The 60,948-nt window shown below is 36.3% G+C and overlaps 1 protein-coding gene and 1 pseudogene across 1 annotated transcript; both read left to right on the plus strand.

The window, feature by feature from the left end:
- Positions 1 to 15,583: 15,583 nt before the first annotated feature.
- On the plus strand, positions 15,584 to 16,609 carry LOC148949518 (serine/threonine-protein kinase pim-3 pseudogene; annotated as a pseudogene).
- A 9,774-nt stretch (positions 16,610 to 26,383) lies between these two features.
- Positions 26,384 to 59,259, plus strand: U2af38 (U2 small nuclear riboprotein auxiliary factor 38). Its single transcript, XM_089093004.1, has 7 exons — positions 26,384 to 26,494; positions 39,259 to 39,346; positions 41,918 to 42,067; positions 46,413 to 46,484; positions 47,303 to 47,436; positions 50,806 to 50,922; positions 59,072 to 59,259. The coding sequence occupies exons 1-7, from the start codon at positions 26,451 to 26,453 to the stop codon at positions 59,163 to 59,165; spliced, it is 699 nt and encodes a 232-aa protein (XP_088949130.1). The 5' UTR covers positions 26,384 to 26,450; the 3' UTR covers positions 59,166 to 59,259.
- The last annotated feature ends 1,689 nt before the right edge of the window (positions 59,260 to 60,948 follow it).

Here is a 60,948-nt window from a genome sequence, read left to right on the forward strand (position 1 = left end):
CTATGGGTTGGAGCACTAAAATCTAGCTAATATCCACATGCTAAATTAAAATCTATTGAATACGGTAATATGATAGACTTGTCGTGTACAATCAATAGAAGAATATCATATCGTAGAAAGGGTACATTCCATTTTAATTATTCATTGAAAAACAATAGGAATTACATTACCATACCTGCTGACAGGTGAGGCTATTCATTATGTCATGGCTATTTTGTAGATAAGTCTGAACTGAAGCCTTCTTGATAGTATTAGGACTAAAGACTAGCTTTAGAAGTTGTGTGATAACGTAATAAACAAGCAATCCTATCTAGGAGCTGTGACAGTGTCCCATTGCATTCACTGTTGGAGAGCTTAAATATCTTACGTCAGAGCGTTGATCCGTAGCGTCGTAGCGTCGTAGTTATCCGTAGCGAATGTGTACAATCGTGACTGTAAACCCACTTCGGTAATGGATCCTCTTTCCCAGTGACTACTTGGTGTCACCTCAACACTCACTCTCGATTAGCGATCCTGTCATTATTAGCGGTCCCGTCATTAGCGGTCGTGCCATAGTGCTCCTTCTATTGCACTCCCGATCTTTTCCTTTGTGTCCGAAAGCTCACTTTGCATGACAAGGAAGAATGAATACAGCTGCTAGTCGAAGCAGCTAGGTTGGTGCTGCATATAATCTAATGGTGTGTCCTGGTATTCTAGGATGTTGATATCCTGATCCCGTCCACTGATTATGCACTTGATCAAAGCTATCTTGCTGTTTTACGTACATTTCTAGACAAGCTCATTTGCAGTGGGGTCGCAAGGGCTGAATGTGCGATTATTGATGCCTAGCTTCTCTTTAATTTCCTAAATTCACTGGAACTGAATATTGGCTCGTTGCCAGATGTAAGAATTGCTGGAGTTCCATACCAAGAAAAAAGGCAATTGAGTTTCGTGATTATTTGAGAGGTGGTGGTGGAGGTTAGGTTGTCCATCTTGAAATAGGCTGTACATTCTATTCGAACAACAACCCATGTGCTACTATGATGGTAATGGCTGATCATTGACGATCTGGTTGTATCTATTGAACAATGGACCCAGGAAATGGTACAACTGTTCACTGTTCGCTCTCATCATGAAGAGATTTCCGTTACTCTCATTCCATACAACCTCTTTCATCCGAGCAAATGCCTGTAAACACTTTCCTTAACCTGTACCTACTACATCATCTACACAGTTATTCAAGATTCTAGCTCGCTAATAACACTTAATAAACAAATATACCCCTGTGCCCCTAAATTTCTGCTTTCAGCATACAATCAGGCAACTAATAAACCCTACGGCTATAACCGATTGGATCTTAATCAAAATACGCCTGAGGATCTGCGTGTAGTCACAGATATTTTTGACAATCAAAGTACAGTATATCTCCCCGTGAACACTAAAAAGACCTATTAGTTGCTATCATGACACTGAAGAAACTACATGAAAATAGATATTTGTTTTCGGTTCTAAGCACATCAATACCCCTGCTTAGGAAAGCCATACTCAAACATGGTATTGAAAATGATTTAATTAGCATAATATCCTAAATTTTTATAATTTTGATCGTGTGCATTGTTCAACTGCACGAATTTTTTATGAAGGGGGCAAAGCAACATCGTTCAATTTCGCTTAAATTTGCATATAAAAAGATATGAAATATCTTTAAAAGTAAATGTTTCCTTCAGGCGGGTGGTAGTTTTTTCACACTTTTACTGCCAATAATAGCAGGACTTGTAAACAGTTTTCTCTAGAGAATGGCAAAACCCTATAAATTGACTCCAATAGAACTCGCTCTTTCACACGTGGAACACTTTGAGAGCAATCTGAGTAAATTTATTGCCAACTAGGATATTGAGGATGATAATAAACTGCTTTTACTTCAAAATGCACTTCGCCGAGTGGACAAACATAAGCCATATCGTGTAAAGGCCAGTGGTATTGATCACAAAAAAGAACCATCTCCTCAGGATTTTGCTGCTGCTGCTGCTGCTTTAATACAATTAACTATGTATGATTTTGTTACTATTGTTTCGAATATGTGATAAAAAAGCCCCAAATCTATTGTTTAAAAAAGAACACGACTCCTAGTTTGTCGCTTGACATGTAGTTAACATCGTATTCAACTTGAGAACAATGAGAAAGAGATTGAATCTCATAGCAAGAGCTATAATCTACTTTATTTAATCTATGATATGGTTACAAAACGTATAGGACTTTTATCATTTGACACTCATCTTTACCACTTTGTAAATACATTAAACTTACCCAAAAGTCTTATTAGCAATAGACAAATTCCAAAAAAAATTAAATGAATATGCACCATCATCATCATCATCATCATCCACAACACCATTAAAATATGAAGAAGAAGAGCAAGAAGAAGAAGATTTTAAATCAATCTTGGAAAATAATAGCACACCTAGTTGAAACTTGACAATGGTGGCGAGGAAAAAGCGAAAACGTATCATGTCACCATCACCCCCATCACCAACCACACCTAGTATACAAAAGGGTAACGGACGCCACACAACGTGTTTACGTTCAGAATGGTTGAAGTTCTGGAAGGTGTTAATGAAAATATTGGTGAGGTGTGAAGTTTAAGTTCCCCCACAATTTGTTCCAAGGTCCCTGGTGTTCACACTAAAATTGTACAAGACTATCTACAAAATGAATCAAGTTACACTCTGCACAGAAATCATAGACTTCGTGCTAATCAGTATCGAAAAACTAAAGCCTTTTTCCCATTGCATACAATGCAAGCAGATCTCCTAACTGTAGATGCGATTCAACGACGTCACAATACACCTTACAAGTACATTCTACTTGCAATCAGTGTTTATAATCGTTATGCATATGCAATTCCATTGCGGTCAAAGTTTGGCGTTGAAGTTGCTCAGGCTATAGAAAGTATGCTCTAACAAGATTCGTTTAAAAAAATTCAAACGGATCGCGGTTGTAAATTTGTTAACCGCCATGTTGCAAAAGTACTAGTAAAATATAATACACTGTTCTATCATACCCATAGTCCTATAAAGGCTGCAGCGGCCAAACGATTGATTAGAACTATTCGACTTCTAATTTGGAGATATTGTACATTGAAAAATACACCGGCTTTTATTCATGATTTAGATAAAATCATGTTGATTTATAATCAACGACCTCATCGATCATTGTCCAACTAAACCCCAATGGAAGTTCATCATTCTGATCATGATACAACCGACACCTTTCTTAAAAAATATTGTAATGAAACGATTGACACGAAGAAAAATAAATTAAATATTGGTGATGCTGTTCGAAATAATAGAACAACTAATGTTTTTGTAAAGGGGAATTACTTTTGGTCCACAGAATTTTCTAAAGTGGCAAAAACTCTAGACACTAAACCCATAACTTATCGTTTGCGCGATACCAAAGATGAAGAGATTCTCGGCGGCTTTTATAACTATGAACTACAAAAGGTTAAAAATAATAGTGAAATCTATCAAATTGAAAAGATATTAAAGACTCGTACTCGCAGGGGTATGAAACAGTTACTTATTCGGTGGCTAGGATACAACTCTGATTTTGATTCTTGGATCGGTGTTGAAGATATTGAAAATTCCCGATGATTTCTATGTAACTTTCATGTCCAAAATCTCCGATCCTCTCTACAGCAACTTCAATAAGACAAGTGATTTTAGGACGAAACTCCTCCCCACTATCAAATTTGATGGCGCGTATGAAGTGACTCTTGTCAATTGTATTCTCAAAAATACCAAGGGCATCCTGAGAAAGGATCGTGTATATGATATAAGTTATACCATTTGATTGGTCTCTCTTTGTCAACTATGGATGGGTTGAAGCACTTAAATCAAGTTAACATTCAAATGTCCGACTGAAATCCAGTTAATACGGTGATATGACAGACTTCTGTAGGAGAGTCAATGGAAAAATCTCATCTCGTAGGAATGGTACATTCTATTTTAATTTTTCATTGGAAAATAATAGGAATTACATTACCTTAGCTGTTGACACCAAGAAAATTATTCCCAATTATAATCTGAGAGATGTTCTTGGCTTTAAAAAGAATATGATCAATGGGAAAAATGCTGGCATCGTTTACGGGATGGATCAAGTTATTTTTGCTGATTATCCACCTGGTTTCACTTCAGAATCTTTCATATTTCTCTATGTACCTTTTGTGGAAACATCGAGAGTTGGTAATAAAAATCTCCCCCTCCTACATGTTCTTAAACGAAAAAAAACTCATGAACTTGTTCATCACTATAATATAAAAAATCTCCAGTATGTTGTTGTAGACACTTTGAATTTGGAACTCTGTCAGTTAACAATAAGAAGTGAATTGTGTGATCCTCTAGCAATAACAAAAGGCTTAGCAGTGATTACATGTCATTTTCGACCCATTGTCGGCGACAGCACAATCACCTAAAATGAACAATAGAAGAATTCCATTTGTCCGCCCCGATATCAATTGCTATGTTGATGCTCTGAGTCCACGTCAAATAGGCAATGGATTGGACTACTACAAGGGGCGTACTACAATCTCTGGCTATGGTCTTGGTAGCTGGTTTGCTAGGCTATTTCATTCTTCACTACCCCTTGCCAGAAAATATCTTGTACCTGCTACATCAAATTTTGCTGCTTCGACACTACAGGACTGGGGGTCGGGCAAGAATTTCAAGGAGAGTGTTAAGGAAAATTTTAGATCTTCAGCAAGAGCCGTTGGTGAGCAATTAAAATCTCGGCAAAATGGGGAGGGATTGAAAAGGATGCGTGCGTGTCATTCACTCATCAGTCTCCACCCAGGCAGGAAGCGAAGGACATCAACAAGGACTTTGGGGAATAAAACAAGGAAGACCAATAAGCAGGAGCAGAAAAAGAAAAAGACTGTTAGATCAAAGAAGGATTTCTTCTCTTAAGATGACTTATCTCCCCCACAAGGAATCATATCCATCAATCAGTTCCTCATTGAATCTGTTCAATAATGAAAATGTTGATGTCAGTGTCAAGTACGGCTACTATGAACAATTTCATCCCCAACAACCCCTCTCGGAAAATATACACTTTCAAATATTTTCGAATGAAGACTATTTCATTGATTTGTCATCAACATTTATTGATTTAAATGTTGTGGTGAAGAAAAAGTCAGATAATACAACTCCAACTGTTGCCGATGGTCTCTCCTACGAAAACTGTATTCTACACAATCTGTTCAAGCAAATTAATGTATTTATTAATGGAAAATTGGTGAGCACTAGCAAAATTTATCCAACAATGCAAGCTACATAAAATTTATAATGATGACACCAAAGGCATACAAGGAGTTGAGAGGACAATCATTGGGCTATGAATATCGATCAGGTGTTGATGCTGACGGCGATTTGACTACTGCAGTGAGCAAGGAGCATCATCAGGTTGGAAAGTTAAATCCTAAGATATTCAATGTATCCCAATGGCTACCCCCCAATGTTAAGATTGACATAAAGTTACAGCTGGCCCCATTGAATTTCATTTTAAGAAAAACACTTCCTGCAGCACCCGATACCAATGTCATTATCACATCGGCAATTCTCCACGTCCGAAAACAACAGGTTATGAGATCTGTTGCATTGGCAGTGGAAAAGCTAAGAGACAATGGCGACAATATTAAACTTCTTGTCCCCCATACGATCACAAATCAACGTCACATTGCCACCGGCTCTCGTAGTTATAGCGATTCATCATTTATCAATGGAGAAATCCCATCAAAATTGGCTTTGGCCTTTGTGAAGAGTGGCAGTGCCGTTGGATCCTGGACTGAATCCCCCCATGATTTTAATTTTGTTGGTCTATCTAGCCTTGTGTGCAAAGTGAATGGTATTCCACTGTACACTCTATCATTTGACAAAAAATCGTATAGAACTCTGTACGAGTTGCCCATGCAATCCCTAGATCATGACTCTCAACTATTTGAAAATGGAATAACCGATTCAATGTTTTCAAAAAATCATGGGGTAATTGTTTTGGACTTGTCGGGGACTCAGGATATGAGCATAGTACGAACAGGGACTGTACGTTTAGAGTGTAAATTTGCCGATGCTTTGACTGAGAGCATCACGCTAATATCACTGAGTCAATTTGAAACCTATTGGGAGATCACACCCGACGGCAGTGTTCTACTAGAACTAGCACCATGAACACAAACCAAATAATCAACGTATTTAGTATGGATCCATACATGTCCCAGTACGAGTCCTATTGCATAACATCGGTCTTCATTGAAAAAATTCCAAGTGTTAACAATACCTTAACCATTGTTAATAGCAGTCAATTAATTTGGAAGACCGGTCACTGGCTACGCATCTTTCAAACAGCAAAGAATATTGAATTTTTTGATCCTCTTGGCCTATCGTATAAATTCTGTATGCCTTACCTCAGCAATTTTATTGAAAGCAGTGGGAAAACTATTATTGAAAATCAACATAGAGTACAGGATTTAACGACTAGGATAAGTGGCTTTCATGCACTACTCTTTTTCATGTTCAGATGTCGTGGCTATACCTACAAGTAGTTTCTCGACATCTACGTTGGCTTACCTTGATTGAACGACTTTCTAGTGGAAAATATACTTACAAGCGTGTTTAATATTGATTTTAGTGCCCTACGAATAAAATGATCTAAAAATGTATGTGAAATTGTTTATTAATAAATGAAAATAATGTATATACATGATAAAAAACGAATTTTCTACTCTTTAGATTTCATCTTCTACTAGGTATAGGTATTTGTCGACAACAACTAATGCAGGTAGATTATCCGAATTCATAGTATACTGATCCTGATGTGCTGCAATGTCAGGGTCACATTTTCTACAGTAGAGTGTAACTTCACTCTTGTCATATCTCTTTGTATAGTCAATGATACTATTCTCATTCATTCTATAGAATCCACATGTTTAAATTTACTTATTTGAACTAATTGCACAAACATTGTATTCAAGAGCCGATTCACGCTCCATCACAACCAAATAAAAATGATTGAACTTATAATCATAACACCCATTGTCTTCACAACGATGACGTAGAAACCATATTCTTTTGTTCCAACAGTTGAATCGTTGACCCGGCTCCTCCTCCCAGAACAATCTAAAACCACGACGACAGCAATCTCGTAGCAATAAACTAAAATCACGGTTAGGATTCTTTCCATCATACCGGGATATGTATTCTCCCATTGATTACATTTATCATAGTGGAAATTGGAGCTTAGGTGCCCTCTAGGACGAGAGTCACACACCTCTTCAAGACAGGAATCACAACCTTTAATTTTTATAACATATCCTTTATGCAATTTTCACGGGTTGCATAATCTACACTTTTCATCATACTCATCAATCATTGTACAATTCTCACATGATGACCAGCTGCTCAGTGTGTACATGCATAGTGGGCTTGTATGGAACATTTCTTCTTGTGTTGACACTCTCACTGCCACAATGCAACTGAGCTAGCAACAACAACAAATTGACCGGGATAGAGAGAGAGGAGTAAATCATCCTTGAACGCCATCTTTCTCATGAAAAAAGTCCTAAATTTCTAAACTAATGTTTAAAAGCATATCCACAATATCATTTTGCCGTGTCGTGATCAATATATCAATAAATTGTGTAAATGCAGTTGGACCACGACTTAAAAGCTTCATGCAATAGTCTAATGACGTAGACTTACATTTTGTTATATCGGATGGCATTATGCGGTACAATATCCTCCTTTGGAATGAGAACTCAAGAAAGTCGTCAACTAAAATTAAACGTTTGCGCATAGACGCAAGATTCCCTATTATTCGACACTTCTCAATCATATCCATTTTTTAGAGTCCTAACACTCTCACAACCAACTTCAGACTGACCAGAATTTTTTCTACTCTAAAAAATATACGCTAGTCTACTATAGAAAGAAAAATACCTTTGATTTAGGAACAATTCTATTGAGCATAATTACAACAATAATATTCACTGATGTATTTTGTTCTCATCAATATATTTCGCTAGCACATCTAATGCTGCCCGAAGTCTATTTATATGCAAAATATTTAGTTTCGCAGCAAAACATAGTTGCTGCTCCTGCTTAAATTTGCTTAATGATATCACATATATATCATACATATCGTCCCAATTAAGGCATAGTCTACAGCCTCCGGTTATTTCCAGATCCACATTGGGTACTCGTATATCGTTGCTGCTGCTGCCGGCTCCATTGTTAATCTCCAATAATGTAAATGCACCACTCATTTTCTCTACTAATATCCTCTCAAATAAACTATTCTCTCTGAATTCAATTCTCTTACTAATATTAATTGCAATTAAAACCATTCATTTTATTCAAATCCAATCACCTATCAAACTATGGTATATTGATCAGCCTCCGTTGTCTCTGATTGGCTCCTAAAAAAACGGATGTTGCCTCAAAAACCACTCTGGTTGTCTTATATAACCTTGACTATAGTTTCAAAACATACTTGGCCACTTTGTAGGTTGCCAACTTTTTGGCAATGTCCACGTGATACTGTAGTGTCTTAGGTGTAAGTTTCCATGTAAGTTTCATATTGCGTACACTATCACTACTGACGTCGGAAGGTAATTCTCTCGAGCACTTTGGATACAACTGGGAGAAGTGAGATTGGACGATAATTACTTATCTCAGACGGATCGCCTTTTTTATGAATCGGGATAACAATTACTGGTTTAAATTTTTCTGGGAAGGCTCCATTGATCATAGACAGGTTTGCTATATGCACAATGGGTTCACAAACATAGGAAGATGCAGTTCTAAGAAGCTTATTACTTATCCCAAGGAAGTCAGGTGTACTACTATTAGAGAGAGATTCGATAACTTGAAGCACCTCAGTACTGACAGTTGGAGAGAAAAATATGGATCTGGGATTCTTGCTAGGGTGTACTGACTCGGAGGGGGAACAGGAGTTAGCATTTGGAATATTGGTGAAATAATTATTAAAAGCATCCGGTACTGAAATTGGGTCAATTAGTCTGCTACTGATGTCCTTAACGTTAATAGGTATAGATCTTGAATTCGTTTTTTTTAAAGAATTTCATTTATTGTTAACCAAATTTTTTGCAAGTTCTCTTTACAGTGAGTGATTTTTGAATAATAATAATTTTTTTTGCTTCACGGACAAGTTTGGTTTATAAGTTTTTGTATTTTTTATAATTAGTTAGGTCAATAACGCTACTGGTTTTGCAAGCTAACTTATATAGGTCATTTTTACGGTATGAAGAGATTATCAGGCTATTGGACATGGTGTATATAGGTAGTTTTTCGGTTCGATTTACAGACTGGAAAGGTCAAACTGATAAGATCACTCAGTCCCTGTGTAAAACCATTTGTGGCTGAATTAACATCTTGACAATCCAGTCAAAGGATTTCAAACGATCCGTGAACCGGCTCATATTTACAATGTTATATATTCTATTAGACTTAGGGGTATTAGCTATGGAGTTGAGTAGTTGTTAGGGAGGGTAGGGAGAAATAGATTGGAAAGTAGTCGGATAGGTCAGAGAGTATTATTTTGGAGGACAGGTGGTTTCCCAGGGAAGTGGATACAAAAATGTTATCAATTACAGTAGCAGTAGACATCATAGGATCAACTCTAGTAGGAAAAAGGATTGTTGCAAGAAGACCACTCGAGGTAAATGTTTCAAAGAAGGTATCACAATCATTATTATTGCTAACATTTAGTAAATTACAATTAAAGTCCCCAAAAACTATTGCCTTCCTTTGTGGTAAATTAATAAAACAAGAAAAGTCATCAAAAAGATTACAAAAGAAAGGTGTCGGAAATGAGGGTTGTTTATAAAACAATGAAAAAATAAAAGAATTGTCGTCAACACTTATATCAACAATTTTTGAATAAATGCATCTATTATTTATAGGTTGCGAGAATAAGGATTCACAGTGTAATAGCCTGGTGAATTTTAGACTTGACCGGATGTAAAGAGAAATGCCACCAGTGGACTTGGCTAATTTTCTTTCAATATGAATAGCTTGAAAGCAAGGGAGGAAAAATTCATTAGTATCATTAATTTCTGAAAGCCACGTCTCCGTTATTCCAATTACGTCGAAAGGGCAGTAACCTTTAATTAAAATTAAATCTTTAAAATTAGTCCACTTATCTCTTATGCTTCTGATGTTAAAGCAAATTATATTAAGTTTGGTCTCTTCCATTAGCTTAGGTTTTACATTTTTTACAAAATCAAAAGTGTCGAGATATTCACAGTTAATATTGCTTAAGGAGCTATCAGGGCTAGCTAAGGGGTTGTTGCGCAAATTATTTTGGTCATCGTAATCGCTAATAACAACATTATTGAACAGTGATAATTTCGTGAGAAACGTAAAATCTTGCATAGTATACATTTAAATATCCATTATGGTCAAAGTTTCATCATTTACTTGATTTGAATATTGAAATTATTCTTCAGCCGACGAATTATCATTGATGGTAATTTTGGACTGGGGTGGAAAGTTTGCCGTTTTTTTCTTAGATTTCTTGGCTTCGACTAGGGCAATGGCACCGATTTGATTTGCAGTTGAGTCAACAGGCTTAACTAGCTTCGATGTGGAATCTATGTCCTTTTTGATGGAAGATAGTTGAGCTATAGCTGTTTGCAAGATGTCATCACCTAGGAGTTTGGTGATAGCTTTCTTCTTGAGAATATTTTTGGTTTCCTCAGGTTCATTACTAGCCTCAATTAAGTGCCTGACTGTGAGATAAGTTGCGAGTCTTCACCATTCATGGTAACTTTCGGATGAATCTTGTGGGGGGCAGGATATTGAAGTAAACTGAGGTAAGGGAGGGGGGGCCTGACTAATACCTTGAGTATGAACATTGTTTGCCTCTTTAGGAAATGATACTGTATTTGCATCTTCTACAACAACTGTTGCTTGGCTTCTACTGGGCCGATGGGGTGTGGGTTGCCGAGGGATTCTTGCAGCTACAACTGAGTAGGGTAGGTTCATTTTATCCGATGTTCTAAGGATTACGACTCTCTTTTGGTGAGCCGGGCAAGATTTTTTTTGGAGGGCTGTGTGTCCCTTACGGTTACAATTTATGCAGAAAGGGTCTGACTCAGGGCATTCACTAATAGCGTGGCCTGTTTTCCCACACTTATGGCAAGACGGATTGGACTGTTTGCAGTTTTTTGCTGTGGCCGTGGGCCAGACAAGTAGAGCATTGTAGGGGCTTAGGCTTATAAATCTTATAAAAAAAAAGGGACATACCGTACAAGAATATTTCTCTGTTTAGCTCAACTTTGCAGGAAATGAGGATTGAACTCCTTCTTTGTTTAAACCTAGCCTTATTGCAGTTGAAGGATTTAGGAGAAGGCCTGAAGAATCTATTAGTTCAGTTTGTATTTCCTCCACTTTTACACTGGTATCAACACCATAAAGCACATACTTGTGTAACTTTTCCACATTTTTTTTGGTGGCTAAAATTTTCGAGCCATCAAGAATTATTTCGGTCTGCCACCTGAGAAGACGTAAATTAAATATCAATAGACTCGTCCTGCTTGAAAACAAGTTCAAAATTTACCATGGCGATAAGAAAAACAGCTTTCCTAATTTGCATTATTCGATCTTTTGAAAAGGGTTGGCCATTGATTTTCTTGATTGAGACAGTATAATAATTGGGGTAATTTGTACTACTAGATTCTGGGACACTCGAAGGGAGGGGTTGCACTATCAGTGGCGAACGAGTTTCATCCTTTTTTCCTCTTTTTGCCAGGTGTCTCACCTCTTTCATTAGAGTTAGTTGTGGCTAATGCCTGAATTCCTGACAAGTGGCTAACTGTTTTCGACCGCAGAGTTGGGGGGGGGGGGTTCTAGAAAGAATTTTAAAAGTAGGTTGGAAGGGCGACTGGCCAAGGGTTTCAGTGGGAATATCTTTCTCGGGTGGTAGCCGTGGGGGCTGCTTTTTTCCCGACATTTATTATGACGAGACACTACAGATTCACGAACTGTTAATCAGTCTTAATTCAAGGTTACTTGACCAAAAGTAAATATTCAGTTATGGAACTAAATTATTCACTATGATAAATAATAACTCACTTTGTGTGAAGTGAACAAACCCTCACAATTAAATCCACATGTTAATTGCGCAATCTAACACAGTACAGTACAAAGATAATCCGATTAGGTTCATAAGTTAGTTCCTTTTAGTTCAGATACTAAACTCATACTGATTGAATCAAAAGATTTTTTTAAATTAATTTATGCTCGCTTTTAGGTTTTCAAAAATATACAAAATAAACGGTATAAAAGATGTTTGTCTAACTAACGTGAAGGAAAAACAGAAGCCAAGATGAGTTTTTGTTAAAATAGGGAATTAAACGTGCGTTTTTTTGCACATCTCTTAACCTTTCCCTGAATAAAATCTGAAATTTAGTCAAATAAAGACTCCAAGGGGTGGTATATCCTTGGTATTTTTGAGGAGCTGCAGATAAAAGATCAAATATTTATGAAGTTTTGTTCTATGTGAAGTAGACAGAGATTTTAGAAATCTGAATGACATTTAAAGAATTCTAGATGTGCTGTTAATATAATTTACGGTTATTCGTGTTATCATTATTGCAATTTTTCCTCCGCAATGCTTCAGAGAGCTTTTAACTACTCCTAAGAAAGTATACTTATGTTATTTATTCTTAACATAAAGAAAAAAAATGACCAAAAATGGGTTTTTTTAAGGCCAAACGAAAATACTGACAAAACACAACAAAGCGAATATTTCGAGGGGACAAACGCCTCACTTCTTCAGCGCGCGAAGAAAAAATATTATTAATGAGAGTGCCAAAGAAAAAACCAACAAAATAAAACGTGGAAAGTCAATGTTAATGGGGAAAAACCAATGACAAACACCCAAAAATTAAAAGATGAATAAAATTCAATAAAAGCCAAAAATTATAAGAATTAAAACCAAATACCTAACAAACATAAAAGTGAGTCATTCACCAATATCCGCGATTTGCAAAAAAAAAATCAAAAATTTGAACCGCCATCGACGGATACTAGCGAATAACTAAGTATCCGTCGATGGCGGTCCAAATTTGTGGATTTTTTGCAAATCACGGATATTTCATTGGTTTTTTCACATTCACATTGACTTTCCGTGTTTTATTTTGTTGTTATTTTTTTTCGGCACTCTCATTGATTATGTTTTTTCGTTTCGCGCTGAAGAAGAGAAACGTTTGTCCCCTCGAAATACTCACTTTGTTGCGTTTTGTCAGTATTTTCATTTGACCTTTAAAAACCTCATTTTTGCTTGTTTTTCTTTCTTTATGTTAGGTCAGGCCAATATGGTTTAAGAAATTATCTTATTTCTTCTTCTTGGGTTTCATCATTTTTAGAGAACTGATTTTCAAAATCATTGGAGATGCCGTTCCCGACAAAGTTTAAACATTCTAAAGTGGAAACATTAGCGGTATTTTTTGTATAAAGCACGGTCGAATTGCTACAAAAGTTTTAGTTCCTAAAACAAAATGCTGCACAAAAAGTCATTTGCAGTGACATCAGCCATAGGTAGGAGTTAGGTCCAACTTAGATAATAATACGATAAGTAGGTACATAATCTTAGCCTATTGCTTACGTCTGGTTCTTAAGCCACCTCCATCACAGATATCAATTTCTATGCAGATCCTGCTTAATTGATTGTTGCTCAATTCCTTTTTTTGCTTAATTTGGTATCACTTCTGCTCAATGAGCTCAGTCCTATGATTGGATCTCTCTTTAACTCTGAAAAGGAAATTTCATGGCTATTTTGTAGACAAGTCTGAACTGAAGCCTTCTTGATAGTATTAGGACTAAAGACTAGCTTTAGAAGTTGTATGATAACGTAATAAACAAGCAATCCTGTCTAGGAGCTGTGACAGTGTCCCATTGCATTCCCTGTTGGAGAGCTTAAATATCTTACGTCAGAGCGTTGATCCGTAGCGTCGTAGCGTCGTAGTTATCCGTAGCGAATGTGTACAATCGTGACTGTAAACCCACTTCGGTAATGGATCCTCTTTCCCAGTGACTACTTGGTGTCACCTGAACACTCACTCTCGATTAGCGATCCTGTCATTATTAGCGGTCCCGTCATTAGCGGTCGTGCCATAGTACTCCTTCTATTGCACTCCCGATCTTTTCCTTTGTGTCAGAAAGCTCATTTTGCATGACAAGGAAGAATGAATACAGCTGCTAGTCGAAGCAGCTAGGTTGGTGCTGCATATAATCTAATGGTGTGTCCTGGTATTCTAGGATGTTGATATCCTGATCCCGTCCACTGATTATGCACTTGATCAAAGCTATCTTGCTGGTTTACGTACGTTTCTAGACAAGCTCATTTGCAGTGGGGTCGCAAGGGCTGGATGTTCGATTATTGATGCCCAGCTTCTATTTAATTTCCTAAATTCACTGGAACTGAATTGTGGCTCGTTGCCAGATGTAAGAATGGCTGGAGTTCCATGCCAAGAAAAAAGGCAATTGAGTTTCGTGATTATTTGAGAGGTGGTGGTGGAGGTTAGGTTGTCCATCTTGAAATAGGCTGTACATTCTATTCGAACAACAACCCATGTGCTACTATGATAGTAATAGGTTCGATTTGAGAATTGATAGTTCTTTTTGATTGTTTGACATCGTGTGAGTGCAGGCATATTATCTTCAGATAAAGTTCAATTTATTTTGCAATACCTGGCTAGTAAACGATCGTTTGGGTTTTTCGAGTCTTTTTTTGTATCCAAATGAGTGCGGTGTAGTCTCTTTAAGATGTCTTCTCGTAGAGGGACAGGTATGACGATTCTCGAACTTTTGAATATCGGGTCATCATGTGTTGAGATATCTTGGTGAATCCTCCAATGCTGGAGGATAGTTTCTGGGCATCGTCTTCTGTTTTCAGATCATCTCTCCGGGATGAAAGTGTTTGGAGTTTGTGTTCTGGCAAGGTCTTCTAATTGATTTCCTTACGTCTTCTGACCGTGGTGGGTATGGATTTTACGAACGAAGATTTTAATCTTTTCTTGTATTGATTCTCCATTATTTGCCATAAACTATAACATATTATTTAAGGTATGTCGTGTAGCGACTATTTTGAAATTCAGAGGGATGGTGACAAGATACGAGAATTTATCCATGATAATACACTGGCAGGGGTAACCGATCTTGGTGCATTTCATCCTTGATTAGCTGAAACTTTAGTTATTATTATCTCTTTTGTACTTTTGCATTTTTGTGTTGAAACATGATGTCATTATACTCAATCAAACGTCTTTGACCACTTCGATTGACAAATTACGTCATCATTTGTTCTCCACACAGGTTTCTTTAAGATAGTCTTTCGGCATTTTTTTAATACAAAAAGTTGAAAAGAGCAAAATAATTTGCCTCTTTTAGGTTCCAGATCTTGATGTCTAGAATTAGTTGATAAAAGTAGTCCAATAAGGATACCACTTGTTATTACATTGAACTGATAAATATCTATTAAGGGACCTCTTATAAAAAAATGACGATCAAAGAATATTTTTGAATTTAAGATGAATGTATTTACTAGGATTGTGCGTTCTGCAACTAGTTCAAGTCGCGTTCCGACTATTGGGGGGGAAGCAACTTCATCCAAAGCCAGCGGAGAGAAGTGCCAACAATCTACTGCTTTTTTAGACATAAAACCTCGTTTGCCAATTGAAACAGAGGCAGAAAGATTTATACATTCCTACCGTATCGGCCAAGTCCTTGGATCTGGCGGATTCGGAAAAGTTTATGCAGGCCAAAGAGCCCTTGATGGATTACCCGTCGCTGTCAAGCATATCAAAAGACAAACCGTCATTGCTTGGTCAGAGGTAAATGATGTTCAAGTTCCTTTAGAGGTAGCGCTGATGCTCCAAGTTTCACATATTCCAGGATGTATTGGATTACTGGATTACTTTGATTTAGGTAACACTGTTGTCCTGATTCTCGAAAGGTCTGAAACATCTCAAGACCTTTATGACTTCATAACAGAGAAAGGACCACTTCAAGAGTCAATGGCAGCTAAAATGTTCCTCGAAGTCTGTGAGACCATCTATGCCATCCATAAGAATGGAGTGACTCATCGTGACATTAAAGACGAAAACTTAGTTGTTGACTTGAGGACATTAGAGCTGAAGCTCATTGACTTCGGCTCTGGTGCTTTTCTGCATGACTTCTTTTACACTGAATTTTATGGAACTAGAGTTTATTCCCCTCCTGAGTGGGTACAGTTCCAACGTTATTACGCAAAGCCTGCTGCTGTTTGGTCTCTCGGTATTTTGCTCTATGACATGGTAGTTGGAGATGTCCCTTTTCAATCAGACTATCAAATAATGAGTGCAAGCCCAGATTTTACCCGTGCTAAACCCAAGCTATCTAATGAAGTGAAGGACTTGATCAGTCGGTGTCTTGAATATAAAGTATCTGATAGGATCACTCTCGAGGAGGTTCTAATTCATTCATGGCTTAACCCTGTTGTGAAAGACAGTCAGAAATGTACCTTGGCCGCAACAAGTACTGCCACGCCCTCAATCCCTGTGCCTACAAGAATATGACTTCCAAAGAAAACCAAGACCAGGACAGATAATGTGAATGTTGCTGTCATGTTCTGATTGTGAAAAAGAGGGGTGGGGTGGGGGGGGGGGGTCTTGCACCCATTAGGCAGAACCAAAGTTGCTGTTGAAGTAGGTGCTGTTCAAGCAGTAGTGAAAAAAACAACTATTTAACAAACACGCTAATTGGTGAATTTGAAAAACGTTATGCAATATATAAACAAAAAACACACATTAAACAATCACTAATATAAGAGCTGGTGCTCGGCTTTAACTAAAATTCTCAACAATGACCTGCTTAAGACGACAGTAGTATAGCATAAACCAGCTTTCGGATGGTCGAAAGCACATAAGAAGTGAAGTTAGGTTAACCCTAATGAAATATAACCTTTAGTTTATACAATAATATAACTTGGGCTATATATTTGCACATTAGGGGTGGGGGGGGGGGGGTAAAGTATTCGGACAGCACCCTAACCGCTGTTCCTTAGGTTCTGGAAGCAATTTCTTAGTATTCCCATTTGAATTCGTAATAGTTACATTTACTGACGGTGCGGTGTTTTTCAGATTTGTCCAAAAATGGACAAACTGTCACGTAGGTCTGCTGATCGCTGTAACAGAATTGTCAATTTTCCACTGACTTTCCTTTTATCAAGTGCCTAGCGTCAATAGTTGGGAAATCTTAGTGTTTAAACCACACTGACTGAGTGTTTAAAAGTTAAAGTTGTCAATAATTGTGCGTTATTTTTGTCTGTGCCCTTTTTGTTTTTCGTTTTCAATTACTCCTCTTTAGTTTCTTTTGTTGTGAACCAAGGGTAACAATAAATCATTTTTGTTATTATTACAATGGTTTTTGGATAAGTCGAGAGGTATTGAATTTTGGGTTGGATTAGAAAGACTTGGGAAGAAATCTGGGGTTGGTCCTATCAGCTCGAAAGGATATTTGATCTCTTTTGAGGTGGAGGAGCTGCTTTGAGGAGTAACGAATGGTAGCCGGTTGCATCAACGCACAACCGGTGGGCCAGTTGTAATTCCCTTACCGAGGATTCGCCTTTCCAACCTTGGGTCTCAAGGAGATGCTCTTTCCCATTATCAGTCACCTCATACTTCATCCAAAACCTTTACCCGGTATCCCCGTTCGCTTTTCTCACCTAGTATTGGAGTCAACACCTATTTTCGGCAAACATTATTCCTTGAGTTACATATCCGAGTTTCACCTTCAGTTGGCATCGACGTGCAGTCTTCATTCGATTACTACACAGGATGGGACCCAGAAAAACAGATTCATGGTTTGCTCAGGTTTTTACCTGATTTCCTTGTACCCAAATCGTTTTTGCGGACCCTTGTATTTTCCGCCATAAATAAACTTAAGTTGTGCCAAGTGGCAATTCGTGTTGTAATTGAGATGTGGATATATTTTCATCACTGGAGGTTAGATAAAGATAAACAGATAGATAGATTTTATTTCATACTAATATAAACAACACTAATAACTTAATAAAGCCAACAGGGAGCTAAGCTCGAAAGGGATGCTAACAATTATTACAATGAGTTCAAGTACACCAAAAATAAAGATAAGGAAGATAAACCAGAAAACATCATAACATATAGAAGGAGAAGGACAAAGGAGGCTACCCCAGCATGGCAAAATCTAAAAATAATAGTAAGAAACAAATTATCAAGAAGAATCACACCGTCATCAAAGGTTAACAATATATTCTACTAATTTAGTCTTTAAAAGTGATCGGCTATTAAGATTTTTAAATTTACTTTTTAGTTTTAAATAGTAATTAGCCTATTTGCTATAGAAGGGATTTGGTATCTTATTGAAAATTTATCTCTTTCACAATTAATCAAAGGGATTCTATACGCTCTAAAAAGGATAGTTCGCCTCGATAGTTAAGGCTAGTTACCTCGTATAGGGATTCTATACGAGGTTAAAAGGCTAGTTTAGCCAGTCCCTCTTGAGATCTGGCATCGCCTTATATTGTAGAATCCCGATTCTTCGCTTCTCTTAAATGTGAATTTTGGGAAAGCAAGAAAGTTGTTGTTAATCGTGCTATAAACTTCTGATTACGGCTGTCTCAAAACATATATGATTCTTACCCTTTTTCAATTCATTCTGGTTAGGCTAGAAAATTACTTGATTGGATTGGCATGATTGTTTTCTGCTAATCTTGTGGACTCCAATTCTTCTAAATCTCAAACTTCATGCTGATACCCATACCATCCAGACCCTCATTGTTCTGCAGTGGAAACATGTTGGATGGCGACACATCCCGAGCCAAGCTGGAGAAGCAGTAGCACAGACATTTGTCAGAGATGGAAGAACGAAGGCTAATTGAGATTGTGAAGTGGACGTTTAGTGTTTTATGTAGTTAGAGGTTGAACAGCCTGGTGTGTGGGTGGCCTGTTATCTTATAGGGGAGGTGTTGGGGCCCGTGTCCTTTTTGTCAGATAATTTCCCTTTTCTTTTTACACAGATTTAAATACAATGTAATTTTATTCACAAGTTAAGGGGTGAAAGCTGTCCGAATCATTTGGCTATCTCTTCAATAAATTAGAGAACTTAAATTATAGTTCACCTGATTCTTGAGACTAATGGTTACCATTTAGTTAAATTCACTTTTTTTTATGCTCTCTTTATTTTTATAGGATTTTTTATACAAAAATTCTCTTAGATTTGTTCGAGAAAACGATATTAACAACTTTAATAAAATTCATACAAGCGTGTAAATGTTTTTAAGCTGAACAATTTGTTTAGACAGATTATGTTAATTTTACTCATTAAAGCCCTTTTCTATCCTTTGTTGGTTTTTTTTTTTTTTCGCTGCAATCGATTTGGAGTTACGGAATCCTCAAGTTGAAAAAGGGTTGTTTAATTTTCGGGTATGTGTTTCAATAAACAGGCGTTGTGTCTTGCGCATGATATCACTAAACTTCGATAAACATCTTGTATGCCGTAGTGTAAAACCAATCCAAATATATTCAGGAATTAAGCAAGTTCTATCAAAAAGATTGAAAAACCTTTTGAGTTGTGGGTAAAAGGCGCAATAAAAGAGGACCTGGTGTGATTAATGCGCAAAAGGGCAGGGAAAAATTAAAAAAATTATACATGAGATGTGGAACACCAAGACTCCAAAGTATTTGCTGGACTTGGAGGAAATATCTATGCAAGGGGAAACCATTATAGAACCACCGAGACTAAAAACGGTACTTGTCTTGAATCAGGTAAGTGCGCAATAAAACACTGCATGGAAATGTCAAACATGCTATTGATAAACAGGTTTCCAATGACTAGTGATGTATAAACAAAAGGTTTCTTACTTCAGGAACTATGTCTAAACTATTGTTTCTTAGGGTTTAGGGAGACTAAAAGATACATAAAAGGTTGGGTTGGGTTAGGTTACGTATCTAATATATGCTGTGCTTTAACCCCCCCCCCCTTAATGTGCAAATATATAGCCCAAATTTGTTTCTGAACTATTTTGTTTTTACCCTATTTTGTTTTATTTCATTTGCATTAACGAAACTTCACTTATCATGCACTTACCGGATTCTAGACAAGTATCCTAAAAACAATAACAGCTGGCCGCAATTTAACATCTGAAATCTTGAAAATGCTTGTTGGATAGTCAATGTGCCTTATTTTTGGAAGAACTACGAAGATCTTGTAATCAAACATATTTATGTATGAATTTTTAATTTTACATAAAAATAATATGGTTTCCCAGTCCTGACTCCAAAGATAGTTACATTAGCCCCCTCTCCCCCCCCCCCCCGTCCAAAAAAACAAACAAACAGATAAACAAAACAAAGAATTATCGAGGTTCAGAATAATTTAATGCTTGTGCTGGAGTGTTATTTTGGGGGTATTTCCTGTCCTAGATTTGAAACTGCTGTTTTTTAAGTATTTTTACTGAGAAAAAAAGAAAAAAAATTCGGTACTTGTGTGATATAGCCTTGACCTAATATTCTTCATCTAAGTAGAACCTGTTTCAGACGCTCAATCCTAAAGAAATATACCAAGTGTGATAAAAATATAACACTTTAGAAACAAATTTGGGCTATATGTTTGCATATTACGGAGGGGGGGGAGTTAAAGTATAGCGGGCCTGCATGCCTATCGTCTTAGGTACAATTATTCTGCATATCAGAGGCAACGCTATAGCGTTACTTATAGTGAAGGCTATATGGCTCAAATGTTTTATTTTTTTCCAAGAGGCACTTCCTGTGAAATGGGTTGTCGTATGAACCTCAAATTCAATTGGAAATCGAGAGTTCTAGTGACCTTTTTAAGAATTAAAAATGATCAGAAGGCATCTAACACCCCTTCCAATCCCATCTCTTCCCCAGATACATCCAATCGAAATTTTGAGATAGCCATTTGCTTCAACGAAGTTGGTTTCCAGATGGAAGTAATGTTTTTGAGGAGAACACTCCTCCCACAGCCCTCAGGGCAAGGATTGTAAGTTATGCCATGGGGGCATGTAAGGTTTTATACAAAAACTTTGTCATAGAAACTTCAAAAGGGGCTCATTCGATTAGAAATTCAAAGGACTAGTTCCCTTTTTAATAGTCGAAAGCGATTGGAGGGCAACTAATCCCCGTTTCACGCCCGCCTCTTCCCCAAACACATCCAATCAAAATTTTGAGATAGCACTAATTTCAACTAAACACTAAGCACTAATTTCAGAATTAGTGTTTATATACTGCATACACTAAAAAAGTCTCAAATACTGGATATAAATTTACGCTACTTAGCTGTCCTTGTCATTGAAATTTTCCTGTCTAGATTATGCTAAAACCGTGGTAGGAATTTCTTCAAAATTAACAAAAATTTTCTTTTATTTTGAAGGTCAGTCTGGGCCAAAAGATAAAAGGAAAGCCCCATCTTTATGAATTTTCTAACCCCTTCATGCATAAAACGATGCACTATTTCGTAAGGAGTACAATTGCTTCTGTCACGAAAGAAGAAAACACAGCCCAGGACTTAGTCAAGACTCTAAAAGCAATTGTGGTGCTTACAAGTACCACAAATTATCAAAATCTGCGAGCCATTTCTTAACGGATTGAAGTCAGGGGCGTAATTTGCTATGAGGCAGGAGGGGCAACTGCTCCCTCTAGACCCAATTTCCCCTCCTAGACCTCAGTTTGCCCGCCCATCTGAAATTTAGTTTCTGCAAAAAATCTTGTCACTAAGATAAGCCTGCATAATTTTATCCAGAGAAACAGGCAGTTTTCTTTAGTATATTTGTGCCTTTATGGTAATATATGAATCATTTTTCAGTTTTCACTGTCATTTTCATTTGATTTGGAAAATTTGGCTCCAACTTTGCCCCCCCCCCCAGGATTTTGACAAAATTACGCCACTGATCGAGGGACAAATAAAATTGATTGCATGACTTCTAAGCAAGACAGTGTCTGTTTGGGTTTTTTTTGGGGGGGGGGACAAAAAAACATCAAAAATTTGTTTATGTATATTTTGGTTTATTTATTATGAGTCTGACAAAAATTTCACAGGGGCTAAACCTTCTTTGGATACGGCCTTGCTTCTGATAAAATATTTAATTTTTTAACGAGTAGGGCAAACCCAATGAAAAATCAAATTTTGAATTAGGTTTTTAACGAAAGTTTCTTTTAGCTGCTAAAGTATTTATTGTGTCAGCTAATTCGTTCCTTAGACGGTTCCTTCTCAGAAAAATACTCCCGTGTATAAAATTTTCCTCAATCAAAATAACATCATTTCTGAAAATTACCAGTTTATTTAAAATCGCCTCTGACTCATTCTTTTTATTTTCCTCCTTCAAGGTACAAGGCATTTTGCATAGAAACATTTGCTCCAATTTATTCATTTGAAAACTTCAGCCAATTCTCACTCCCTTCTTATTAGTCAAACCACACATTCTTGATCACAACTAGTCATCTGTAATAGTTTGCTAAATGTTAGATTCCTGCTAAAATGTTACAGATTCTTGCCACTAGATTAAGTAATCTCTATGCTTTTAATTTTCTAGAGAAAAATTCAGAATCGGTAACCAGGAAATTAGTCAGCGAAGTAATGACCCTTAACAAAGAGACATGAAAACACTGCCTTAGTAAATGTACGTTATCCCCTTTAAAACCCGTTCATTTCCGAAAGTTGAATTGTATGCTTTTTGTGCATGGTACCGTTCGCCCTTAAACGTTCGTAGAGGCTAGTCTGTTTTAGACTAGACAACTATACCAGCTACTGTAACTAAATATATTTCTCATCAAATTGTCGTATCTATTTCTTGAACAATAATTATAGTTTATCATGAAAAAAATTACACAGCTTAAACGCTTCCGTAAAGCGTGTGAAAATTACAAGTTATCGTGCTTACAAGCTTGAAATAGTTACGCAGGCTTTACGTTTAAAGAATCTTGACAACTTCCATATTTCTTATTTCAATGTTTCCTCCTGCATTTCTCTCCTTCGATTTTAAATCATCTTTTCTTTTTAAAGTAGGAGTAAGGACATAACAGGCTTCGATGGCATCCCAGACAATAAAGAAAGCCTCTATTTCATGATTTAATGAAATGAATATAGATGTTTTGCTAATCATTTCCTCCCTTCCAGATTGCCCCTCCACTTCTTTTTTATTTGGTTTATATGATATCTTATATTTATATTTTCTTTCTAATCTGATTTTATTTTATTTTTTCAGCTCTGGTTTTATTTCAATAATAAGGTATACTAAAACTACCAACAAACGTGATTGAACTGAGCATACCCATGCCACAATTTTATCAGCTTTTGCTTATTTTATATTTTCTTTCAGACCTAATTTTAGCTTCCAAATTTTATTTCTAAGACCATTAATTATCAGATTTGATCAACAAAACCCTTTACATTTATGTGTCTATTGGCTCATTTTTTTTTTTTTTTTAATTAATTATATTTTGTGCTCCAAAGAGCCTAAATCCTGCATATACGCCTCCTTCACTATTAAATTATAAACTATGATTTTTTTTTCTTATTTCAATTAATAATAGCTGATAACAGGGACACAAATCCTCTACTCTAAATCACCTTAGAATTCACCAAACTTCACGAAATACGTCTCCGATCCTACCCCTGAGATACAAACCTCCAAAAAGAGCAAAATTAAACTCAGTTTTAGATTTTCCAGTGAACATCCAATACATATGTTTTCACAAAATAATTAGTTTTCTTGTGAATCTAACAAAGATACAAAGAATAAAGTCCCCCACGTTGGTATCTTTCAAAATACCTTTAGAGACACCTTTTCAGTCAAATACCTTTAGATAAGATCCATAGATCTTATTATTGTGAGTCAAATGAAATTGCAGTGCATGAAGATCCCTTAAATATAAATTTTCAAAATTACTCGCATGACAATATGTTTGCGTACAAGAGCTCTACACACACAAAAAAAAAGAAGAATTGACGAGGTATAAGATTAACAACGAACAGATAGTAACATCAATTGAATTGAGGCAGTAGAAATATAAAAGAATATCCAGTACTAGCGGTGCTTGTGGGCAAAATCTAAATCTAATGCAAGGCGACGATTTTTATTTATTAAATAATCAAAAAAAAGCTATTTCAGAAGACACCTCATCAAGAATTCAGGAAAAACATGCCTTCGGAAGGAATAAATATACAAGCGAGATGTATATCAGAACGTTCTCTCTAAATTCTCATTTCTCTCCTCCCCCTCCGACATTTCATCAATCTTCAGAAACTCCACATTTTCACACCTCTAAGCCATATAAACTCATAATATATACTGAAAATTTTCTCAGAATTCCGCTTTATCCATTCATTAGAAGAATTATAAAGGAAAGAAGATATCCCATTTTATCAGAATTCAACTTTGTCCTTATGCACAGAGCTTCATTGATCGAGAAACATGAGCACCCACCAAAGGCAAAAAATTGAAATTTTAAGATAGTCATCTTGTTCAAAACAGTCCAAAGGTCAAATAATTTAAAATAATAAACTTGCTGTGGCAAGATACCTCTAGATCCACGCAGGAACCTTAGCAGTCAAGAAGTGTTGTTAATCCGATCGCTAACTTAAATTAATAAGGGCATTAAGTTGAAACCCTCAAGGTATGCCGAGGGAGATGTTGAAGAGATATCGAAGGGCAACCAGCCCATCCCTCCGGCTCTTGTCCTTTTATATATCCCCCCTTAATGTGGATAGAAAGTTTGAAAAGCCTTTTTGTTTAAAATAGTCAAAAACTTTAATAATTATGCTTAAGGAATGCCAAGCCTCTGAGGTCAGGAATGTAATTATGCAATTTGTCAATTATTTCATGAGGGATCTATCATTGGGAAGGGGGGTGTTTGATCCTAGGCGTGTCCAAAAAGGCTAAGGATACTGAGTTCAAATTTAAGGAAATATTGAGATAAATCAAAGTCCATTAAGTGCATGGAAGTTATAAACAAGGCCTATCTGCAATATATTAGGAACAGGTAAAGGTAGCAATTTGAGACTTTCAGAGCCGCTACCACTCGTGACTGTAACTGCTTTTTACCGTGACTGCTTTTACTCGCAATTACTTTCATGAATTCCTGAAGGGAATATTGAACAAAGTCAAAACACGTTATATACATATTTATGTACTTATAACTCTGTTTAATTTTAATATCTTGTTTTTTACTGACAAAAAAAAACCGTATATATAGCAATTTTCTTTCAAATGAGCCATTAAATATCTCTATGTGATGAAAAGGAAAGTAAAAACAAGGGAGATGTATGACAGTGTCCCACGTGGAAAAGTAATTTTCCTTGTTGCTTAGGATGAGGAACTGTAATTCTCCTAAATAGGATTTTTGGCTATGGTGATTCCAATGACACAATTTTCATTTTGATCTGACTCCATTTTATGGGTTAGCAGGCTGTTTTTGAAATTCCCACAAAAGTGTTTTCACACGACTGTAAGAGTGCTGGGTGAAGCAACTAAGCCCTTCAATGTGGATAATGACGTAAAACAAGAGTTTATGTTGTACCCCGTTTTGTTTAACTACTGTATAGATTGGGTTCTAGAAAGAGTACTTTCGAATTTTGATGGTGTCATTATAAGATTTGGCATTAAAATGACTGCCCTGGACTACGCGGATGACACAGTTGCTCTTACTGCTGATCCAACAACTGCTCAAGCAATACTAAATGAAATAGCAAATTTTTCTCAGCTTCTGGGCATGAAGATCAATGTGGTCAAAACTAAAGTCATGGACCTAATCATATAGTTGAATTATCAGCTTCTGCCTTACAGACAAGAACTAGAAAAGGTCGATAGCTTCGCTTATCTTGACTCGCCAATAGATTCACGTGGAGGCTATAACCTTGATATACATGTACAAGTACATGGAAAATGTCAGAACCTTATTTGGTTTTCTCAATGCTACCTTGTTGGCACTACAGGACCGCATATTCAAGCAAGTGCTTCTAGCTGCTCCTCTTTTCAGATTGACGCAGACGTCCTGGCGATCAATTGAAGAATTGGTGGGCAACTGTCAAAAATGACCTCGATACCATTGGTGGATTTCGGAAGTTTGGCAGAAAGTGGAAGAGATCCAGGCTCTTATTTTCTGAAGAGCTGGTACAAAATTGCGAGAAATGGAATTGGGCCATACGGTCATACGGTGTCTTCTATATGTTGGGTGAGGCGTTAACGTTTGGTCTCACAGCAAGTAGAAGAACATGGAAAATGTCAGGGCCTTATATGGTTTCTTAATGCTACCTATTTAAGTCATAAATATAGATGACTCTTAAGAACAACAGAAGAAAGTACAGTAAAGAAGAAATTAACATTTACCAAAGCCAAAGAGGCTATTTGGAAACCTAAGAATGGCGGAGTATTTAGCTTCCATTTTTGGAACAGAAAAAGACAAGTAAATGCCTTATTTATATAATGGGAAAATTATAGCTCGTGTACTCTTGGTATCATAATCGGGGGACTATCTTGGAAAGTAGCTGAGTTAGGTGAATGAAATCAATAATTAGGCCTAATCATGAGTTAGGTGAATTAACTATAAGAATTAATCCAGAGCCTAAAATATATCTTAGGAAAGTGTTTTCATCTACTTTTTCTACCCCTATTGGTAAATTTTAAGCTGACAACATAATTTATCTAGAATGAAAGTGAATTTTAAGCTAGGCCTAATGATTTTTTATGCTCTCTCAAAGTTCAATTAGCCTATTGCTTTGGTCACTATATGCCAAATCATATTATTGAGTTAGGACTAAAGTGAATACACCATTTGATGCCTTTTTTTATGCTGATTACTAATTTAATAATCATTTCTATCGGAAATCAATTTCAGACCCCCCCCCCTTATATAGGCCAATTCAGGGTTTGGTTAGGTTGGGTTAGGTTAGGTATAGCCGATATAGGGGGGGGGCTGAAATTAATGTCCTATAGAAATTATTATTATATTCGTAATAACCATAAAAAAAGGCATTGAATGGTGTATTCAATTTATTTGAAACTCAATAATATGATTTGGTATAGGCTATATTGACCATTGCTTCTGGGAGAAATTATATTTCAAACTCTTAAGGAACTCAAAATAGCCCATAGTAACCAAAAGTTTAATAATTTTCTTTCTAAAAAGGAAATTAGGGTTAAATTCTACTTTAGCAACTTTTGGCTATTTAGGAAAGGGGTTAGGTTAGGGAAATGAAACTTTCAGAGATCAGTCTACAGGCTAAAGTATGGGTAAATTTTTACCAAATCATATTATTGACTTACAAATAAAGTGAATATACCACTTGATGCCTTTTTTATGCTCTTTCCAAGTATAATAATCATTTTTGTCGGAAATGAATTTTAGCCCCACCCCTATATATACCAATTCAGGGTATATATTTGCACATTGGGGGTGGGGGGAAAGTTTAATCTTACCTCTCATTTACATTGGAAATAAAATTTACCCCCACCCCCCTAATGTGCAAAAATATACCCTGAATTGGTATAGGTAGGGGTGGGGGTAAAATTCATTTTTAACAAAAATGATTATTATATTTGGAAAGAGCATAAAAAAAGGGCATCGAGTGGTATGTTTACTTTATTCATAAGTCAATAATATGATTTGGTAAAAATTTACCAAAGTATGTCCCAGGAAGGTATTTTGAAGGGTAAATATTTACCAAATCATATTATTGAGTTACAACTAAAGTGAATATACCACTCAATGCCTTTTTTTATGCTCTTTACAAATATAATAATCAATTTTGTTGGAAAGCAATTTTAGCCCCAACCCCTATATATACCAATTCAGAGTATATATTTGCACATTAGGGGGGGTGGGGTGATTTTATTTCTGATGTAACTGAGAGGTAAGATTAAACTGTCCCCCCACCCCCCTAATGTGCAAATATATACCCTGGATTAGTATATATAGGGGTGGAGGCTAAAATTCATTTCTTACAAAAATGATTATTATATTTGTCAAGAGCATAAAAAAAAGGCATCAAGTAGTATATTTGGTCAATATATACCAAATCATATTATGGAGTTAGGACTAAAGTGAATACACCATTTGATGCCTTTTTTTATGCTGATTACTAATATAATAAGAATTTCTATAAGAAATTAATTTCAGCCCCCCCCCCCCCCCTATAGTTGCTCAGTCAGGGTTAGATTAGGTATTGCCTATATAGGGGGGGGGGATGAAATTCATTTCCAATAGAAATGCTTATTATATTTGTAATCAGCATAAAAAAAGGCATTGAATGGTGTATTCACTTTAGCTGTAACTCAATAATATGGTTTGGTAAATATTTACCTTTTGAAGTTCATACCTCCGCTCCTTCTCCCTCTAGAGGGTCCTAAAATTTGCCTATATGAAAGGTCTTAACCTATTGAAATTTTGACAAAAGAACATTCTACCTTAATTTTCAGTTATCAGTTTCTTTTTCTCTGGCTTTAGCTCTGAAAATGCAATTCCTGTTATTTGAGTAGAATTTTGAGCCATATAAATGTTTGTTTCAAAATTTAGGAAATGTATTTGCATATATTTTTAAAACCTTATAAATTGGGATTGAGAAAAGTTATAAAGCTGAAAACAATTTCATTGTACTTCATTTAAGCAAAAGATCTATTTTGCAAGATTTCACTTTTATAACACAGAAATTATTAAAGGTCATTAAAGGTCAGGACCCTCTAGAGGGAGAAGGAGTAGAGGTAGGTACTCCAAAATACCTTTCCAGGACATAAGTAGCTAAACTAGAATTTTACCAAATGTTTTTATGAAAACAATTTTGCCAAGATTTTTAAGAAGAACCAGAAACCTCTCTAAGATGACATCAATTTTGCTGTGACTTCATTTTTTGAGGGAGTTCATGCTATTTTAAAATTCTTCAATTGTTCTCAAAAGAACATTTTACTAGTAAGACTAAGGAAAGTAAGATATAATACCACTCCTCAACAGATGCTTTCATTTTGCTAACAAATGCAATAAATGAATCTTTCTCAAAAAATAATATCCTAGTGGCAGCTTTCCTAGATTTTGAAGGAGCTTATGACAATGTGAACCACCAAATCCTTTTAAATAAACTTGCAAACCTTGGAGTACCTCCTAAGCTAGTATCCTTTATTAAATCCTTCATAGAAGTGCGAAGTTTCATTGTTTGTGTTGGTTCAGCCTCTTCACCCCGAAAGACAATATCCAAAGGCCTACCTCAGGGAGCAGTCCTCAGTTGCCTCCTTTTTGCCCTATATCTCTGGGACATGAACCTACCCCACACAAATCTACAATATGCTGATGATCTGGTGCTATGGTCATCTGGCAACACCTTTCAGATAGCACAGTCAAATCTGCAAAAATCACTTTTCCAGTTTGAAAAATTCTCTCAACATTCAGATTTACCCATTGCACCCACCAAGTCAAAAATAATCCAATTTCACCGGAAGCGAAACCATGTTAATGCAAAACTAACTCTAAATAAAACAACTATTCCAGAAGATAATAATATTAATTACCTAGGTCTCATGCTTGACCAAAAACTTAATTTCCACCTCCACATTCCAAACACAATAAAAAAATTTTATAGAAAAGCAAATATACTAAAAAGACTTCTTTCCACACCCTGGGGTTGTAAGGAGAAAACCTTACTCCAGTTTTATAAATCACATATAAGACCCCATAGTGACTATGGGCACAGTGTCTATGGTGCATGTGCACAGACCCAGATGCCAAAAATTGAAACAACCCACAATGATCTAATACATCTCATATTTGGTCTTAGGAAACCCACAAGCACCAAGTTTCTGCTCATGGAGAGTGGATTAACAACAATAAGGGAGAGACGTAGCTTTCTCTTGATAAAACATCTTACAAAAATTGAATCAAATAGCTCACACACATTACATAATTGGTTAAGAAATCCAGCCATGTATAGAGGTATTGCAGATGAGTATGCCAATATTCAAAAGAAGTTCCCTGTACCAGCAAATTCTATTGCACCTACTTTCCCCCAATCCCCTCCATGGACTTGGTCATTTCCCATAATAAATACTGAATTTTCAAAATGGAATAAAGATTTAACCCCCATTGCTTTTGTCCAGAAAAAATTTGCAGAACTTAATAGAATTACCTATAAAAATCACTTCCAAATATTTGTTGATGGGTCAAAAATGAATGAGAAGGTTGCAAGTGGTGTTTTCCTTCCTCACCTGAAAATTGCAATGGGCGAGAGATTATTTAATAATTTATCTATATTGTCTGCTGACTTAAATTCCATAATCATGACATTAGAACACCTTAAGCAAAACCAACCTTTGATTGAAAATTCGAATAATATTATCATCTATTCCGACTCTTTATCAAGCCTTGAGTTGCTGGCCTCAGCTCCTCAATATAAGTTGGACATTGACACAGTATTATTGATAATCTTGCTTCAAGTGGCATAAAAACTTATTTTCAGTACATTCCTAGCCACTCTGGCATAAGTGGTAATCATCAGGTTGATGAAATAGCAAAAAATTCTATAAATATTGACCAGCCAAGTGGGAGACCAATCCCAATTAGAGATATTTACCAATGGAGGCTATCAGATATTAATTTTAATAAGATTAATACTATCCTTTCCCCCTTTCCCAATAAGTATCTTTCTAAAATTTATCATAGAATTCGTTCTGGAACAAATGGACTAAATTTCCTTGCATTCTCATATAAGCTTTCTAATTCAAGTGGTTCAATTCCCCTGTCCCCTCTTTGCAGGCATTGTAATATGAATAATGAAACAATTGACCATTACCTATTTGAATGTAATATGCTGACGTCTGCACAACATACCTTGCTTTGTAAACTGTTAAAATGCTTCAAACACCACAAAATCCCACTATCAACCAAGAGCCTAGCCAGCTATACCTGCACACAGAGCATAGAAATCGACATCTATCATCTTATATTTGAACTCCTAGAGTCGAAAGATCTGCTGAAAGATATCTGAATATATCTAATAAATATGAGGCAATCAAGCCAGTAGCTCTGTAGCCCACAGAGTGAAGCAAACTGAAAAGGGCTAAATAGTTTTACTGAAAAGCCCGCCTGCTGTTAAATAGAAGAAGAAGAAGATATAAGTTTAGAATTGGGGCTGTTGAAATGAAAACATGTTTAGAAAACAATCCATACTTTATAATATTCATAATAATTATATTTAACACATTTTGACCACAGGTCCAATATCCTTTATCCCCCCCCCCCCAAATTACAAAATTACATATTGCCCATGCATTTTGCCATTTCTCACTCTTGTTTCAACCTTTGTACCCATACCCAAGGGCCATAAACAATTGCAATGCTTTTATGAAGAGAATCCATTGTTGATCTTTTGAAAGTTTTAATTGAATGCAGTTTTATTAAGATTGATTAATTACAGTTTTAGGTCCCTGTGTTTCTCTGGCATAGTAAATTAAATATGGCATTTTGATCTGAAATCATGTTTCACTTTACTGATTTTTTAAAGCAAAATGGGCCTCATCATGGAGGATCCAGTATTTTCCTTACCTTAAATCACACTTGCCCGCAATAAGGACAAGTCCTGTGAATGCAGGTCACTAATTACCTTAAATCACAGCTTGTAGCAAAATTAAGGATTTTTATCCTTGTAATGCTCTGTTATGACTTCAATGGGTTGTTTGCTAAATTTTGGTTGAGGACTCAGCAGCTTCCCAGTTGTACAGGAACTCTTGCTGTAGCCATTCTTTGTCTAGATTTTTCTTGAATGCACCTGTTGAATCAGCAGTCACTGTATTTTCAGAGAGTAGATTCCACAAGTTTGTTACTTGTTGGCTGAAAAAATGGCTTGTTTCTTGGACTAAGGAGCATTGCTTGAAGATCTTTTTGGAATGACCTTTAGTCACAGAATGTTCTGCAGGAGGGGTAAGGAGATGAGGGAGAACATTTTTGGAAATAATTTTGTGGGTCATTATCATGTCAACATGTTTCCTCCTGTATGCAAGAGTAGGAAGCTTCAAGTGATGTAAATGCTCTTTGTATGGCATTTGTTTGAGGCCTTTGACCATTTTGGTTGCTCTTTGTTGAACTCTTTCTTGAATTTCTTTGTCCCTCTTGAAATAGGGTGATGCCAGAGACATTCCAACCTCTAGGCACAGGCAAACTAGTGCCTTGTAGAGCTTCATAAACACGCTTGGGTGTCTGCTAGAGATAGTTCTTTTGATCATTCCAAGAGATTGGAGGGCAGACAATGATACAGATTTTGCATGGATGTTGAACTTTAGTTGACGATCAAAAATGACTCCAAGATCTCTTTCTTCAGAGACTGCAAAAAGGGGGTTACCTTGGAGATGGTATTGCTGATGTGTGTTATGATTACCAAAGTTGATTACTTGGCATTTGTCAGTATTGAACGAGAGGAGCCATGTATCAGCTCAAGTACCAAGAATATTAAGGTTATTTTGAATAGATTGCCAGTCAGAGTTTGTGGCTGCTTTACTAACAAGATTTGAATCATCAGTATAAAGAGTAAGGAGGTTTGAGAGGAGATTGAGTCCATCATTTATATATAAGTTGAAGAGACTTGGACCAAGAATGGTCCCCTGGGGAATGCTGCCTAAAACAGTTGTAGACAAGGAACAATGAGGGACACTTTGAGAGTCATGAACTCTTCTAACTTGTGTTCTTTCTGAAAGGAAACTCTGTATCCACTGGACAAAACATCATCAACAGCTGCTGCTTTTAGTTTGGTAATGAGGAAGTCATGGCAAACTTTGTCAAATGCTTTTGAGAGGTCCAGGAGCACCATATCAACAGGTACATCATTATCCAATAATGATGTAACACACTCATATGTGTGTATAAGATTAGTGTCAACAGATATTAAAGATCTGAAGCCATATTGATTGGAAGTGAGGATGTTATTAGTTTCCAGGTGCTGAATTAGAGCTCTATTAACAAATCTCTTAAGCACCTTTACAACTGCGGAAGTAATGCTAATAGAACAGTAACTTTCTGCATTATCTTTGGGGCCTTTTTTTTGTGGATTGGTGTCATATAGGACTTTTTTCCAATCTGAAGGTAGTTCTCCATTTGTAGGGACAGCTGGAAGAGTCCACACAAAGGAGAAGTGGGAACAATTCAGCATTCCTTAAGAAGCCCATCTGATCCTTTGGATTTATTAACATCAAGTTTTTCCAGGCTATTTAAGACCATATCTTCGGTAATTGATAGTTTTGGCATTGGATGACATATTAAGTTTGATGGTGCTGCAGGAATAGTTGAACAAGGTTGGCTGGTGAAGGCAGAGGCAAACTGGGTATTTAATACATTGGCCTTATCTATTGGTGATGAGTGGGTTATGCCATTATATCTGAGGTCAGGAATGATGTGACAGTTTGGATTTTTGGCAGAAACATGTCTCCAGAAAGATTTGTGATTTGTCTTGATATCTGTGGCTAGCTTTTCCTCATGCTGAGACTTCAATTCCTTAACTACATTAGAGGCAAGATTCCAAGCCTTTGCATACCTTATCCAATTTTCCCGAGATTTCTCCTTGTTGTATCTTTTCCAGACTCTGGCTTTCCTGTTGATTGTTCTTTTTGCATCCTTTGTGAGTAATGGAAGCGTTTTTGGCTGTTTTTGGTAGATGATACAGGAGTGCTTTTTTTTCAGTTGATAGGAGGCCTTCTTTAAAATTTGCCATGATATATTAATATCAGAAATAATTAGTTTTGACCAATTTATTGAGGCTAGTTCCCTCTGTATTGCTTGGTAAATCAATAAAAGTTTGAGGACAAACATTAGGTTGCAGACATTTATTCAAGGATAATACAGAGAGGATGACTGAGTGGTTGCTGTTACCAACTGGAGGAAGAAACTCATTTCTGTTAAGGGAATCTGGATTGCTCAAAATTACAAGATCCAACAAGGAATGATTCTGGTTGCCACAATGCCTTGTTGGCTTGTCAACCATTTGATGAAGGAAGTTGTCAGATAAGCAAAACACAAATGGTGAATCTCCATTATTAGATACTACATGACCAACACCATCAACCCACTTGATTAATGGGAAGTTGAAATCACCAATAATTATCAAATCCAATGATATTGTAGATGCCATTTCATCAATGATAGTTTTAAGACATATTTCACAATCATTAAGACTGGGCACACTAGGGCTTCTGTATACACACCCAATACAGATTTTCTTATTTTCTTGAAGAGTAATATCAAGCCATAAACTTTCCACACAGGGTGCATCGAAGATTAAACGGTTAATAAGATTAACCTGGAAACCTTTCCTGACATAGATACCAACTCCTCTTCTGCAGTTTGGCTATTCCAGATTAGTGAAGCTCTGAAAACCAGGTATCTGCAACATAATTTCGGTAACAAGTATTGTAGTGAGTTTTGGCAGAATCTCCACTAGCACAGTAATATCTGCTTCATCTTTTAAAAACAATTGGATATTTAGAAGTTTATTTGTAAGAGAATCGACATTGCTAGGTATTAAACGCTGGGTATTATTATTTCGAGGCTTACGTGACCGGTTGTCCAGAGACAGAGGTCCTGTAACTGCGACTGTATTTGAAAAAGGCGAGGTAGATGTTGGTTCAGAAATGGCACTCATGAAGCTCGATTTATTCGAACTGTCACATGAAAAGAAAAGTTCACTAAGTTTATTTTCAGTTGATACACTAGTATTAACACTTGATGTTCTACAGAGCAAAGAGGTAACTGCTAGAAATCAGGGCTATTTACAGGAGGTGAGGGACAAACTGTTACATTTCCATTGCAGCCAGGTTTGGGGCTGGCTTGGAACTTTCCAACTGCAATGAGCTGCAACGTTTTTGTTCACAATTTGGCCTTTGAAAATGATGAGATCTTTTTCACCAGAGTTTATTCGTGGTTTTAGCGTATCTATGAGAGTCTTATGTTTATCACGCTCAGCCTTTGATGCATCACCATGAAACTGAATATCTGCATGGAGTTCATGAGAACTGTTAATGATTTTCCTTTTGATGTCTACACTTCGAACAGAGAAGAGGATAGGTGGTGGGCATGCATTTACGGACTGTGAGTTTGCAGGGATGGGAAGTCTTTTCACATTTGTAATTTGAATGCCTTGGAGTTTGTAATTTTGGCTGAGGTATGACTGGATGTGGAGTTGTTTGTCTGATTGTGATGGGATACCATATGCAACTATGTTTATAGCTCTATGTTGTCTATCTTGCTCTTCGGCGAAAAGGTGCTGAACCTCACAATTAAGATGTTAGACAAAATTAGTACATGGCAAGGCAGTTTCTTGTTGCACAAGCGTTTTGATTTCAGCAAGCACAACAGGAATCGAGCATTTCTCAGTAACCTGATGTTCAAGAGCTCACATTTGTGTTCTGATATCGTTAGTTGATTTCGAAATCTCTTCTTTGAGTGTAGTTTCAAGGTTATTTACTCAAGACTGCACAATATCTTGGATAATGGCTTGGAATGGGATTTTATCAATAATATCTCTCTTCATACTGTTTATCGTAGCTTCGACGATACTCTCAACACTTGGATTCTGGTTAGAACTGCTTGGAGTCATAGGAGAGTGTTTGCAAATTGGACACTTTATGCAAATGTCAACCCATCAAGAAATTTTTGTGAGCAACACATATTTGGGTTTAGGCATATCCATACAGGCATATACATCAATGTGTATCCACTTTCCACATCCATCACAGAGAATGGCCAGGGAGTCATCATTTAGGTCTATTTCACATACCAAACGCTTATCACACCCTTTTTTGGGGATAACACGAGCTCTTTTCGAAGCCCCAGTAGGCGTCGCATCGGTATTACGAATCGACTGTTTAGGGGGCATTATATCGGGTGAAATGAAGTCTCTATGGGTTAGTTTGTGTTGGATTGCTTTTGTGACTCAAATCAGCCTTAAATACACAAAAATTCGAAGTACAATTACAGAAAATACGCGAAAAACGGATGAGTCGCCTCAACCTATAATGTTATGGAAGTATAGCTTTTGGCTATATTTGACAACTGTGCAATTTGCAAATACACAACTTCAGAAGAAACAGATGAAACCCCCTGTAAACAAATGATGAAACAAAAATTAACTTACTTCAAAGTCCAGGTAAGTCAAATAAAACACTTAGAAGGACCACTTAAAATGTCACCAAAGGTTGATATAGTTATAAAAAATCACAAAATATGTAGGAAAATGTCTTTATCTTATAAATTTGGCATATAATCCTTTTTTAAATTTTACACAACCTGTTGCTGTTGAGTTGAAGTCATAACTGATGTCAACTAATGATGATAATTCAACTTGATAAGTGCATCCAATATTGTGAGCCAAGGTTTCTTGCACCAGTCTTTGTCAGCTGCAGACTTGAAGGCTTCAACACTGGGTGACATAGCATTCTGGCTAAGGGAGTTCCATAGGCTGACTACATGGTTAGAATAGAATTTGTTTTGCAGCCTGGTGCTAGGACGTTTTTGATAAAGCTTCAAGGGGTGGCCTCTGGTGCTTGGTGAACTGACTATCTGGAACAGGTTGGGGATCACACTCCCCAGCCATTTAAACATTTGCCTCACAAATACTTTGACTATCTGTCTTGGCTTTTCTCTGTCTACAATTGGCCATGTCTTGATGTATCCTATGCAACCTACTGCAAAATACTTGATAACTTTAATTCAATTGCCTCTCAAATACTTGGACTATCTGTCTTGGCTTTTCTCTGTCTACAATTGGCCATGTATTGATGCATCCTATGCAACCTACTGCAAAATACTTGATAACTTCAATTCAATTGCCTCTCAAATACTTGGACTATCTGTCTTGGCTTTTCTCTGTCTACAATTGGCCATGTCTTGATGCATCCTATGCAACCTACTGCAAAATACTTGATAACTTCAATTCAAATCAACGGATCTGGTCATATAGTAACTTGTATGTCTTTATTAGATCTCCTTGCCTGTGTCTATATATGAGAGATGGTAGTTTGAGCTTATGTAATTGGGTAGGATATGTAAAATGTTGAAATCCCTTTATGCATTTAGTTGCATGTTGCTGCACTGATTCTAGACTTTAGATATCACTCTTATTTACTGGATTAGCAAAACACATCCCAAAATTCCATTTTCAATCTGTCAGCCCCTTTAAGAGCTTGGTGATCACAGCTGGAGATATACTGCAGAACTTTATTTTGATTAAACCAAGAGTTTGGTTGGCACTGGCTACTGCAGACAGTGCATGGAAATTAAACTTGAGCTTATCATCAACCAAGACTCCCCAATCTTTTTCACCTGGTCTACATATGAGAGGCTGTTTTGAACCATTGTTGGATTCCATAAAATATGACACAAGGGGTTATTTGCTCCAAAATCAATGACTGCATTTCTGGATATTAAGTTCAAGCTGCCAGGATTTTTCCCACTTTGACAGTGGATTTTTCCCACTGTCATGAACAGGACCAATTATTTTGGAATTGTCTGCATACAACAAAATTTTAGTCTCTATGATTGAAGGTGCATTATTGCTAAAGATATTAAATAAATTTGGACCCAAAACTGTTCCTTGAGGTACTCCGCTTTTTAAATCTGCTGGTCCCAAGAAGAAAGTTAATTCATTCTCTCCAAATACCCTTACTACCTGCTTTGCATTGATAAGAAATTGCATTATCCAGTTGACTACATCATCATGACGCCCATTGCACAGATTTTAGAGTTTAGTATCCTGTGGCTAACTTTATCAAATGCTTTGGCTAGATCCAGTAATAACATATCAACAGGAGATCCCTCATCCATAAGTTTTGAGACATGCTTGTATGTTTTGATGAGGTTAGTGTCAACTGATCAATTGGGCCAAAATTCATGTTGATTAGGTGATAGTAGTTTATATTTAAATGGACCATAATGGCTGAATTGACTATACCTTCAAGTAGTTTCCCAATTGCTGAGGTAAGACTAATGGGTTGATGATTTTTAGCTTCATTTCTATATACAATATTGTCCATTCTCTTGCCTGAAACTATGCCTAGAAAAAATTGATGAAAATGCAAATCAGTAATGGTTGGAGAGGTAGTTTGACATCTGTCTTAGTAAAACTACCAGCAATATTCTAGTGTCCTTTGTATTTTTATTGCAGAAGATCAAGCTAATACAGCCATTGACCAGCTCGGATTAACTTTTTTCCAAAGATTTGCTTTGCAAAAAGTACAGTACCATGATGTTTCTTATTTGCCCTGGTGGGAAAAGTACATGCAAATAACTCCTGTGGCTTTTTTTATTTTAAAGGGTCATTTTTTCGGAGTTGGTGCTTGAATCTGTCTCAATGGAGATCTGTGGGACATTTTTGTGGGTATCTTTTGCCAATTGTCTTTATTACAAAATTGTGAGCTTGATCCAGTTAGTCCACTGCTATTTGTTCAGTTTGACATGTATCTTTATATTATGCTAGATACTTAGTGCTAGGTTGCTAGCAATATGCATATAAGTTCCTTACTTCCAAACCAATATGCATATAAGTTCCTTTAATCCACAAGTGGTTAAAGCAGGGTGTCACTTATGGATATGGGGGGGGGTCTCTCCTGTCCCTGCTCCTGCTTTCCAGTCTCTAAATGGATTTATTCTAAGATAAGTTTTTAATTGAGGCATAAAGTACACTGTGATTTTACCTACTTTGTGCTGTCAATTTACTGAAACCTTGATGTGCAAACTCAGCTCTACATGCAAGAAGCCTTTAAATATTACTATAATTATTGATGAATTTAAAAGTTGATAATTTCCACTGGGCTTTTGCTTGAAGTATTTCTACTCAAACAACTTGAAGTAGTGGTAAAAAATTCTCATCACTTTAGGAAAACACTTTGTATGTTCGTTTCTTGGCTATAATTAGTCTTTCTTTTCGTTTTTCAGTTATTGGCTAATATAAAAAAATGGATTGTGTTTCAAAAAAGAGGGTAAGAAATACCCCCTCCCCCCTTACCAAGGCTAAAAAAACTTATCCTAGAATAGTTAGATAAGTGTTCTGATAGTGTAATATAAATGTACTCATGTTGAGAGTACTCTTGAGTCTTTTAAAGTACTCTTGTCAAGAGATCGTGCTTTGTTCTCCAAGGTTTGAATTGTCCAACTTGGATCTCTGAGTGTCTATGCAAGTAATTATTATTCATCTACTTTCTTTGCAGAGTCAATTGTTCATTCTATTTCAAGATTGGAGCATGTAGACATGGTGAAAGATGTTCAAGAATTCATAATAAGCCAACTTTCAGCCAGGTTTTTGTTCAATTTTTTGCAGCTCTTTTGTTAGTTATTATTGATAGCTCTCACTTTTAAGTTATATGTATTCATTTGTGTTGGTTATTATAAAAATGAGAAAAAAGGAGAGTACCCAATAAAATAAAAATTTAAAAACATAGCGAACGCGAAAACTTAAATCACATAATCACATAAACATAATCACATAAATAGTTGAGTCAGCGGTGTATCGTCTAGCTTGTTGATGGAATGCACAGAAGCTCTATATCAATCACTTTTGTTGGTGAATTGAATATTCTGTGTATTGATGAGATCTCTGTGTTAGAAAAGTGGCCGGCGTTTATTCCCCCAGTGAATACCCCCGCGGAAAATACCCTCCCCCCCCCGGAAAATACCCCCTGTGGAAAATAAGGCTTTCCAAATTTAAGAGTTTTATTTGTTTTATTTCTGTAGGGGGAAGGAATTTTGGTACTTGTCTATTATGCTTCACTCACTCAAGTTTATGCTGTGTAAAACTTGAGAACAAACCTGTTTCTTTGTTAGTTTTTTTTCAGCTTAGAGCAAGACAACACAAAGAGAAGTGACAGAATATATGGGAAATATATAATTTAGGTTATATATGTGCACATAGGGGGGGGGGGTAAAGTATTTGGGCAGTTTCAAGTCAGAAAACAGTTTTTTCTAGGTGTGGCCACTAAAAAAATTACAGAAGAATAGCAAGGTATCTGAAAATTGTGTTAACTAAAAAAAAAAAAAAAAATCCCAGTAGGCTATAAAGTAAATGTAATGTTTCATTTAAGTGTTTTTTTTTTTTCAATGACCGCTTTTCCAAGGATTAAGTACTATTATTAGGTTAATGTTTTGTTTCATTTATGTTTTTTATGATGATTGCTGATCAAAGTATGTTATTTGTGCCTTTCATTTTTGTTATTTTACTATGTTCATGGCTGTATATTTGGCTTTAAAATACGCTTTTCTATCCATCCAATATGCAGAATATTTGTACCAAACAAATTTTGCATGCAGACCCGCTATGCTTTACCCCCCCCCCCCTAATATGCAAATCTATAGCCCAAATTTGTTTCTAAAGCAACAAAGAAACTAATGTAAAAACTGGTGTGTTCTCGAATTTTATGCAGTGTAATCTTGAATGAGTGGTGCATAATACACAAGTACCAAAATTCCTCCCCCCCCCCCTACGGAAAAAAAAACTCAAACAAAATTCTCAAATTTGGAAAGCCTTATTTTCCACGGGGGGGGGGGGTATTTTCCAGGGAGGGGGGGTAAATGCCTAGAACCTTAGAAAACCTGAGTAGAAGTCCCAGCAAAAATTTTGCATATTGATAATAAGTGCTCTGCATTTTTTGATGCTTGATGAGAGACCACATTTCCCACAAGGGCTATATATACCAGATCATGGGAGAGACAATAGCGTTGAAAAGTTTTGAAATGATAAAACAATTGGATAACCTTTTGCATTTGACAGTTTTCCCATAAGCCAATTGAATTGGTCAATAGGCCTCTAGTGGATCTGAGCATCTGACCATAATTGATACCAAGGTATTTCAGAGACTGGATTCTAATACTATTGAAGACAAGATTAGCATCTGCTTTTTATATTATTAAAAACCTCCTGAAAAGGTCTTTTTTCTAGTAGGACTGTTTCTGTAGCATAGACACTTTTTTCTTGAAATTTCATGGGAGTGGGTGTCTGTCTGTGTATCTTTTCAGATTGTACGTTATCTTGTACTGTCAAATTATTTTAGGTATAGTATTACCGTACACTGAAGGGAACATCCATAATTCCAACAGTTTAAATTATATGACTCATAAGACTCTCCTATAAATGATAAATTCATGCCAAAGGTAATTCGGTTTAGAATATTTTAAGTTTTGTCAAAATTTATTATGAAGTAATAAAATTGTGTCTGTGGTTACCTTTTGGGGTAAACAAACAAATGAACAGAGGAGGAAGACTTGAGTATGCATGTTAGTTAGTTTTAGGAGCTTACTGTTTTACATTTCATTATGCCCTTTTAAGGTATATGTTTCCTCTGAAACAAGCAATTTTTCGACAAGCCTGCAGCTGTAATTTTTCACCAAAAGGACAAGATACATATATCATTTTATTCATTAGTCTTGGATCTGAACTTGCTAAAAAAAAAAAAAAAATAGAAAACCGTCTTTTTTTCAACCAATCCGATTCAACAGCCAATTTTCAACATATTTTTTATCCAAATAACCCTGTATACCAAATTTCAAAAATTTTATTATGTAAATTGATTGAATCTCAGCTATGGAGCAATAGTAAAATTTTCATTTTTTTGTGATTTGTTAAAACTATATGAGGATAGAGCAATAACATACCAAAACTAGTACAGGAACATAGACCTTAATAGAATGTAAAAGATGATGACAAAAAAGGACATAAAAAAAGAGAAGCAAAAACATACTAATCTACATTTAGAGTCCTGGACAAGTTTTTGCCACCACGATCCAAGGCTTGACCCTGGTCAGCATTAATTCATAGAGTATGACTAGTTTTTGTTAGTAAATAGTTTTAATTTATCATTCCTTTTCTTTTTTCAGACAATAGTTCTGCAGAATTTCTATGTCAACCCCCAGAATACAGCCAAGTCAGCTGATGGCTCCCACATCATGTCACACGTTTCTGACGAGGAGATGCAGGAGCATTATGATAACTTCTTTGAGGACGTCTTTGTAGAATGCGAGGACAAGGTAGGGGAAAATAGAAATTATAGTATTAAGTGACCATATCTACAGATTTTACTTACCAAATTCCAAACCTATGAAAAATTATAATATATTTTGTGCACCCAGCTAATGAGGAGGTACGGTAATCACTTTCTTTGAGGGGGGTATCTGGTTCTTGAAAAGAATGTGTGCCTAGTGTATTTTTACAAAAAATTATGGATGGGGTCTAAAATCGTCAAAATTTTTTACTCTGGTTTAGCTTTTTTGTGCCAGAAAATAAGGTGGAAAATCTAATTCCAATGCTACCCCCCCAATTTTAGATCCCCAGGTAGATTTGCCTAAACTTCGTGGGAGTATCATAGTGTTAGTTGCTATGTTTTAGAGTGAGTTAAATACTTACTGGCATTGTTGATAACAAAGCATTAATTGCAGTGCTGAAAATAGACAAAAAAGAACGTGGAAAGAATAGAAATGCTTAACTAAAATTTATACTTCATTTTTTGTATACCCGACTTTCTTCTGGGAATTTTTTTCCGCATAGTATCTTTTTCATCATATGCTCTGACACAATTAACTGCAAACAGGGGTGACTATTTCTCCTCTACTTGGCAAAGTTAATATTTTCCTTACCATCATATTTAACATTGCTTAAACTATCTTTATCTTTTATCTAATCCTAGATATATATATTAAGTAGTATATTTTTGTGATTTTATTCCTTTTTCACTGTCCTAAGAAGCCCTTTTAATACATGTAGACTTCTTATAATATTGTGTGTCAGTAAGCCACTTACTCTAATCAACCCCCCCCCCCCATTCCCAAATGTCTCTATTTGTATAAAACCCCATAAATATTGTGGAGCATAATTTCTATTGTATATTTTGATTTTTAAAGAAATGAACATTTAAACATCAAGAACTTCTAATCTTAAAATGTGTATTTATGTAATTAATTAAATATGAATTACATACTTTTTTCATTAGAATGCATCTGTCAATCAAAATTGACTGATGGTGAAAGCTAGTGGCCCTAGTTGTGTCTTCTGTGGATGAGGACCTGATTTAACTATTTGTGGGGAGGAAGGTTTCTTAATTCTTGCATCAAGAAATCTGCCAGAAGGGTTTGTTAGGTCTCAATTCAACATGGTAGGAAATTAAAGTAGGTGTCCTTGTTAAGCCTTTTGGTTCTCCAGACACAATCTGACCTCTATGGCAGGAAGGTCATCTTTAAGGTCTTGTTATCAGGACCTCTACCACTAAAGATTGTTGAGTCTCAACCAAACCTGGTGGTTATTAAAAGCTAGTATCTTAGTTAAGATTGTTGTTGGAAGGGGAGGAGGGGATGGGCCTGATATAGTCTTTCTGGGACGGGAAAGTAGACAGGGTTCTAAATCCTTGTCATCCAGTTGAAGGTCTTGCCAGGGTACAACTTGACCTTTGTAGAAAGTAACAGTAAGTCCTTGTTAGGCCTTTTATGTGTTTGAACACCATCCATCGTCTATGAGGGAGTGAGAGAGGAGATACCTATATTCATTACATCAGGTCTTCTCCCTGTATCGAAGCAATTTCTATGTGTATTGAAGCGAATTTCTCTGCCTGTTTGGGGATCAAAGCCTCTTTAAGGCAATGTGTATCATAAATTCTAGTTATCAGGATATCTGCTGAAAGAGGCTACTTTATGTTTCAACTTGACCAGAAGTCGTAATTATGTCGTCAGAGTTCTGTGTCAACTCATCCTCCGTGCATAAGAAGAAACAGGGCTAGCACCCAAGGTTTTGGTTAAGTTTTTACGGGTTCGAGTCTGATTGCCAAAAGAGCGCTTACTCCTAAAAGCAATTGCCTATCCAGATATGCCTTCGCGTTTTTTGCTTCTTTTTTTTTTTTTTTTTTCCTTCAGCTAAGATGTCTTCTTATCTGTAAAACAAGCGTTCTATGGAAATTCCGCGGCTGCAGGAAATCGCTCAGATTCTGGAAAAGAAATCATCAGCAGTAGACCTAAAGCGCTGCTTGCGGGAGTCTGCGGCTAAACCACAATAAAGAAAAAATCAATGTATATGTGTATAATAGTTGAGTATAGATAAATAAATACAAATAACTAAAGAGAATGGAAACATGAAGGAATTTGATTGCAGCTTTTAGACAAAATAAATAATACATACACATAAAATGTGTACCATAATTTTTTTTATTTTTTTTTAATTTAAGCAATATTGCATTTTCTTGCAAATGATAATACGGCCATAAATAAAAAAAAAAGAAAGATCAAGAAGCTAAAGATAGAATTCACATTTAAAAGGACTAGAGTTGTCTTGTTCCTTACCATTGTTCCAAAGTTTAGCACCCCTATGGATAATAAAAACACCCCTGCTACCCGGATTCAAATAATTAGCCCTAGTACTGCTTCTTATCTGAGTATAGTGATTATGAACGTTAGTTCTCTCACAAAATACAGCCGAAAACAGTATGGAAAGAAACCACTGAAATGATGGTGATCAACATCTAGCATTTAATGGTCCCCAAGAGCCGTTACTGGCATGGTATTTGTTTTACCTTAAACTGACCTTGAAACTCCTAGATTTTCTGCTCTGCAACATGCTCTGATCGCATTATTTTTAAGCAATTATATAGGTTGAAGTAAATAAGGGAGAATATCGAGCCATATTGACGAAAATACAAAATATATGTGAAAAAAATTAGAGTCTCTAAATATTTGATAGAAAAATGTGTTTTAATTTGGGGATAATCCCCAAATTTCAGGATGATATTTTATGAAGACTCTTTGTATGATAACTAGATAATTAGGTTTTATCAATTTATTTATTTCTAACCTATGAAATAATACAGAAAGTACAGAGACGGAGCACTAAATAGTTAAAAAGACAAAGAAGGGGGAATAAAAAATAGACACTACAGCGTTTATCAAAACAATTTGTAAAGATCACCTATTAAGCACTGAATAACTGTCACATACATTTAACTTTAAACATCATTGTGTAAGAAGGGATGCCATGGTTGAAAATTGGTTTTGCGATTGTGTTTCAACATAAATTTTGACAGAGCTATTGCTGGGTCAAATTTTCATATTTGCTAATTAATGCTGAATTTCGAGTCCAAGGGGTTGAATGAAGTAAATATTTTGAAAATTAAAAATATACTGAACGGAGTTTATGCTTAATTGTTTTGTGTGAAAATCTTCCAAAATGTTGCTGTATATGGGAAATGTGGTAGTGCTGTTGAATTATACGATTTAGCAAGGATTATTTGGTTGAATAATAATAAATATTAATTCCGAGGCACTTAAGAGACAACACGCTTAATAACCCCGTTTTCAAGGCATATTTCTGGGGTCCAAGGATAAGAAGTAGACGACCACGACTACAAATAAATTTCGATATTCCTATATCTAAATCAAGACGCTTTACCCTTAACGGTAAGCATATATTGCTCATTGTTGAGTTAGGATGGAATTGAGCAGTCATTCTATTGGAGCAATACACATTAAGGCTTTATCATCTTCAAATAAAGACAAAGTGACCTTGGTTAAAGAAAGTGCGGGGCTTGGTTTTTTTTTTGTTGAAAACTTCCATTTTCCGCCTAATAAAAAAACAACGTAGGTATTGAGGAAAGGCAACCCTCCTCATAGACGTAATAATTTCCGTTCGTTTTAAGTTTTATATGTTGCTCCTTACTTTCGGTTGTTTTTTTTTATCTAATAACCACGAACAACGACTCTATCTTCCCACATTTTAAATAATACTGCATCATTTGTGTGGGACATTTAGTTGTACGTTGTACCCACAAATAGCGGGTGTTAAACCATGATAATGTAAGAGGGCAATATTTTTTCGTTTTACTAATGTAATTTTCAAAATCTATGAGGGCAATTTTGTTTTTTCAATTCTTTTTCTTTGAAAACATACAAAGAAGGAATTTTCTTCCTGATGTTTATCCTCCTAGTGTCCATTTTGATGGCAAATTTTTTTTTTTGAAAACTTCCTTTTTCCGCCTTCCAGATATATGGGTTGGGTTCGAATGTGATTTTTCTGAAATCTTAATTGCTAATACTCCCAACGTTGCTAAAGTTCTGCAGCTTTTTCGAATATTATGGCATGACCTCTCACCAACCTCAAAATCGACAACAACAGCGGTACTGTGTTATATATGTGTCATAACACGTAACTTGTAGGAATCATTTCCATTTTAGTCCAATAAATCTTTTCTTGTGCCCCAAGGGTGCATACCCCTTCAGTTTGAAACCTTTGAAATATATATGCCAACTAAGATTCAAATTAAAGGTATTGTGTTTGATTCGCTTTGTTGGTTACGTTTCATTTGTATTTGATTCATATGTCCTTTTTTATTTTTTCAAGTATGGGGAGATAGAAGAAATGAATGTGTGTGATAACCTTGGTGATCACTTAGTTGGCAACGTTTACATTAAGGTAAGTTTTTGTTTCATGTAGAAGTAATAATGAAATCATGCAGAATGCTCGTCATGGAAGAAAATTTCATGGGGCTAAGTTTAAAAAAAGAACATTGTGCTTTTGTGCGAGTCGGCTGGGTTTTTATCCTAATTATGCTAATGCTCCATTTTGATAATGGACAAAATTCAATTCTGTGTTTACTAATTTTATTCATAATAACCGGGGGGGGGGTAGTAAATTTCCATTATCCAGAGGTAAGGATGCCATCCTGTTTCTTTCTAGGGTATGGCTGATATATAGCTTTTTTCTGTTGTTCTTCTTTTTAATGAAAATTTCTCCCACTCTTTTTTTCAGTTTTCTCTCCAAGAGAGAGATTCTCTCTACTTTCTGAAAGCTTTATTTTCTTGAACAGAAAGTGTGTTCTTTTTATTTAAAAAGAAAAGAAACGTCCTTGTCAGCTCACAATATTAAGCTCATGAAAGAGCATCATTCACATCTTTTCGAACAAGTATTTACGTTAGTCGAATAGCCTTCTAAATATGCTTTTCAACACATATTTTTAGTTCCGAGATTGAATTCTAACATTCTCTGACTTGTGTGAATTCGAATTATTTCGTATTTAGCTGTAATTTTGTCCTGGTGAATGGATGTTTTTCATTGATTTATTTATTCTATTTAAACTTTTTCTTCTTTCTTTTTTCAACTGTATCTTTCTTTTGGTATTCACGTTATTAGTTTTAATTCATCAGGTGAGATCAATTCCACTTTGGCAGTTTTATCTCTTCAGATCCGATGATAACGTTGATCCATCGCACTGTTAATATTTATAATTTCAGTTTCGGCGGGAAGAGGATGCGGATCGCGCTGTAAAAGATTTAGCCAACCGTTGGTTTGGTGGACGTCCAATTTACGCCGAATTGAGTCCTGTTACTGATTTCCGAGAAGCTTGTTGTCGCCAATATGAAATGGGGTATGTTTTGCTACTTTTTCAGCAAAGTTCCCTTTTTTGGAACTTTGGACTCTGAAGTGTCTTTTTTCCTCCTTCTTTTAATATATAGAAAGATGGAAGTTGGCCAGATTTGGAGACGCTTAGTAATATTATTGCAAATAACAAATAAATTTCATGTTATTTTCAAAAACTGTTTTCGAATTGATCTCAAAGGGAAGATTCTGAACATACTAATTAAATACGAAAAATATGGTGTTTTCTTTACCTTTTTTGTTGTTTGGCTGTTTCTTCTCGTTTCAAGATAATGTTGTTCCTTATTTTTTTAGAAAATATTTTTTGGACTTTTTTTTTTTTTTTTTTTTTTTTTGTTTTTTTTTTTTTTTTTTTGCTTAAGAACTGCAATGGCGAGTACTGGAACTGGGAAAGGGAAGATCAGAAGATGCCCAGCTGATCCTCCTTTGAGAATAGCTCTTGTTGTCCCATTGCTGGTTAAAATAAGAAAAATGAAAAAATTATCTTTTTTGTATATCGTCGGGTGGGGTAAGTCTATTTTTTTTTCTCTTCTCGATTGATTTCCCATCTATTTCGTAATTTATTTCTTAGTTCTTTCATCTGTGCAAAACGAGCTTGTCTTTCTGCCAGATATTTGTATATTTAGTATGTTATGTACATGTGATTGAAAAATAAATGAACCTGAACCTCAAAGGTGTAAAAATATCAAATATGACATTTAGGACTAGCGATAGTAATTAACACATCATTAAATGTACCACAATATAGAAAGGAGAAAGATTTAGTCAATAAGGGAGAAGGATAGATGATAATAGAACGAATAGTTCAACGTTATTTAGTAGATTAGGTATGTTCCATTAACGATCATAAGAAGTTGTATTGATTAAAATGGATATCATGTTTCTGCATAGCGAATGTATGTGTACCCAGGCCTGTAAGTATAAATGAGTTAAAACAAACAATTAAAAGAAGATATCATGGCAAAATAATTATGTACGAGAAGTGAATGTGTTTTTTGATTGGCAAACACCAAGAATCTGATGCTACAGAAGCAGTGGCGGATCCAGGATTGTTTTAGAGGGGGGGGGGGGGGGCAAAAAAGGTTGAAACGATAAAATTGGGTTAGTATTAATTTTAATTAACGCAAAATTGCGGTAACTAATTAAATTACACTACTTTAGACTATGTCAGGGGGGGGCGCGCCCCCCCCGCCCCTCCCCTGGATCCACCACTGTACAGAAGCGGCTTGAATACTAGGCCAAGTTAGACTGAATACGTTTAAACGATTCAAGTGGAGATAACAAAAAAAGTTGACTTCCTAATTTTTTCGCTTTGGAAACACTATTTCTGTTCGTCTAAGCTGCAATTGTTCATTTAATGCAAATTCTTCCAAATATTTTCAGACATCCACAGGAAGTAAATCGCTTAGTAGGATAATACTTTTTAGGCTAATAAATTATGTTGGTAAGGGTTGAAGAGGAAAACGTCATGGCTGTCGGGAAGATTTGTAAATGTTGACCGAATTTTAAAGCTTAGATTAACAATTGAGAAATATTTTTCTTTTTTCTTTTTAGTTTATTTGTGTTTTTTTTGTTGGTTTTGTTATGTTTATGTTCTGTTTTTTTTTGTGTTTTTTTTTCTATGGCCCGATGGCTTTTTTTGGAAATACATACATACAATTGAGAAACATCTGAATTATCAGACATTTTTAGTTCAGACCAGAGACTATGTACCAGAATTTGATTTAGCAGATAGAAAAGCTTCAGAGAAGGTCTTCTTTTTATACCTATATAAGCTAAAATGAAAAGAGCTGTGTATAGCTGTATTAGCTGTTGGTTTGGTGCGCAATCGCAAGTTAGACAGGGTTGTGCTTTAACTCTGTCTATATGGGTTATGTGGGAGTATGCAACATATATGGATTGTATAGGAATCAAACGCTATCGAAGAACATGGGTTTAGATGAGAAGGTAAAACTCTGCTAGATTTAGATTTTGCAGTTGATTTGTGAAGGTTTTGAGAGTCCATGGTGCGATAGTAGATTTGAAAATTAATGTTAGTTAGACTAATGTGCCTTTTTGTCCCAATATAGCCTTTTCAATTCATATGAAAAAGCTGTATTAGGTGTCTCCAGGTGTGGAAATATGTCTTAGAGTAATACGAGGATACTAGAAGTCATGGTAGTGACAATTATCAAGTATGATTCTGAAACATGGGTTCTTTGAAAAGCTCAAGATAGGATATTTGTTTGCCAAAGTAATTTTACAGGTAATTTTAGGTACTCTTTAACGTTTTTCTGAATGCGAAAACTCGACCAAAATATTCAAATTTATCTACAATTTTTTCTTCTTTTTTTATAGCTAATTGGAGTTTGACCTTGAAGAAAGAGTTATTTTATGTAGGAAAGTTTGGCTAAGGCAATGTTTTGTCCTGAGTGCTAGAATGGAATTTTTTTTTCTACTTTCAACAATTTCCGTGTAAAAGTTTGCTGAAGTTCCTTCTATCCAGAAACGCAAAATTTGAACGTAAGAAAATTCCGAGAAGTTATTTCCTAAGAACCGTCGGCATAAAAAAGATTGGGACTTAGGAGAAAAATGTTTCGATATTTCCTTAATCACCTTTTTTTCTTTTTTTTTAGAAAATGCACAATTTGTTGAAACAATGAGAGAAAATATTCCTTCTGTTTAGAATAGACACAAAAAAGTCTCTATAGCTTCATTTAATTCGAGAACTTGCATGTTTGAAATCAGTATCTGTATAAGTGTGCATAAGCTATAAAATTCCGTCCATACATTGTGCACAAAAGGCTCTTAGAGTAATATAATAGGAAATAACTAAAATATTTTCTGTGTAATCTTTTAACTTCTACAGAAGCCAGCAGGCTCTAGATAATTATTCATTAAAATAAAATCGTTTCTTGAAGGATAATCGGTTGCAAAAATTCTAGCCATTGCTGGAACATTTTTTGTCCCAATTAGGATTAGTCTCCATTGACTCCTAAAAAGTATGTATCCCTCTGCAAACATGACTAGTGGATAAAGACCCAAAGGTTCAGCAGTATACTCTGGGGGATACTACCATTGTAGTAATTTTTATTGTAGAAAGTGTCAGATGGGGAGTTTAGTATTCGGCAGAAGAATTATGGTTTAGATGACCATAAAATTTGTTCTACTCACTGCAGGTGTTTGGTCTCACTTCTCTCCCTGGTCCCTCAAAATTTCGTATCCCTATTTCCCCATTTGCAGCTAATATCACGACATTTTATTGTCAGACTGCGCCTTGAACTTTTATCCATTCTCTCCCTCCTGCAGTCATGGAAATATCTGGTTTGTTTGTCAGATTTGCTATTTTCCTTGGTTTTATATGAATTTTGTTATTTAGTGAATGCACAAGGAGTGGCTTCTGTAACTTCATGCACTTGAAACCGATTTCAAGAGAGTTGAGACGCGAGTTGTATTCTCGAAGAAGGAGTCAACGGGATTTTGGAGGTGGAAGAAAGTAAGTCGTCTTCTTTTTTGGGGGAGGGCAAGGGATTTGTACACATTGGATATGCCTTCTAAATTGAATTTTATCTGCAATGACTTTAGCAAGGTCCTATGTATTTGAATAAATATAAAAACACATGTTAGGCTTGGAAGCATGAGAATCAGTACACTTACGAACAAAATTGAACGATAAACATCTTAGCTTCAACACTGTTGCTTTAAACTACTGTATATTCATAAAATGGTCAATTTTTACTCTTTTGTAAACAAAATTTCATTAGATTTTTTCTTGATTTAATTTTTATTTTCTCTTTTCAATTTTTTACTGGAGATTCCTGTTACTATTGGTTACTTTTATAGTTGCTTTTACGTACTTCTACGTTAGTGGGCTTGATCGCGGCTGCTTCATAATACGGGACCTCAGGACTCAGCTTCAGCAACAGATATGGCTCAGAATTTGATTTCGGTGATGAGATTATGTGAAAGCATCTCCATACTAGTCCAAACCAGAAGAAGGACAAATCATCGTGATAATGTTTTGAATCTATTGTTTAAGAACTCTCAAAGGCTGACGAGTGCTTTGAGAAATTATATCGACGAGGATTGTGCCAGTATGTTGTCAGGGTTATTTACAAGATACACATGCAAATTCTCCAAAATTTGTGATAACAAGAGAAGAAACTCTGAAACCTAGATAATTGTCTAAGGACCAATCTAGATCAAGGCTAAAAATCCCTGGAGTAAGAGCATATATGACTAAAAAAGAATAAGAATTTAGTAAAAGAGGTCAAATTTGGCGATCTTTTCATTTCAATTTCCTCTTTAAATACGAGTAGTTTAAAAGAAATACATTGCGTCACCCTATAAGGTGACACTTCCCCTCCATTTCCTTTGTTTTTTATTACCGTTGTAATCTCCTTCTGTGATTCTCTATGTCCATATACCTTTGAACGGAATCTCAGTAGTGAAAAGCGCGGAAAAAGATAGCCAGATAAATATAATAGGTTTGTATTTTGAAAGTGCTTTTCTTTATTCTCCCTACCCTGTGCTGCGCTTGTACAGTTTATATTTTCTTTTTTTTTTCTGGTTAACCAAAAGACATGAAGACATAAATATGGAGAAATTGAGCGAATAAAAGATCAATAAAGATACAAAGCATAAAGTAAAATGTTTTCCTAAATTAAATTTATTTTTTACTTATCAATAGGTTTTATGACTCGTATTACCTTGTATCTGTTTCTTTTTGGCTGAGGGTTAGTTGCGATCTGTACCTTACTTGATTTTTGGAGTGAAATACATTTCTTAATTTTATTCTTGGTTCCGTCCTCACAGATGATCATAAAAAATGACATTCTTTGTGATAATCATAAAAACAGCAACGTCATCGTCATATGAAAGTGCTAGTTTTCTGTTTTCGGAATTTAAGGTGAATATAAATTCGGTTAGATTTTTAGTCACCCCTTTTTAGTTTTTTGGCTTTTACCTTTTTAGCTTTCTGACATTTTGCCGCTTAATATTTTTGACTAATGAATGGTTTTGTCATTCTGATATTGTTGTTTTTGGCATTGTTTTGCCAGATTTTAGTTGTTTGCTTTATTTATGATGTTGTTTTTTTTTGGGGGGGGGGGGGTTATGACTCCGAAATGCGAATTCGGCCCTTCGGGGCTTGTGATAGATATTTTTTAAAATAAACATCTTATCTTATTTGGTTACAAAGCATAGGCTATATCAATATACTTATATAATGAACATAGTTTAGGAGTTCTGCTTCTTTGAAAAGGTCTTGCTCAGTTACTCCTACTCTCCAGCTATTCTTGAAACGAGATAGAATCGAAAAAGGAACAAAAAAGGTCTTTTAGTTGGAGAGCGATTTGACTTTTCGGGTTGGCCAATTCTTCGTTTTTATAAGGGATAACGATTTTATTTTCAAACGCCATAAAAACGGTCATGCCGATCAGCGGCAGTTTTTGTCATAATAAGACAATAAACATATAAAACATATAAAAATCACAGCCATGGCCATCGTCATGCAAAAATATACATTGATTCAAAATATCACAGATTCAGACTAAACAGAGTCAAACAGAGTCAAGTTTAAAAAGAATTAATTAAAAAAACTTTTTCCACAAAATAAGTTTTTCAAAGAAAAGTAAAGAATTCCATTAAACAAAAAATGAGCAAAAATAAAATCAAAAAATTTAGCAAGCGGGAACCTATCGCAAATCAGCATCATTAAGTCAATGAAAGCCAAAGCGAACAGAAATTACAATTATTAACCGAGTCAAACTCAAAACGAACAGAAATTAACATAAGTTAGGTGCAAAACCCCTATGCCTTCCCAGGGCCAGAACAAAATTTGTACTTTACTGAAAAAATACAAATGAATGTGCATTGTCAGTTTAATACACATATACTGATATTTAGTAATCAAAATGTTAATATCATTTAATTGATTAAAATTATGAAAGTAAAAACATTTATATTTTTTCACTAAAGTACGAATTATATTCTGGCCTTGGGAAGGCATAGGGGTTTCGCGCCCAACTTATGTTAATTTCTACTCGTTTTGAGTTTGACTCTGTTAATAATTGTAATTTCTGTTCGTTTTGTGTTTAATTTATTTATCGATAATGCTCTGTGGTAGTTTCATAATTAGTAGTTTATTTTATTTTATTCTTGTTGGTTTTTTGTTAATTGAGTTCTTTACTTTTCTTTGAAAAACTTATTTTGTGGAAAAAGTTTTTTTAATTAATTTCTGTTCGCTTTATGTTGACATAGTCTTTTCAGGGAAGAAAATAATAATACTTTAAATCTTTTTGTTTTTTAAGACTTTATAGTTTGGCCTGCTATTTGTATGCTGGAGAAAATTTTTTAGCAATTTTTAACAACATACACCCTTTTAAAAATCTGGACACAAATAGTAGTGTTTAATTTCGTTCCATACCTCCTCTAGTTGACCTGAAATGAAAAACTTGATACCATTCGCAAAAAAATATATTTACTTTCTTTGATAGGTTGGATACACTTACGCTATTTTTATTTGGTTAAATTTTATGCGCAGAAAGGGTAGGTTGGGCGTGGTTGGGTGGTAGTGGAAGGGGGATTAGCTGCCCTCAAATCACTTTCGACTATTAAAAAGGGCGTCAGCCCTTTCTATTTTCAATCGAATGAGCCCTTTTCGAAGTTCCCACGACAACTCCTTCGATACGAAGTGCTCTGGTCTAAACAACAACAAAAAGTAATACATTATACCCACTTCGATTTTTACTATAAAAATGTCAAGCCTTCCAATCACTTTGGACTATTAAAAAGGGCACTAGGCCTTTCGATTTCCAATCGAATGAGCCCTTTTGAAAACGACAACGCTTTCTATAAACACCTTATATGCCCCCAGGGCATAAATTGCAACCCTTACCCTAAGGTCTGTTAGAGTGGTTGTCATCCTCTAAGACCGAATTTCCAGAACTTTCAACTACGTTAAACAACACGGCTATCTCAAAAATTTGATTGCATGTGTTTGGGGAAATGGTGGGCGTGAGAGGGGCGGTAGTCGCTCTCCAATTACTTTGAACTATTAAAAATGGCCCCAGTCCTTTCAATTTCCAAACAAATGAGCCATTTTGAAGTTTCTACGCTTTCAATAAAAACCTTATACGCCTCCAGGACCTAACTTACAAGCCCTGCCCTGAGTGCTGGGGGGGGGGGTCATTCTCAAAGACCTAACTTCCAGAACGTTCTACTACGTTGAACAAAATGGCTATCTGAAAATTTTGATTGGTTGTTTTTGGAGGAATGGTGGGTGTGAGAGGGGGGTTAGTTACCCTCCAATCACTTTCGACTATTACAAAGGACACTGGCGCTCTCAGTTTCGAATTGAATAAGCCTCTTTTGAAGTTTTACGACAAATCTATCTATAAAACCTTTATATGCTCCCAGGGCAGAACTAACAACCTTTGCCCTTAGGGCTCTGGGGGGTTCGTCATCCTTAAATACATAATTTTCAGAACTTTCAACTACGTTGAACAAAATGGCTATCTCTAAACTTTGACTGAATGTTTTTGGGGAAATGGTGGGCGTAAGAGGGGGCTTAATTACTCTCCACTCACTTGCGACTATTAAAAAGGGCTTTCCAATCAAAAGAGCCCTTTTTGAAATTTCTATAACAACTTTCTATATAATCTGTATATGCCCCCAGGATTTAACTTGAAGCCCTCCCCCTGAGAGCTCTGAGGGGGTTATCATTCTAAAGGATCTTATTTAAAGAAGTCTCACTTACTTTCAACAAAATGAATATCTCAAAATTTTGATTGGATGTGTTTGGGAAAATGGCGGGCCTGAGAGGAGCGTTAGTCGTTCTCCGATCACTTTCAACTATTAAAAAAGGCACTAGCCCTTTCAATATCCAAGTGAATGAGCCCTTTTAAAGTTTTTACGCTTTCAATAAAAAACCTTATACGCACTCAGGACATAGATTACACCTCTTGACCTGAGGGCTATGGGGGAGGGGGGAGGGGTTGTCATTCTTAAAGAACTAATTTCCAAAACTTGCAACTACGTTGAATAGAATGGCTATCTAAATATTGAGTGGATATGCTGTGGGAAACGTCGGACATAAGAGGAGGGTTAATTGCCTTCAAATCACTTTTAACAATTAAAAAGGGCACTAGCCCTTTGAATTTCCAATCGAATGAGCCCTTTTTCAAGTTTCTACGACAAAGATTTCAATAAAAACCTTATATGCCCCCAGGGCATAACTTATAACCCTTGCTCTGAAGACTGTGAGGGGAGTTTTCTGCTCAATGGTGTAACTTCCCGAGCTTAGAACTGCATGAACCAAAATGGCGATGACGAAATTTTTATTGGATGTGCTTGGGGAAATAGTGCCAATGAAAGTGATGTTAGCTGCCTTCAATTAACTTTCGAGTATGAAAAAACGCCCTTTACGTTTTAATTTCCAATGGAATGAGCCATTTTTGAAATTTTTACAATACAGGGTTCAAAAAGAATCTCATATACCCCCGGAGCATAAGTTACAACCCTTACCCTGAGGGCTTTAGGGGGGGGGGGGTTGTCATCCTCAAAGACCTAATTTCCAGAATTTAAAACTATGTTGAATAAAATGGCTATCTCAAAGTTTGGATTAGATTTGTTTGGGGAAAAGGTGGGCGTGAGAGACGGGTTAGTTACCCTCTAATCACTTTTCGACTATTTAAAAGGGCATCTAGTCCTTTAAATTTCCAATCGAAAGAGCCTTTTTAAAGTTTCTACGACAAACCCTTCTATAAGAAACCATATATACCCCCAGGGCATAACTTACAACTCTTGCCCTAAGGAGACTGTCTTCAAAAACATAATTTCTATCTGGAATTCGAATAAACTGAACAATATGGCTTTCTCAAAATTTTGATTGGTTGTGTGTCTGGCAACGATGGGAATGAGAAGGGTGTTAGTCGCCATCCAACTAATCTTAACTATCAAAAAAGGCATACTCCGTTCCAAAGCCCATTTGACCGTGCCCCTTTCGAACCTTCTATGACAACCTTTTTTATACAAAGTGCACAGCTTTAAAGGAAAAAATTAATAAATAATACATTGTGCGAAAATCGCTCTTTTATACCGCAAGGGCATAACTTAAAACCCTTGCCCTGAGGACTGTGGGGGAGTGTCCTCCTCTTTACTTAGTCCCCGTTTCTTGTCTAGTTCTCGAGTGTCCCCGTTCTTTACTTAGGAAGCGCGATCGCGCTGCCTATGATTTATACAACAACTTTCTACATAAACCTTATATGCCACCAGGGCATAACTTAAAACCCTAGAACTGAGGGTTCTGAGGGGATTATCATCCTAAAAGACCTAATTTCCAAAACGTACAACTGCGTTGAACAAATTCGATATCTAAAAATGTTGATTCGATGTGTGTGGGAAAAGGGTGGGCGTGAGTCGCTATCCAATCACTTTCAACTATTAAAAAAGGCACTAGCCCTTTCAATTTCCAATTGAATGAGCCCCTTTGAAGTTTCTTCGACAACGCTTTCAATAAAAATTGTAAATGCCCCTAGAGCATAACTTACAACGTTTGCCCTGAGGGCTGTGGGGGGAGGGGCTATCATCCTTAAAGACCTAATTTTCTAAACTTTCAACTACGTTGAATAAAATGGCTATCTAAAGATTTTGATTCGATGTGTTTGGGGAAAAGGTGGGCGTGAGAGGGGGGTTAGTTGCCCTCAAATCACTTTCGACTGTTAAAAAGGGTAGTAGCCCTTTGATTTCAAATCGAACCAGTCATTTTGGAAGTTTATACGAACATACTCCAATAAAAACCTTATATGCCCCCAAGGCATAAATTGTAACCCTTATCCTGAGGGTTGTGGGGGAGTGTCCTCCTGAAAAATATGTTTTCTGTCTGGAAATCAACTACGCTGAACAAAATGGCTATCTCAAATTTTGATTGGATGTGTTTGGGGTAATGATGGGTGTGGGGAGGGGGGCTAGTTGCCCTCCAATCACTTTCGACTATTAAAAAGGGCACAAGCCCTTTGAATATCCAGTCGAATGAGTCTGTTTTGAAGTTTCTACGACAACACCTTCTATAAAAAACCTTATATGCCCCGGGGCTTGACTTAAAACCCTGGTTCCGTGGGCAGTGGGGGAGGTTCCTCCTGAAAAACATTTTGTATCTCTGGAAATCAACTACGCTGAACAAAATGACTATCTTAAAATTTTGATTGGATGTGTTTGGGGTAAGGTAGAGCGTGGGGGGGGGGGCTAGTTGCCCTCCAATCACTTTCGAATATTAAAAAAGAGTACTAGCCCTTTGAATTTCCAATAGAATGAGCCTGTTTTGAAGTTTCTACGACAACGCCTTCTATAAAAAACCTTATATACCCCCAGGGCAAAAATTAAAACCCTTGCCTTGAGGGTTTTGGTGGAGTGTCCTCCTCAAAAACATATTTTCTATCTGGAAATCAACTACGCTGAACAAAATGGCTATCTGAAAATTTCTTTCGGATGTGTTTGGGGGAATGATGGGTGTGGGGGGGGGGGGGCTAGTTGCCCTCCAAACGCTTTCGCCTATTAAAAAGGGCACTAGCCCATTGAATTTCCAATCGAATGAGCCTGTTTTGAAGTTTTTACGACAGCGCCTTCTATAAAAACCTTATATGCTCCCAGGGCATAACTTAAAACCCTTGTCCTGAGGGTTGTGGGGGAGTGTCCTCCTCAAAACATATTTTTATCTGGAAATCAACTACGCTGAACAAAATGGCTGTCTCAAAATTTTGATTGGATGTGTTTGGGGGAATAATGGGCGTGGGGGGGGGGGGCTAATTGACCTCCAATCACTTTCTACTGTTAAAAAGCTAACTAGCCATTCCAATGTCCAATCAAATCAACCATTTTTAGAGCATCTGAGACAAATCCTTTGATACGAAATGCCCGGGTCTATAGACCCAAAAAAAAAACACATTGTGCCCAAATCGTTCTTTACTTAGGTAGCGCTGGCGTATTGCCTGTGATATTGAACTAAAGAAAATAAATATATACAATTATTGACGAGTGGGTGCAGAATTAAAAATCTTGACGAACGACGGAACAAAACTACTTGCGTACCGCATATGCCGCGCTGTTACCGGCTGAATTTTTGGTACCAGTTGAGCTTTGGTCAACCGGTATTTTGCGGGAGCCTTTGGCGCGAAGGGAGATGCTCAGGGGGCAGGATTCCTCGAAGCCACGAATTTTCCAAGACACCGACACCAAATTTAAAACACAATTCATCACGGCGTATCGATAGAGTTTTAACTGAAAATTCTTTTAAAAGGGAGCAATACGGGACTTTGGGAGATTTTGACACTACCAGAAGAGCTCGGTACTGGATCCTTTCCAGGCGGTCCTTCTGGTCCGAAGCCAGGCCGTAATGCCAAACAGAACAAGTATATTCTACTAGCGGTTTTTGTCCCTAATTCCCAAGCAATTATCTACAATATTGCTTCATTGTCTTTATTACAACATTCCTCATTTGAAATATTGAAAGTTTCTCAATAGGTTTCTATTTGGTCCTAGGCGTGACTGATATTCACTACATTCCTCCGTTTTTTGTTTACTTCTAGTCGCTTTCCTTTTATACACGTCTATTTGTTGTCGAGAACTAATTTGAATCAAATTTGCAGATTCTTCAGTCGATCAGCATCAAGAGAACGTGAGACCGGCCGTCGATCACCTGGTCGTCGAAGGTCCAGGTCACCAAAAGAACGTCGTCGTTAAGGTGGATGAAAACTTCAACGCATTTTTCTTTTATCTACTCCTTTTCCAATGTAATTCTTATTTCCATATAGAAATACATCATGTATTAATTTTTTCTTAGCGCTAATTCACTGACAGTGACCCCGTTACCATGTCTATTGCTCCCAAGTCAGACTAATTAAATGAATCAAGAATAAGTCGGATTCAAATATGGTCAGGTGCGGCGCTGCAATCTGTACAGTCGGAGGGTCTTATTTCTCAAACTTTTGGTAAGCAATCTTCCTCCAGACAAAAACAAGGACACGTAAAAAGTATTATCATAGTTTTTAGACTCCGAAGTACGAATACTATTTTAGAGCAAAGGTATATAGACCGTAGTTTTTTCGTTCAAAAAGGGAATAGCAAACCACATACGTTTTAATAAGTGACGGGTTGTCACTATTTTAGAGATCGTTTTTCTTTAAATTACGCCGTAGACCTGTATTGGGTGTTTTACGTAGCTAAGGCGGAACTCCAGTCACAGAAGTGTTACCAAAATTGAACCGTGAAATTTTAGTTATTCAGTGGTTTTGTGATACGTAACATGTACAGGAACAACAGGACGTCCTAGAGACAAATTTCCCTTTGTTCTACTTTTAGCTTTTTTGGTATCACTGTCTAGTAGATGCCATGTACGAAGAGACGGAATGCTGTATTAAAACCTCCGATGGCAACACGGGCTACATTAAAGTGATAATTGGCGTCAAGCAAGGCTGTGTCTTTCTCTCTGTCCTAGTTATAGACTACATGTTTAGACAGATAAATGTAAATGGAATTTGAATTTCAGGAAAGCTTTTCCTAGACGTCGATTTTGCCGATGATGTTGGGTTCATAGAATCCGGCAAGCAAAAGCTTCAGGAATCCCTTAACAAACTCACGAAGAAAGCTAACAGTTCGGAGACATCGCCTCCGTTGTGAGACAAAGAAGATGGCGAGACCTTGAACACATTCTTTGCATGCCAGATCATAAATTTCCTAAAATGCTCCTCCACTGGCAAGAGGAAGGCACCCGTCACCAAGGATGACCAAAAGACACGCTCCGTAGAACGTATGTACGTGACAGAAAAGCTCTCCAGACGAATCTCATCCCAGAAAGGAAGAACATTACGCAGCGACCCACTTGATGGAAGATTAGAGGCTACTGACTGACACCCTGTGCGCCTCTGGATGCATTGCAGGAACTAAGGTCGGGTCAGTTGCAATCCTTAGTTACAGGAATTTTAGTTACCATGCCTTTGTAAATTGAGTTAAGTCAAAATCTATTATGTTAAAATGAATACCTTGGGTAATGTTGAACTCGGACAGTATGTCTGGGGAGGTCATGATGCAAGAAAAACTTAAAATCGTTCGTTTAAATTCTTGGATAAGTTTAAATGTTATTTATGGAACAAACGTCTATGTATATGGGTTCTACTTTATTTGTGGGAAAAGGATATGGAGTGTTCTTTTTCAAAAATTTACACGTTTTCTGCAGTATTTTTCCTTGTTTCACTTCGATGTGACAACAGAGTGAAGTTGTCTTCATTGGGATTTTTTCAAGAGAACTTGGCTGTGCTTTTTATTTTTTTCCAGCAGCTCCAGTCGCCATAGCTGCTTTTTAAGGCTCTAACGGTAAATCAGACTCATCTAAAGTTTTGTTTTTTAAGAAAAATCCTCCCTCCGCTTGAGCGAGATATATATATATTTTAATATAATCCATGGCATTGTGGTACAAAGAGCCATTTAACAACTATTCTTCAGTTCATTAAATAGGTTCCATTTCAAC

This window comes from Artemia sp. Qi Xiang Cuo, chromosome 8 (assembly GCF_049724085.1).
Source record: "Artemia sp. Qi Xiang Cuo chromosome 8, ASM4972408v1, whole genome shotgun sequence".
Lineage (NCBI taxonomy): Eukaryota > Metazoa > Arthropoda > Branchiopoda > Anostraca > Artemiidae > Artemia > Artemia sp. Qi Xiang Cuo.

Excerpts from the sequence above, each read along its gene's own strand:
- U2af38 (XM_089093004.1), top strand. The coding sequence starts at position 26,451 with ATGGCGGAGTATTTAGCTTCCATTTTTGGAACAGAAAAAGACAA. Across the intron at positions 46,485-47,302 it reads TTGGCAACGTTTACATTAAG|TTTCGGCGGGAAGAGGATGC; the intron begins GTAAGTTTTTGT and ends TTATAATTTCAG. Across the intron at positions 50,923-59,071 it reads GATTTTGGAGGTGGAAGAAA|ATTCTTCAGTCGATCAGCAT; the intron begins GTAAGTCGTCTT and ends TCAAATTTGCAG.